Source organism: Miscanthus floridulus, chromosome 18 (genome assembly GCF_019320115.1).
Source record: "Miscanthus floridulus cultivar M001 chromosome 18, ASM1932011v1, whole genome shotgun sequence".
Classification (NCBI taxonomy): domain Eukaryota; kingdom Viridiplantae; phylum Streptophyta; class Magnoliopsida; order Poales; family Poaceae; genus Miscanthus; species Miscanthus floridulus.
The window spans coordinates 17,325,660-17,395,310 of record NC_089597.1 but is presented as its reverse complement, the minus strand read 5'-3'; the positions used below and the strand labels follow the sequence as shown (position 1 = coordinate 17,395,310).

The 69,651-nt window shown below is 43.5% G+C and overlaps 1 protein-coding gene, 1 long non-coding RNA gene and 3 pseudogenes across 4 annotated transcripts; 2 read left to right on the top strand and 3 right to left on the bottom strand.

The window, feature by feature from the left end:
• The first annotated feature begins 7,687 nt into the window (after positions 1 to 7,687).
• Positions 7,688 to 8,860, top strand: LOC136523371 (signal recognition particle subunit SRP54 2-like; annotated as a pseudogene).
• Positions 8,861 to 12,929: 4,069 nt separating this feature from the next.
• LOC136521708 (uncharacterized) lies at positions 12,930 to 15,844 on the top strand. Of its 3 annotated transcripts, XR_010775625.1 has the most exons (5): positions 12,930 to 13,307; positions 13,377 to 13,547; positions 13,715 to 13,798; positions 13,903 to 14,055; positions 14,180 to 15,844. It is a non-coding gene; the product is annotated as an uncharacterized lncRNA (long non-coding RNA). The 3 variants fall into 3 exon arrangements; XR_010775626.1 differs by having other exon boundaries at positions 13,380 to 13,547; positions 13,903 to 15,844; XR_010775624.1 differs by having other exon boundaries at positions 13,903 to 15,844.
• A 182-nt stretch (positions 15,845 to 16,026) lies between these two features.
• On the bottom strand, positions 16,027 to 37,663 carry LOC136521792 (wall-associated receptor kinase 5-like; annotated as a pseudogene).
• Positions 37,664 to 40,227: 2,564 nt separating this feature from the next.
• LOC136521630 (wall-associated receptor kinase 5-like) lies at positions 40,228 to 43,423 on the bottom strand (annotated as a pseudogene).
• Positions 43,424 to 46,531: 3,108 nt separating this feature from the next.
• Positions 46,532 to 56,048, bottom strand: LOC136521629 (wall-associated receptor kinase 5-like). The gene is made up of 4 exons (XM_066515384.1): positions 55,873 to 56,048; positions 49,212 to 50,126; positions 48,995 to 49,087; positions 46,532 to 47,845 (listed from the first exon to the last, which is right to left on the bottom strand). Exons 1-4 carry the CDS (start codon positions 55,892 to 55,894, stop codon positions 46,629 to 46,631), a joined length of 2,247 nt encoding a protein of 748 aa, XP_066371481.1. The 5' UTR covers positions 55,895 to 56,048; the 3' UTR covers positions 46,532 to 46,628.
• Between the last annotated feature and the right edge of the window lie 13,603 nt (positions 56,049 to 69,651).

Sequence of the window (69,651 nt, the reverse complement as noted above, 5' to 3'; positions counted from 1 at the left end):
CAATATAAATATGGAGTCTCTAAATGCTAGGCCCTGTGAAGCCCACACATGACGCTAAATTTACTAGTTGATACAGGACCCTAGTACAAAATGTCGACACATTGCTTATCTTCTAGATTTATCTCTCACCCATCTCGCCCCCACAATAAAATATGATAAGACACCAATGCAATCATACTAGCACTAAAACAACATATCCCATCATTCGCTCTCGCTTTCGCTCCCCACTTCGCTATTGAAACTTTAGTGACCCACTGTTCAAGACTTTGGTCGAGTTATGGCGGGGGGTTTTTCGCCAACTTTGGCGTCATCGATTATGCCTTTGTCAACATTTTGGCAAGGGTCTTCTACTTCAACATCATTGGCTACACACCTTCGTCAACACTTCAGCAAGGGGGCTTCGCCATCAGCTTCACCATAGTCAACACCACCTTCACCGTCAATTGGAGTGAGGGGGATCTCCACCTATGACATTTGTGACATCAACCACTCCTACGACGTCATCTACTTCAAGCATGCAAAAGAATTTATCACAAGCGCCAACCAAGAGGGGCTGGCGAAGAGCACATTGGACAAGCAATCCGCTCGATGATAAAAGCCTTGCCTGGCGCCTGTGAGTGAAAGCTTGAAGACATGTCGTGATCATCTACAACTACCTCGCCTACGTCGACTTCTTTGCCTACCTCGACTACATCTATGTCTTTGACGGAGGCTCAGTTATGAAAAGAAGGTATCAAGGGATCAAGGCCATATGAAGGAGCAAGCTACCAAAGACACAGTCACGAAGGTTCGAGCAAAGGTTGACACCGAAGACTAGCTAATTATAAGGTCATCCATAGAATATCTCTGTATAGATGAGAGTTGTGTGTTGGGACTGAGTTGCAATTGGGCCACAGTTAGTTGTATTCAGCTATTGGGTCTTGTACTTTTGATCAAAACTAAATAGTTAAGGGGCCACTGTTGAGAGTGAGGTATATGTTAGGGACCCCATTAGTATTTTATAGAAGGCCCAATTGCATAGCTTGGGACTTGTAAGATACTCTCTCAATTCCAAATTATAAGACGTTTTGGCTTTTCTACATATATTTCTTTTACTATGTGTCTAGACATAGTGTATATCTAAGTGCATAGCAAAAATTATGTATCTAGAAATGCCAAAACGTCTTATAATTTGAAACAGAGGGAGTAATATTTAAGGCCCATTTGTATCCCCTATAGGTTCTTTTGTAAAATACAAGCCCCACAAGAGGAAATAATGAAAACCTCCCCTCCCACCTTCCCTATAAAAGCGGGAGAGGGGGAAGGTGGAGAAGGAGTTGGCTCCCTCATTCATTTGTCCCATTATTCATGTGCTCTTACCTCTTGCCCTCTCCTCTCTTATCTCTTGCTTGGTGTTGAACACCAATAGAGATGTAAGTAGATAAACTATGGTACTTGATTCCAGAGCTGGTTAAGCATATGAGTACTGTGAATTAAAAGCAGAGTATATAGCTCTAGTACATGACAAAGCAAAGTAGGAACCTAGTATATGTGATTCCATAGCTGGCTAAGCATATGAGTACAGTGAATTAAAAGCAGAGTATATGGCTCTAGTGCATGACAAAGCAAAGCAGGAACCTAGTGCACTGAGCAGATAACCATACCCATTTTGTTATTGCAACCAGTACCATCACCAATTCACGTTTATCACCAGCAAAACTTTGCAAAAGCTAAAGTCACGCTTTCTCGAGAGCATTTGAGCATCTATGTCCTACAAGGGCAAAACTTTAAGTATTAATCTGGTGACTGTAATGAATCAACTGCCAGAATGAGAGCCATGAAAAAATTGTAAAAATATATTAACCTCAAGTTGAAATCGAGAAACATATTCCTGAAAGCTTTAGCTTTAGCCACACAAATTATCGATATTCCTTTTTATTTCTCATCAAACGAATGTCACCTTCTTCTGAAAATCCCTATTCTTAGCATGATATTAGGGAATCTCCTTGCTATTACTCAAACAAGCATGAAACGTATGCTTGCATATTCGTCCATAGGGCAAATCGGATATGTAATTATTGGAATAATTGTTGGAGACTCAAATGATGGATATGCAAGGATGAGTGAAGTTGGGAATTGGTTTTGTTTTTGCTTCCAGTAAACACCTGATTGATCTAAACAAATAAAGCATCTAAACTAGTGTAACACAATCTATCACAACTTCGTCATCTCTGGTAAGATACAAAGCCTCGGACCCAGATCAGATGCAATTGTAACTAGTACTACAACATATGCAGTCCGAGCATCTTAGCCGTTCATGGGAAAGGCAGTGGCTACGATCAGAGCCTTATCCTCCCTCCTTTTCTTTTCATGTACTGGTGCTAGCCGATGCTTTTGGAGGAAAATAGAGAAGCTTGCCGCCATTTCAGAGGGAAGCAAATAAGGTCCAAAGGGGACGAAGCCGACAACTGCCGTGCCATGGGACCTCCGGGTGCCATGGACGATGCCCAAGAATTGCTTGAGGAATGCCTGCAAGGTTTGTCCTCTGTTTGCCATTGCATGCGTTCCTCTCTTTGTGCTTACTACTATCAATATTTTGGTCTTAAAATGGCTTGCAAATTCGACACATTAAAAAGCAAAGTGGGAAATTGTCTTTTGATTATTGTAGTTCACACTGTCCATTTTTACAATGTTCTGATTGTAGTAGCTCAATAACAAAAATTTTAGAAGAAAAAGAAGAAGAAAACAGATAAGAAGCAAATTTTAATTGGTATGATGTTGTTTCTTTTTAAGTGGAAAATGGTATGATGCTGTTTCTTTTGCTGCATAAAAAATACGATTCCAAATTTTAATTGAATCTCTATATCTCTTTGTATCTCTATGTTTTTCAGAGTGCAAATGTTGTTCAAGTTATTACTGATCATTATTCCTTTGAAGCAGTAGATGGTGGGCATTTTTAGCAAAATTTCAATGTAAGTCAGGTGAAATATACCTGGTGAATCACATTGAGAAGCCGTTATTTCTAAATTATTTTTGTTTGCAAGCCATATATTGAAAGCTTTGGTATATGGAAATCAACATTGCTACTTGGGGATGCAAGATTTTGTATATGAAAATAGAACAAACAACGTTTCCAGATGTAACTGGATCTCAATTATACTCTTTTATGTTAACCATATGCTCTTTTGTGACCAAATTTACAATATCAAATAAGTATATTTTCATAATGCACTTATATGATGAAATAAATATTCAACTTTTTCACAAATTTGGTCAAATTTAGATAGTTTTACTAAAGATATAACTAGAATTGCATAATTCTGCAGATGGAGATATCACTAATTTCCCTGCATCAAAGCAAGTTATGGTATTATAGCAGTGAGCATGGTTTGTTAGGATCAGGATTCTTGGTAGAATCATTTTCCTTGACTGTATTGGACCATAGGTCAAATCATCGTATTAAGATTCTATCACATTTTATAGATATATATTGTACATAAGATTTGTAATATGCTGTGAACATTTAAGCCTAATTTTGATTTATTTAATTTGCCTTTTCTACATTTAAGTGCAATTCTTCTCGTTATTCAATGTTTCTTGTCTTGAAATAGTATTTTATATAATAGATTCATTTAACAATTAATTATTTTATAGTATCGACAGGACCGTATGGAACCTTTATACGGGATGTGGATACTATAAAATTTAGGATACATGATAAGATATTAGAGCAACTCCAAAAGACTCTCCATATCCTTCCTAATTACTAGGAATAGTGATTTTGATTAAAAAAACCCTCCAACGGCTTTCATATTTAGTTATCCAAATTTAGCCATCTTATATTTTGGATCTTTCGCTAGCCAAAGATAGAAAACGAGAATGCCTCTTTAGAGAGCACACGAGATATAGAAAAACTGTTGGAAAATCAAAAGATATAGAAAGCGACTTTTATGCAAATGACTATGTAAATGATTATTAATTTAGAGGGTGAGCTTTAGAATGACTCTCGGAGATGCTCTAAGATTCTAGAATACATACTAGGATACTTTCAACTCGATAGGATTGATGTCTTCCAATTCCTCGGAGGTAACAACTTATCCTTACCCTTCGGATCAAACTAAATAGATGGTCCATATTAGTTTTGAGGTACTGGATAAATTGCCATGAAACACTAAAGCAATTCCTGCCATAAAAGAGACACGAGAGCAATTTCAGGACTTCCTTGTGACATTCACCATCTCTAATATAACCCATGCCATTGATGACAGCTTAGTTCCAATCCATTGGAGTTTAGTGAGGTCAAACACACTATTAGGATTATGATTCCATCTTACGCAATGATTTATGTTGCTGCAGATAGTACCCCAAGCGCAGATGACAACCCAACCAACGTTGACATGACCTCAAGCACTAGCAAGCCGCCGACATCCTCCTTTGTGCCGCCCATGTCTTCAATGACAACAACATCCTTCACGGCTTTGTGAACCTCTTCATCACCACCAAATGCAGCCATCACCAACCCTTGCGATGGCACACACCAACTGTTCAACACCATGCCCCTAATGGGTCGTTCGTGCTCCGGTGTTTGAGGCCTTGTCCTCAGCACCGTCCACGAAGCCCTGAGGATACCCTCTATCTGAGCACATCGTCCTCACTAACGTTATTGCCTCTATCAAGCTTCTGCAAGTAGTTCCCACTAAGTGTCCAATGTCAGGTCATGGATGCATTATGTGCGTTCCATCACCAGTAAGGAAGTCATCCATTGTGCTATCCTACCTATTCAACATGCTCAAACCACTATTGCTTCTCTCTTCTCAAATCTGCAATCCTGGCTAAGGAGACTTCGAAGCCATATGTTGTCCTACACATCGTGGGTATAAGGCCTCCCTCGAAGGAATGTACCATGAAGTAGCTCGCGCCATTTCCTAGGATCCACGGCCATGTGAAAATCTCTCTCTTTGTTTCTCTCTCCCCCTTGTAACCCTGCTCCCTCGGTTATATAAAGGGCAACAAGGGGCCCTTCTTTTCTCTATCTTGACTCTCTCTCGATTTTTCTTAGAGTCACTCTCCCTCTCTTTCTCCACTTGTTTGTAAACCCTACTACAAACATCGAGCCCTCGTGCTTAGGAACATGATCGAACATCCCCACTGGATGTAGGGCACTTGCCTGAACCAATATAAATCTGGAGTCTCTGAGTGCTAGCGAAGCCCACACATGACGCTAAATTTACTAGTTGATACGGTACCTTGGTACGAAACGTCAACACATTGCTATCTTTTAGATTTCAATTTGTGTTGTGGTGTTGTTGTCTCCATGACTACCACCTGAATGTAGAATAGCGGTACTACTTTTGTGTGTTAGCTGTTCACTTACTTGGCCAGTGAGCATGCTCATGGTTACCGTGAGGTGTTTTCATTTGAATATGTGGAAGAAGAATTGGAAGTATTGGAAGGATCAGTTTGAGTTGCTAGAAATTTTAGTTCAACTAAACATTCCTCCATGGATGTCAGTTAAACAAGAAAGTAAGTTACAACATGATAGATCAACACTGAGAGTTGTGATGCTAAGGTTAAGCGATCTTTCGTACAAGCATTCAGTCAAGGACCAACAATTGACTTTTCTCAATTATATGGCAAAAGAAGTTGTAGATCCAATTGCAAGTGCTCAGACATCTGATCCATTCACCATTGTATCAAGCAGAGTGCCTCACCTTGTCCGATTGTTCCAACCATGGTCCCACCTCTACAACTAGAGATGACTAGTGAAAATTGAAACTGCACCCAAAGCCTTGCCCATCTTTCGGCTACTGTCAAGATGGAGAGCTAATGGTTATCCATGGAAATCAAATTGTCAAATTGAAATTGTTACTACTTGGTCAAATTAGATGGCAATGCTTCTATTACTTTCCTGTGCTAAGGTGATGAACTACTTCTAAATGACTGTAGATTTCAAGTACCTCTATGTCCACTATCGTATTAGTAATTTTTCAAGCATATTAGCTTCAAATATGGTTCATCAGAGATCGATTACAATGCAATAGTTACTTGGTGAGCACTCCAGATTTTCTTCCTGGATCATGAGATTCATTGAAGAGCTACCACTCAATTTTCAATCTCTAATCAAGCACAATGAATTTGATGTTTTTATGTAGATGAAAATCCCTTGGCCTCTAGCTACTTGGGCTTGGAGTTCAATTCTCGATTAGTTCAATTTGCATGGAGTTGCATGCTTGCCATTTCTTGATCCAATTGACTTATGGAAGCAAAGACATGTGTTACACCTCAGCTCATCTGCTTACCTTTAGTTCATTCATGTTGGAAATGATACTAGTTGCTAATGTGATATAGTTCATTGATTAGGTATTTGATAGGGACTAGAAATTCCACAGAAGAATGCAAGTGTATTCAACTGTATCTTCATGCAATGGACAGAGCAAAAGAATTACCAAGATTGAGCATCACATCTTCAGTTTCTTTGTCATGATGGAAAGTTCTTCATAGCACTAGATAGTTCTGAAGTGTCAATGCTTCGGTAAGCATTCTACTCAATTGAGTACCGCCATGTTACAAGAACTAGATCTACAAAATGGCATACACCTAATCTAATTGTACAACTAGCTTCCTCTATCGAAAAAACCCAATTGTACAAGATGGGGAAAAGGTGAAATTTGAATCTCAAGATGGAGAAATGAGACATGTTAACATCAAGTTGAAGCTACATTGTACATCAAGGATCAACAAACTATGTGGGATCAAGGTGGTCTGGTGTTCGCTGTTACTTCTACGATGACTAGGAGTCAAGCCGTTACTAGGGGGAGGATGTCATGATACTTACTCAATATATTGCAGATTGGGCAAGTGGGCTGGACTGATCCTATATCGGCCCATGATGACCTGCCATGAGAGGTGCAACATAATACAAAAACAATAGAAACAGGAGGATTGTGGAGAAACCAAACAGTGAACCGATGGCAAGCTCATGCATGAGGCGAGCATATGCTATAGGATAGATTTCTACCCTTTATCCTTCTTCCCTCTTCCTCTCATGATTAACGGAGGCAGTCATGGTGCCCGCCTCCGTAAAGGGCGATTAACGCAGACGCCCTGACGGAGGTCGACGCCCTGCCTGTCTCTAAAAATAAAAAAATGGTCGCCTGCAAAAACCGAACCAGTAGTAGTGAGAGCTTCCATATTGTGTTGTGATTTTGACTCGTGAGATCAGTTCGATTGGGGTTCGTGACACACATACACGACCATCAGAACATCATCCTAAAATCATCCACAATGAGGTCACCAGACTGGAAGGATGAGTGGTGTCATGGTGGCAGCACCCGGAAAGATAATAACACGCGGTTTGGATTTTGGAATGCGACGACTGAACTAGTTGATGACACTATGTTGTTCTTTACTTCATGGCTAATCTCTACTATAAGGGAACAATCCAAACTATTCTAGATATACCAAAAAAAATACATCCCCGCTGAGGAGCCTAGCCATTGTGCATCCAAGAAATTGTACCTAGGATTTCACCATCATTAAAATCTATGGCTTCTAATCCTTTCTCGTAGGCTTCAACTCGATCCAATGGGCGAGGATGTTTGTATCAACAGGCTTCAACGATCATCCCGCCTCCTCCCGCTCAACAGACATCCACACGCGTCCGACAAGCAGCGATCGAATCTCAGACAGCCCGTTCCCACCGAAAATCTTTACCACCTAAAAAACAAGGCAACTAATCTTATCGTCTGCGCGTTAACCCAGCCCGATCCCGCAGGCTCCCCAAACCCCGTCCAGGCTCGTGTTGTGTTGCTCCGATCCATCCATCCGAAAAAGAGCTAGCCCCTTGCCACCGGCCCGCCGCTGGTGAGGAGGACGTACGTACGTGAGGTTTGGAGGGGGTGGATCGATCGGAGAGGAGACCCATCCGTGTGACTTGACCCGCCGATCTCGATCGAGATGGCGCTGGCGCACCTGGGCTGTAGCATCGTCGCCGCGCTGGCGCGGATGGCCAAGGCGCCGGTGGTGGACGACAAGGTGCTGGCCGGCTGCCTGAACGACTTCTCGCGCGCGCTTCTGCAGGCCGACGTCCGCTTCGAGACGGTCCGGTCCGTGCAGGGCAGCATCAGGAGCGCCGTCAACCTCCAGTCCCTGGCCGCCACCGGCACCGACAGGCGCCGCGCCATCCAGCAGGCCGTCGAGGCAGAGCTGCGCAGGATGCTGGAACCGGGGCCCGGGGGCAAGCCATCCTTCGCCCCAACAAGAGGCAAGAAGCCGGCCAGCGTGGTCATGTTGGTCGGCCTGCAGGGCTCTGGCAAGACCACCACCTGCGTCAAGTACGCGGACTACCACCGCCGGATGGGGTTCAGCCCCGCGCTGGTGTGCGCCGACACGTTCCGGGGCCGGCGCCCTGTACCAGCAGAGGCAGAGCGCGGCCAAGGCCAGCATCCCTTTCTACGGATCCTACACGGAGTCGGACCCCGTGAAGGTCGCCGTCGAGGGCGTGAACAGGTTCAGGAACGACGACCAAGCCGCCGATGCTGAGGGATGCGAGTGCGACCTCGTCAACGTCGACACGAGCGGGCGCCACGGCCAGGAGGCCGCTTTCCTGGAGGAGATACGGCAGGTCGCGGAGGCCACGCGGCCGGACCTGGTGGTTCTGATCATGGACGGCAGCATCGGCCAGGCCGCGTTCGACCAGGCGCTGGAGTTCAAGCAGAGCGCCGAGGTCGGCGCCGTCATCGTCACCAAGATGGACGGCCACGCCAAGGGCGGCGGCGCGCTCAGCGCGGTCGCAGCTACGAAAAGCCCCGTCATATTCATCGGCACCGGGGAGCATGTCGCGCACAAAGTCAATGCCATCCCTCCCAACCTGTTGAAATAGTTTGGTGGTACAATTGGGCTGCACGTACACTATCATCAGACAAATGGATCATGGACGCTAGCTCAAAGTCATCATCGTAGATCGATGACCCCAATCTTCTATATCTATATCTATATACTTAAAAAATCCCTACTACTATCGTCTGCGTCGCCCCGCCCTCGTCCTATGCTGCACAAAAAAAAAATCGAAATAAAAACATATACGGCAAAAAAAAGAACACCATAAAAAAACACACCATCCCAGAAAAATCAAATACGGCAAAACAAAAAAGGTTCCCGAAAAACACTACAGCTATCGTCTGTGTCCGGCCTGCCTCCACCGTATACTGCATAAAAAAAAGAAATAAAACATATACGGCAAAAAAAAACTGTAAAAAAAACCACTATCCCCGAAATAAATCAAATACGCCAAAAAAACGTAAAACAAATACGACAAAAAAAACGTTTCCGAAAAGAAAAGAGTCTGTCTACTCAACAATTATGTGTTTTATACAGTTTTAACATTTTTTTGCACCGTAGAATTAAGATCCAACAACCTCCATCCTTCTTCTACCTCAAGACTTCTTCTACCTCCAGACAATCACAAATCACAAGATCACAGATCCATAGATCACAAGAAATAATTTTTTTTCTATGCAAGGACAAATCGGGTCCAGCCATCCCACATGCGTACGTGACGCGTCGCCACACGGTCCTCGCACCCGCGCGGCCGATGGAGCTAGGGATGAAAACGGATCGGATACGAACGGATATCACTCATATTATATTTGTTTTTATATTTCTGTTCGGATTCGGATTCGGACACGGATAGCGTTCGGATACATATACGAATACGGATTGACTCGGATACGGATACGAATAATGAGTATCGAATACGGTATGAATCGGATTCGGAGAAGGTCGGATACAAATATATATTCGGATATTGAGTAAAAGCAGCATATATATATATATATATATATATATATATATATATATATATATATATATATATATATATATCATACGTGCGCAAACCATTACACCACTCTATGAGTCCATAATCCATCTAGATTAAGCCGAAAGACTAAAGAGTAAAGCAACAAATAAGATAAAGATACAGATACATCATACATCATACATCATACAAGCACCAATCTTCGCGGCATGAGTAGAAATAGCCAAGCTCATGGCTTCATGGGTCTCATGGAGTCATGGTCATGGATTCAAGATCTACAATCCTTATATATGCCATTTTTTTCATTTGAGAAAGTTTAAATAAAATGTAGTTCAAATTTCACAAGTGTGTGACATAGTTTTAGAAAGTCTGTATGAGATTCAAGAATTTGTGACTAGTGTTTGATAAAACTTTCTCAAATGGGAAAATGAGCTATGTAACAATTGTAGATCTTGCTGAGATGATCAAACTTGGTATTCAGAGTTTTTTCATCTGAGGTCATTTAGTGTCTCATTTGAGCAAGTTTGACCAAGTCAAATTTGGTCAAATGAAAAAATAACACTTTGACTCTAGTATTATGAACTCTAAATGACTTCAAATTGAAAAGTTTTGATTACCAAGTTTGTTCAACTCATCAAGATCTACAATTCTTGTTTTGGTCAACTTTCCATTTAAGATAGTTTGGACGGTTCAAATTTGTGATTTTTAAATTTTGATGCTTACAAACTAGTTTTCGGAACCCTAGATTGTCTCAAATTGAAAAGTTTTGAATACCAAGTTTATTCAGCTCATCAAGATCTACAATCCTTATATAGGCTATTTTTTCATTTGAGAAAGTTTGAACAAAATATAGTTCAAATTTTACAAGTGTGTGACATAGTTTCAGAAAGTCTATATGAGATTCAAGAATTTGTGACTAGTGTTTGATAAAACTTTCTCAAATGGGAAAATGAGCTATGTAACAATTGTATATCTTGCTGAGACGATCAAACTTGGTATTTAGAGTTTTTTCATCTGAGGTCATTTAGTGTCTCATTTGAGCAAGTTTGACCAAGTCAAATTTGGTCAAATGAAAAAACAACACTTTGACTCTAGTATTATGAACTCTAAATGACTTCAAATTGAAAAGTTTTGAATACCAAGTTTGTTCAACTCATCAATATCTACAATTCTTGTTTTGGTCAACTTTCCATTTGAGATAGTTTGGATGGTTCAAATTTGTGATTTTTAAATTTCGACGTTTACAAACTAGTTTTCGGAACCCTAGATTGTCTCAAATTGAAAAGTTTTGAATACCAAGTTTGTTCAGCTCATCAAAATCTACAATCCTTATATAGGCTATTTTTCCATTTGAGAAAGTTTGAACAAAATGTAGTTCAAATTTCACAAGTGTGTGACATAGTTTCAGAAAGTCTATGAGATTCAAGAATTTATGACTAGTGTTTGATAAAACTTTCTCAAATGGGAAAATGAGCTATGTAAAAATTGTATATCTTGCTGAGACGATCAAACTTGGTATTCAGAGTTTTTTCATCTGAGGTCATTTAGTGTCTCATTTGAGCAAGTTTGACCAAGTTAAATTTGGTCAAATGAAAAACAACATTTTGACTCTAGTATTATGAACTCTAAATGACTTCAAATTGAAAAGTTTTGAATACCAAGTTTGTTCAACTCATCAAGATCTACAATTCTTGTTTTGGTCAACTTTCCATTTGAGATAGTTTGGACGGTTCAAATTTGTGATTTTTAAATTTCAACGTTTACAAACTAGTTTTCAGAACCCTAGATTGTCTCAAATTGAAAAGTTTTGAATACCAAGTTTGTTCATCTCATCAAGATCTACAATTCTTATATAGGCTATTTTTTCATTTGAGAAAGTTTGAACAAAATATAGTTCAAATTTCACAAGTGTGTGACATAGTTTGAGAAAGTCTATATGAGATTCAAGAATTTGTGACTAGTGTTTGATAAAACTTTCTCAAATGGGAAAAGGATCTATGTAACAATTGTAGATCTTGCTAAGATGATCAAACTTGGTATTCAGAGTTTTTTCATCTGAGGTCATTTAGTGTCTCATTTGAGCAAGTTTGACCAAGTCAAATTTGGTCAAATGAAAAAACAACACTTTGACTCTAGTATTATGAACTCTAAATGACTTTAAATTGGAAAGTTTTGAATACCAAGTTTGTTCAACTCATCAAGATCTACAATTGTTGTTTTGGTCAACTTTCCATTTGAGATAGCTTGGATGGTTCAAATTTGTGATTTTTAAATTTTGACGCCTATAAACTAGTTTTCCATTTGAGAAAGTTTGGACGGTTTAAATTTTGAAGCACTAAATGATTTCAAACGAAAAAGTTGTAAACAACAAAGTTTCATAACTTTTTGAGATCTACAATTTTTATTTTGATCATTTCTCCATCCAAGGTCGTTTGAATAATATCCGGATAATATCCGTTTTTAAATATCCGGATATATCCGATACTTAACCGGATTATCCGATATCCGCCGGATATCGATGATATTACATCCGTATTTGATATCCGCCTAAGATATCCGTTTTAGTATCCGTATCCGAAAAAAATTACGGATATCCGAGTAACTATCCAGATAAGTGTTTATATTTGTTCGGTCGAACGGACGGTCGAATAAATATCCATACCGTTTTCATCCATAGATGGAGCCCTTTCTGGCAAGTTGACGCGCGCCAACGCCACTTGATGCACCCCTGAGCTACGATGGCATGGTCTGCGCGGCAGTGCACCGATCCCATTCCCTCCCGAAGGACAGTTGAAAAGAGAGAGGGACAAAAAAAAAATTCATGTGTTTTTTTTATGCTAAAACACATGTGTGTTGTATAGCATTTCTGAAAGAAAAACATATACGGCACCTGACGTGGAGTGTGGAGTGAATCGTGGAGAAAGAGGACAAGGATGTGTGCAGAAAATAAAAAGAGAATATGGTTTCAATTGATAATAAATAAGACATGAATGGATTTGAAAATAGTTTAGGGTTTCTAATGAAAAATCGTTCATTAGCTTTTAGTTATTTTTTGAAAATGATCAATCAAATCCGTTATTATAGGTGTGAGAAAAAAATCATGATCCCCACGGGCATATATCTATTAAAAAAAATTCCCTTCTCCCCGTCGCGAGCCGCCGAGTCGCGACTCGCAACCTCTGTTCTCCCCATCGCCCTCCTCTCTCCCTTCGACATCCGCGTCACGGGTGGATCTGCGCTGCCAGACATGGCAACTGCATTGACGGCGACGCGGGTTGGGCCACGCTGCGTCGGGCGTCTCCACCACCCAAATCTGCTCGTGCTCCAGCGGGCCGGCGCGAGGAGCACGACGCGTTCGCGGCGGCAGTGGCTGCTGGGGACAAGGACGCGGGCCCCAGAGGACGGAGTCCGAGCATAGGGACGTGCTCCAGCGGAAGCGGCCACCGTACGGTGCCGAGATCGACGACCGGTCCTACTTCACCATGTTCGGCATCAGGGATGTCTCCGTGGGGTAAAAGCTCAGCCTTTTTGTTTGTTCTGAATCCAGTAGACAACCTGATACTTCGTTCTTCCATTGCAGTAGCTGCAAGACTACGATTGAGTCTAGAACCTAGAATTCAACTAGCGGTTCTTTTTCTCTGCACAGTATAAAGAGATGGGCTATGTACCTCGGGCTGAAAATGAGATTATTTCATGATACTGGGCTGGGTTGATGGTACTGAAAATGAGTTCTTCACTATCGATGATCTAGGTTTGTTCTCGATATTCTTTTTCCTGTCATTTTCACTGAAAATTTCTTTGTTTCCTGTTGAATTTTAAAACCCGCTATTCTCACTGGTGGTATTTCTAATTTACAGTCCAGAAATTCACAATAAATCGTGTCAATAAAATGGTTTTCTTTCTTTGTTTCATGTGAAGCCCGAGCAAATAGTCTTGGTATATTCACTCGACCTTGGTTCACTGCTGGAACCTGGAACCTTCTTGTGCAAGGATGATCATCAGGTAATGTAAACTGATGCCTGTATCTCTTGCTTTGGCAAGGAAAAACTCCCAAAAGATTGAACATATTTTGATCAAATAGATTATCATGTGCCTGTATTATACAGGGGTAGAGATGGTCATGGACCGCACAACCTGCTCATGGACCGCAAGATCATGGTGTTCAAGAAAATTTTGGCGTGCTATAGAGGGGTACAGATTGGGTAAACAAATTTGACATGGATTACCTTTTCCGGGAAGGCGAGCAAGTGAATTGCGTTGTAAGTATGTTTAAGACTGTCCTTTGCATTGATTGATGTATACCAAATAAGACGTGAATCTTAGTGAATTTGATTGTTCATTTTATTTTTTTTATAAATTTTATCTTGTTTTGTAATCGTCCAGATGATAGTGGGGTTCAGATGGAAGGTTCTTCGTGCTGGTACCTTCTAATCTTGTAGTAAAATGATATTATTCGTACTGTTCATCAAGAAATGTATTTACAATTCAAGATGAACATGGAGGATTTGTAGTACATTGTATTTCCTCACTCAAGTGGTTGTGCTGGGAGAAGATTGCCGGTAACAAATGCAAATGCGTTGCTGTGGTGAAAGGCCTTTTTGCTGTGCAGTTCCTTGTACATACTTGCATTCAAGCAAGGGATTAGACAAAAAAAATGTATATGCAGTTGTCACAACTTTAATAATTATCTAGCTGGTTCTTAACTAGGAACTTAGTGTTACATAGACCTAGAAACATGACATCAATTTGAGTCAAAAATATCTGCAGTAGTGGTTTTATGTCTTGTTAAATGATTATTAGTTATTGTGTGTACCATAAAAAAAGGGCAGACCTAGTGTCGGAGACTCCTACAAGAGTGCGGTCCCACATGAGTGGAGTCCGGGGAAAGGAAAAACCGAGGCAAGCCTTCCCCTACGAAATCTACGGAGAGGCTGTTTCGAATCCACGACTTGGTGACTCAGTGAGACAGCTCTCACCACTGCACCAAGCCTGCCCTTCTAAGTGATTGTGTTTACCATAACTGTATTAATTGTGACTGAAAATTCCTTCTTTTAATTGGCAAGGCCTTCTTTGACCCCAATTGTCCATGATTCAAGTGGTACTGTTGGTACTTTTGACACAGTTTATTATATTTGTAGGTATAGCCTATATTATGAGTGGATGCTCTGAGTGAAAAAAATTCTCAATTAGTTTTGGAGTCAATGAAATTGAGCTGCACAATTTGCTTGGAGAAAAAAAAAAGATAATAGAGCAATAAAAATGGAAAAGTTAGATATATAACAAGAGCTCTGGGCAAGAATAGCCTAGAGGAAACATATATATTGCATCATGTGTTGCCATCTTGGCTTGAAGTTGTAGGTGTAGCACAGTAGCTTTGAATGAGCCATATCTCTCTTTCTAACATCCATATCATTTGTTGCCATCATGGATTGATGTGCTTTTTTATCCAAAATTATGGAGTGATTTTTTTTATCTGTGCTTGTGTATGGCTGGACTATTTTTCTATTTTCTAGGGTCTGCACTAATGTATGCAGCTTTAATTCTATGTCTTTTCAGTCCAACAAGCACGGAAGTTACTAGATGAGAGAAAAAGGAAGATCAAAGTGCAAGAAGAAGATCAAGGTGCTCATGGTGGCTGTTTTGTTCCATGACTTCCTAGATATAAAACATTATTGAAAAGAACTTTATCGTTGTGCAAGCAAGACATGAGTTATGGGTTGTACTTGTACATGACAAACATCTTAGCTGTGTACATACTTAAGTGATCTAGCTTGGTTGTGAGTATTTTGTATAAAACATTGTACAAGTACAAATGTTGATCAGGTTGAGAGGAAATTGTGAGCATGGTTTAGTCAGTTTCAAATGAGCATTGACCCTGAGTGGTCGAGGTGGAACCGACTGCACGTTGTGGTTCGCCTCAGGACATGCAAAATGGAGGCTCGATGAGGTGATGACAGCTTATAGGGGTATATGGTGGTTGCCATCATTTTAATCTTTCAAGAAACTACATATCAACTTAGTCAAAAATAATTTTAGAGGTTAGTAATATATATTTCCAATTATATATGTGGTTGTGTGGTAATTAGTGGAGTTGCAGTGTAATTATTTTTAAATGAAAACATTGGAATGTAACTAGAGAGTATCGGTTTGTGGTATCTTTTGGTGGTTTTGAATTGCACCCCAAATGTTGTCGTGGCGTTAGCACGGGCACGCTACTGGTGATGATAACTACACGATGCATAAGTGGCAAAATTTGGGTCGATCAGATGATACCGTTTGGTAACTCTCTGTACGTACAATAACTATGGCCCCGTTTGCTTCGCTGAAAAAATAAGCCGAAATACTGTTCCGGCTGATTTATTGGGAGAGAAATACTGTTCCGACTGAAAAAATAAGCTGAAAAAGACGGATTATAAGAGAAGCCGGAAAAATATGTACTAGTACATGGTAACATCCAAGCTGACAACTAGCATCCCATAATATTCCTATCCAGACCCAACATTTGTGCCGTATAGGACATGCTAGGTGACAGGTCACTTACTGGATCCATGGCCAACCTCTCAATTAAACGTTGAGTCTCTTCGTGCTTCAACAATAATATCACTTTCCAGGTACTTCGTACAGCTTTTAGCTTGTCGGCCACTTGAGTCATGGAAGGCCTATCATCTCCTTTGAGACTCAAGCACATGCTAGCTAGCTCTACAACTTCTTGGAACAGTTCCTCCAATCCCACACCCATCATGCTGGTGTCTAACATACTTTCAACTTTGTTTTCCTTCATTGCTTGTATGAAAGATGTTGCGAGACTTTTTCCTTCGCCAGGGCTGTCAAAGTATATTGCTGTCTTCCTTGTAATTAGCTCCAAAAGAACAACTCCAAAGCTATACACATCACTCTTCTCTGTTAGTTTACGTTCTTGCAAGTACTCAGGATCTAGGTGACCCAGAGTTCCCTGCACCAATGTCATGAGTTGAACTGCGTCCTTGGGAAGAATCCTAGATGCCCCAAAGTCGGTCACTTTTGCCATGAAGTTTTCATCCAAGAGAATGTTCATAGACTTGACATCTCCATGTACTATGGAATGGTTGGTGAACAGGTGCAGATATTCTAAAGCTTCAGCAGATTCTTGGGCGATCCTGAGTCGGGTTTCCAATGAAAGAGGTGCATCACGGTTATCATGGACCAAGTGAAAGAGAGTGCCATTTGGGATGAATTCGTATACTAACATGGGAACTTCCACTTCTAAGCAACAACCTAGAAGCCTGACCACATTTCTATGGTTGATTTGCGAAAGTATAATGATCTCCTGCACAAATTCATCGGTCTGAGCCACATCAATGATCTTTGAGCGCTTGACAGCAACCACCCTGTTGTCCCTCAGAAAGCCCTTGTAGACAGTGCCGTGGCCCCCTGTGCCTAGCACTCTGCTCTTGTCAAAATTGTCTGTTGCTTTCTTCAGGTCTTCTACGGGGAATATCGTAACCGTATCGACTTGTTTAGAGAGGATTTGCTGGTACAATATATGACCCCCATTCTGTTTGAAGAATCTTTCCTTCTCTTTTGCCAACTTCTTTTTTTCGTAATTGGTCATCACAATCAAGGCACACACGATGATGAAGATTGAACTGAATGCCAAACCTAACAAGGGATTTCCAAAGTCAATAATTCCCTACATAAGGATCCTTGACCTGAAAATGATATTATTACCGTACCTATGATCATCTTGTAGTTCGGAATGCATTGTGCATTTTTGGGATCCTTGCTCTGAGTTCCTAATCGACACGTACAAGTGTAGTTTCCGATAGTGTTCTTGCATTTCCCGTGGCAAGGATACAGCGATGGAGAATCACATGTTAGTATAGATGTGAGTACCTTTCTGTTTAACCCGTAGATCCGTAGTTAGGCTCAACGACCTTGCGGAGCTTCACCGCAACGACAGCGTGGATGCCGATGCCGCGGTGTAGAAGACGTCCAGCGCCGGCGAGATGAAGTCCAATGACGCCGGCGATGTCCTGCAGGGGCGAGGCAGAGGCGGTGGCGGGCACATCCCGTCGCTGGTAGCACGGTCTTTAGATCGGTTTAGGGTTACTGTAGGTGGGTGTGGCGGCTCACGGCGAACCTCGTAGTCCGAGCCCTCGCCCCCACCTTCCTTTTATGTGTGCTGTGCGACAGGGGCCCACCAACCGAATTAGGGTTGGGCTCCCCCGATCAGGGAGCAGAGATAGGGCCCAATAGGCCGTTGGGCCTATTGGTGGAGATCAACTAACATTCTCCCCCTTGATCTCATTCCATCTTTCACTTTCATGTCATTTGCTTTTGTTCATTTCATTACAGATTAGCTCATAGAGCATGTCTCATCGTCATGGTCCATTGCCGATAGACTTAACAGCTACAACTCACTACTCTGTTCTGAAATAGATACTTATCTTTGGGCCTTCTTTTATCTAGGAATATTTTAGGCTTTCCCTTAAACCCAAGCTAGCTACATGTTCTCTGAACATCATGTCCTCTGAACATGTTGGGTGGTAAGCCTTTTGTAAGCGGATCCGCGAGCATCCTTTCTTTACTTATATGCTCAAGATTTATGACTTGATCCCGGACTTTATCTTTCACAACATAATACTCCATGTCAATGTGTTTGGCAGCACCACTTGACTTATGTTATGAGCATCCTGTACTGCCAGATTATAATCGCAGTATTACTTTAGTGGTCTATAGATGTCGTCAACCACCTTCAAACCGGGTATGAACTTCGTTAGTTAGTTCACCTGCCCGTTGCCTCATAGCACGCTACAAACCGTCATACATTGTGGACGATGTAGTGACAGTTTGTTTTGAGCTTTTCCATAAAATAGCTCCCCTTTGCGAGATGATAAAAAATTCACGTCTGGATATGCATTCACTCTCGCATAATCAGAATCTGAATATCCCACCATGTGGAGTGAATCAGATCTTCTAAATGTCATCATGAGGCCTTTCGTTCCTTGCAAATAACGCAAGACTTTCTTTATCAATTTCAATATTCTATTCTAGAATTATTCTGGAATCTACCAAGTAAAACCCGGTAACAAATGCAAAGTCAGGGCGCGTACATACTTGAGCATGTTGCAAGCTTCCGACAGCTGAAGCATATGGAACCACTTTCACTTTGTCGATTGAGCTCATATTGGTTCCTGGGGCATTGAAAATCCCCACATCTGTCGCCCTTGACTATAGGAGCAGGTGAGGGACTACATTTGTGCATACTGAATTTCTTTAAGATCTTTTCCATGTATACCTTTTGTGACAGTCCTTATATCCTTTTTTTATCTTGGTGAATCTCGATCCCTAGAACGAACGAGGCTTCGCCAAGATCTTTCATATCAAATTTCTTTGTCTCCAGTAGTAGACTGACATCACTACTAGCAAGTAAGATATCATCTACATACAGGACAAGGAAGATAAACTTCCCATTCTTAAACTTTACATAGACACAATTGTCCTCTACATTCTCTTTTAAAACCCAAAATTCTTTATTGACTGATCAAACTTCAAGTACCACCGTCTTGAAGCTTGCTTTAATCTATAAATGGATTTCTTTAGGCGGCATCCCATTCGTTCTTTTCCTTCCATGACAAAACCTTTCGGTTGTGCCATGTAAACATTTTCCTCCAAGTCTCCGTTGAGAAATGCCGTCTTTACATCTATCTGATGTAATTTTCAATCGTAATGTGCCACTAATGCCATTATGATTCTGAAGGAAACTTTACATGAGACTGGAGAAAATGTCTCATTGTAATCAATTCTTTCTCTTTGCATATAGCCTTTTGCCATAAGTCGCGCTTTATATTTCTCTATATTCCTTTGAGAGCCAAGTTTTGTTCTGTAGACCCATTTATAGCCTACTGTTTTGACTCCTTTAGGAATTATTTCCAAAACCCAAATTTTATTGACATTCATTGATTTCATTTCATCTTCCATGGCCTCAAGCCACTTTAATGAATGATCATTTCTCATGGCTTCTTCAAATGAGGTGGGATCATCCTCCATTTGAAATTACTTAGTGTTATACACTTTATAATCAGCAGAAATAGCTGATTTTCTAACTCTTTGAGACCTTCTAGGGGCCTCCATATCTGGCACAACTTTTGTTTGAGGCTGTTGTTGCTCCCCCTCATGTGTGGCAATAGGTTCTATAGGATCCTGAGGAACAGGTTCCTCATCGTCATTCATTGTTGCCACAGGTGGGATAACAACAGGTGCTGACACCACAGTATCTAGCACTGTCGGTGCAACTATAGCAGGTAGTGAGAAAAATGTCTCATGAATCATTGGAGTGGACGCATACACCCACTCCACTTCAAGGACAATTTCTCGAGCTACCATGCTCCCCCTCATCTTTTCATCCTCTAGGAAAACAGCGTGTCTCATTTCCATAAACTTTGTATGTCTCTCTGGATAGTGGAAAACAAAAACCTTTTGACTTTTCTGTATTGCCAATGAAATGGCACCTTACTGTTTTGGGATCTAACTTCTCAATATTTGGGTTAAATACTTTAGCCTCAGCAGGGCTCCCCCACACACACGCAAGTGGTTTAGTGAGGGTACATTTTCTGTCCACAACTCATACGGTGTTTTATACACCGATTTACTTGATACTCTTTTGAGAATATGAATGAGGTTTTTAACGCCTCCATCCACAGGCTCAACTGTAAGGTGGAGTAACTTATCATACTGCCCACCATATCCATCAGGGTACGATTGATTCTTTTAGCTACTTTATTCTGCTGAGGTTCACCCGATATAGAATACTGGGCTACTATGCTATTCTTTTAGGGTATGCCGACCGTAGTACTCCTCCACGGTCAGACCTAACTATCTTAATCTTTAATATCTTAAATTTATCCAATACATCTTTTCTTTCTTTGATTAGATAAATATAGCCATAATGGGAGTAATCATCTGTGAATGTTATAAATGAATCATTACCATCCACACTCTTTATAGGAAACTGATCACAGATGTCTGTGTGAATAATCTGTAGAATTCCTGCGCTTCATTTGTCATCTTTTCTTAATTCTTTTTACATACTTTCCTTTGTTCTAAAACTGAGAGCTCTAATGGAGGAAGAATATCATTATTAACTTGTCTTTCCATTCTTCCCCTCGAAATATGGCCTGAACGATAGTGCCATAATTTCAACAACGCATCGTGAGCTCTCTTATGCCACCATTTTCAGAGTTACACTCTATCACCAGCTGCTTTATCAGCTGAGTAGCATATGTCTTTGAAGTGTCAGTGAACTGACTCTTTATTCTATCGAGGTACTCGGTGACCGTGTCACATTCTAGGATTAAGCCCACAATTACGGGTTCAATCATGTTCTTTATCACAGCCAAACATTTCTTGTTGGCAGTGATTCACTTTCTATGCTCAAAGGCCATAGGATATCTTTTGGGATTCAAAATCCCTTTCTTTAGTTGCCCAAGTGACATTATTCTCTTTTGTCTCCCTCATCGGTGCCACAATCTCAGTGGAACACGGTGAGGTGACTGCCCAGTCCACCTTAGACAGGATGAAAACCAGATCATAACTTTTCTTAACATAAAATCAACACCATTTGCATGCCTTGATTCCAACGTTGGTCAAAATCAAAACATACAACTATTCTTATACACTAATTCTACATCACCGTTGGGCAGAAATAGAATTAATGCATAAATCATTAACTTTCACAATTGTTCTTACACACTAATTCTACATCACCGTTGACCAGAAGTAGAATTAATGCATAAATCATTAAAATTAACATCTGTTCTTATACACTAATTCTACATCACCGTTGGGCAGAAGTAGAATCAATGCATAAATCATTAAAATTACGATATTGTTATTAACAACGTTGGTCAGAAAATAATAACATCATAATCCATGACAAATCTCTTTTTCTCCAATTAAATACCACATTGGTTCAAAATAACTGGAGAATCAACAATTTCTTTAGCAGCGGAAAACTTTTATTTTTCTCCAATTAAATACCACGTTGGTACAAATTAACTGGAGAATAAACAATTTCTCTAGCTGTGGAAAAACTTCTCCTTTTCTTGAATTTTACCCACAGGTAAAATTGCTTTTTATATTTTCTTTAATCCATTAATCAATTTCCAGGAAATAAACATTTACTAGAAAAACTTTCCTTTTCTCCAGTTAAATATCACGTCTGTTCAAAATCACTGGAGAATATACCTTTTCTTTAGCAGCGGAAAAACTTTACATCAATTTCTTGAATTTTACCCACAGGATAAAATTACTTTTTTTATTTTTCTTTTGAGCCATTTTACATTTTCAATTTTCCAGAAAAAGGGAAAAAAGAAAACTGGGCTCTTGCTCTTTACTGTTTCGGCCTAAAACGGCAAGGCGGCCCACGGCCCACAGCCCACACGCCCTTCCCGCGCGCTCCCCCACGCCCAGGCCGCAACCTGGGCCTGGGCCGGGAATTCGGCCTGGGGCGCGCACCCGCCTGGGCTGAAGGCCGGCCCGGTGAATCTGCGCCGTCCGATGGAGATCGACGGCTGCGCGTCGATTTCGCGCCAACAAAACCCGCCGCGGCCAGCGCACAGCAAAACCCTAGAATCATTTCGCCGCTCTCTCCTCTCTCTTCGCTCGCCGCTCTCTCTTCTCTCTACCTCAGCGCAGTCGCAGCCACAGAGAGGACACCGAGCGGGAGTGAGCAGCGAGCCACGGCGCCGTCGCCGGCCCCCTCGCCGGCGCGCGTGCTCCCCGACGGGTGAGCACGCCACCGTCGAGCGGCCTGGCCGCGGTGCCCCCGTTTGCCGAGCCCGGCGAGCAGCAGCCCCGGTTCGGCCTTTCTTCTCCCGCGCCGGCCAAGGGCCGGTTCGGGTGGGTTTCTTCTCCCTTCCCTTTCTTATTCCCCTATTTCTTTTCGATTTGGTTCTTCTCTCATCCGAACTGATGTGGGGAATGGGGTTAGGGTTAGGGTTTCTTTTCTTTTTAGGGTTTGATTCCGATTGGGATGAGGGGGTTAGTCTTTCTGTTTTCTTTTGATTTCTTTTCCTTTTCGGAGTTCATCCGAATCTCTTCCCTTCTTCCCCTTCCTCGTTGCGAGTTAGAGTTAGGGTTCCGTTGAACCGATTCGGTTTTGATTCAAGATCTTCGAGATAGGCCCCTTCCCCACGGTCATTTCTTGGGTTAGGGTTCGGCTCGAAGTGCCGAGAGCCCTCTCTGTTCTCTGATCCGAATGGATCTTGTTTTCTTTTCTTTGTTTGACCGATTGGGGTTAGGGTTTGTGTGCCGACCCCTATTCTTTTCTCTTCTTTTGAATTTCCTTTCTTTTCTTTTATTTCTTTTCTCTTTTGGATTTAGGGTTCGGCTCTGTTCGTCTTAAGGCCGAAACCTTTCTTTTCCCCCTTCCTTTAACCTAATTAGGGTTAGGGTTAGGGAGTGTTCGGTTCTTTTCTGTTCTTGCCGTGCGCCGGTGTAGAACAGCGGTGCGGCCATCTTTCCCCCCCGTGCAGTGGCGGTGGATTTTCTTTCTTCTTTTACCCGGTTAGGGTTCGGGTTACACACTTGTAACTGGCTCTGATGCCATTGTTAGTATCGATGTGAGTACCTTTCTGTTTAACCCGTAGATCCGTAGTTAGGCTCAACGACCTTGCGGAGCTTCACCGCAACGACAGCGTGGACGCCGATGCCGCGGTGTAGAAGACGTCCAGCGCCGGCGAGATGAAGTCCAATGACGCCGGCGATGTCCTGCAGGGGCGAGGCAGAGGCGGTGGCGGGCACATCCCGTCGCTGGTAGCACGGTCTTTAGATCGGTTTAGGGTTACTGTAGGTGGGTGTGGCGGCTCACGGCGAACCTCGTAGTCCGAGCCCTCGCCCCCACCTTCCTTTTATGTGTGCTGTGCGACAGGGGCCCACCAACCGAATTAGGGTTGGGCTCCCCCGATCAGGGAGCAGAGATAGGGCCCAATAGGCCGTTGGGCCTATTGGTGGAGATCAACTAACATCACACTCATTGATGTCTGTCGTTCAAAGCAAGCAAGTGAGCGAATTTGTAAAAGGCAGTGATTTGTGGGGAGTTAGAGGTGGATGCATGGTTAGTTATACCTTGGCAGCTTCCATCCAGGTAAGGATTGCCCTCGTACCCTTGGGAGCAGTTGCAGCGGTACCCGGGACCACTGGGGGCCTCGATGCATACGCTGTTCTTGTCGACGCATGCATGTGATGATTGGTTCTTGGCTTCCGCGCATGTTACATTACCAATCGCCCAGTCTAGAACCAGTGGGACCTTGTCTCCGTAACGTTCTTGAAAATACGACGAATTTACATAGGAAGGATCGAATTTGAACCAGTCATCCTCGACGAGGAACCCATAGCTGCAGGGGCTGAAGTTCTGAACTCCAGCGTTGTTGTGTAGAAGGAATCCTAGGCTGTAGGAGGCCAGCAGGTTACCAGGGATGGAAGTTTGGCAACACCCCATACCAGTGCACTCTGTGCTTTTGTCCAATCTATGCTTGTGCTTGTGGCTGCAGAATGATTCACACTCGTTGGTGTATTCGTCCCTCTCGTCGACGTCAATGAGCGCATCAGTAGCGCAACCAATTGCCGTGAATTTGTTCTTGGCTTTGGAAACGGTAAAAGCAGGACCAACCTCATATGAGAGCCAGTATGTATCCGTGCCGTCAGTGTCCTTGATAGCGTTGGTGACCCCGGTGCCGTTGGTGTAGTTGCAGTACCATGCTGTGGGACTCCGAGAGCGAGCCTCGCCAAGGGACAGAGAGATGTCCAGTAACGGTGTCCCGGAAGAAGTGATCAATGTAGCCACATTATCTCGGCCCTCGTCACATATGACTTCGAAGTCTTCGTTCAGAAAGCATCCATGTCCTATGCCGAATGGGTAGGGGACGCTAATGCTACCACATTTATCTTGGCATCCGGGTTTTCCTAGTCTGCTGTTCCGATATCCAGTCTCATCCGTTGCAGTAAAGTGTTGCAGTATCAATATGGCTACCACAACTAGCAGAAATTTCTTCTTACCTGTGAGTAGGGAACAAGACTGTATCAATATATATATATATATATATATATATATATATATATATAGAGAGAGAGAGAGAGAGAGAGAGAGAGAACTACTACCCTGTAGATGACTACAAAATAACTTATTCTATAGCCACTTTGAGTTACGATAATTACTATGTTAAATTACGAGATTATAGTAACTCCTTACTAAATGGTTTACTATAACGCTATGGTAAATATCCCCATGTATTATAGTAACCCAACTATCGTAAATATGTATTGATATTATCGTAAATTAATATATAAAATTATCATAAATGGAGGTGGCTACATAATAACTTATTTTGTAGCTGGCTACTGAATATACTCTTCATATATATATATATATATATATATATATATATATATATATATATATATATATATATATATTGTTTCATTTATTTATATCGACGACCTCCATATAAGATATAATGGACTTAACTATGTCCCAAATCCAACTACTTTAAATTTGATCAAGTTTGCATAGTAATTAAATTATTACTATTTTGTTTCCAAAACCTTTGCCAAAAATCATATAGTTTAACTTAGTACAACTAATTCCAATATATTTAAGGAAAAAGTCTATTTTGGCCCTCCAACTATTAAAACCAAACAACTTTAGGTATTGTCTGGTACCAAACACTACTACACTAATTTTAATGGAGGCGGTCATTTTTTATTAACGAAGACGAACAACGCAACCGCCTCCGTCCAAAGGTCACCGTTAATGGTGACCTACGGAGACGGTTGTTTTGCCCGCCTCTTGATTAACGGAGGCGGGCGCCTTAAAGTGCCCACCACCATTAATCCCATTAACCGAGGCGGACGACTTAATGTGCCCGCCTCCGTCTCTACCAATGCACCGCACACTCATTCATGTTTATATATAATATATGTTATCTTTTTATATCAATATTTCGTAATCTTATATTGGATATTTTGGCTACTAAATGAACTCAAATGAAAAAACTTTTAACTGTAAAGTTTTAAATCTTATCAAGTACTACAACTTTGGTATAGAATGTATCTCCATCAGAGATAGTTTGAAAGATTCAAAAAACTGAGTCTCAAAACATTTGAAATTCAAACACATATTTGACACTCTAGATAACTTTAAATCAAAAACTTATCAATATCAAACATGTAGATCAGGTCGCCCACTAGAACTTTGGTATTAAGTATGTGAACATTTGAGATCGTTTAGGAATTCTAAATTTTAAATTTCAAAATCTATAATCTTCGAACACATATTTGGGACTCTAAACATCTTCAAATTAAAAAAAATTTCAATTACAAAGTTGTAGGTTCTATTGAGAACTATAACTTTTGTATAGACCATGTCAACATCCGAGATCGTTTGATTATTTTAAATTTCAAAATCTGTACACTTACAACAATATTTTGGGACCCTAAACAGTTTCAATTCAAAAACTTTTCAACTACAAAGTTGTAGATTTTGTCGAGAGCTACAATTTTGGTATAAAGTTTGTCTTTATCCGAGTTCATATGAAAAAAGTTATGAATTATTTTTTGTTGTATTCATTAACCGAGGCAGATATCTTAAGACGCCCGCCTCCGTAAATCGATTTATGGAGGTGGACGTTTATAATGACCGCCTCCAAAACTAATTAATTAACTGAGGTGGTTGGCTTATGGTGCCCGCCCCAGTTAATCCAGTAACTGAGGTGGTTGTTGTTCACGATCACTAACACCAATTATAAACCGTCAACATAACCTGCATTTATATTTAATTCCACCACTAAACATAGGTATAGGGGTTTAAACTAATGAATTCCACGAGCTTTGGTGATTTCATGACTGCAGGAGGATTTATCCAGAAAACAGCTCCCGAAACCACAGTCATACACTCCAAACAAGCAAACCGACATCAAGTGATTCAACCCGCGAAACCTATGAAAGACGACTCAAGACCGAGCCCAAACCTCGCCACCAGAAGGAGGAGCCCACCTGGCACCATAGTGGGCTGCCCGGCCCACCTGGCACCATAGTGGGCCCGGGCCATGGGAGTGGCCCTTCACCCCCACTGCCTTGTACTCCTTCCTACGATGTACACCATTGATTTTAAGGCGGTTTTAGGTTGATTTATCCAACGGTGGTCGGAAGAATTGATGCAGATCGATGACGTGGCGATTCCTTGCCCCTTACTCCACCTAGAGTCCTTACCCCCTACTCCACCTCGATTCCTTGGCCGCTACTCTATCTTCTCCCTCTATAAGGCGCCCCAGACCCCCTCCATGAGACACACCTCTACATACCCTACGCTTTAGAGCTTCATAATTTCATAACGTTTGTAGTAGTGTCCCTTTAGATGAATTCCATCTAGTTGTAAAATAGAAAATAGGGAGAGAGAAGAGGAAAGAGCTAAGGAGGAGACAGATCTATCGGATCTTCCTCGAATTTGTACTTCTACAGATTGGATTCATCCTTGAGTAATCTCTAGGTTCTTCAATTACTATTCCTAAGTTCTTTAATTACTTAACTCAGTATTTACTTTAAGTTATTTATTGGATTCTCGCTTGAATTAAGTGCTCTAGTCTTTGCAAAACTAGAGTAGTAATCAATAGAATAGGTGTGGTGCTTAGTCTTGTGATTGCCTGGAATTGCACCCATCCCTACGGATAGTTGTGGTAGCCCCAGGTGGTGACAGCCCTGACGGCCAACGTAGTCCACCATGTTCGGGTTGGTGTTTGCAGGACCGTAGTCTGAACTTCCTAGCCCTTTTCTCATCTCAGTCTGAGGCTAGTGTTCTGATGTCCCGAAGTAAGTAAACTTATAGTAACCTTGATTCCTAGATCAACTAGAGAAACCTTAGGAAATTCCTCTCTCCCCATAAAAACAATTATCTATCTTTATCCTTGGGCGACCTTGACCCTTGATTAGTACACTTCACGTTTCTCGTGGAAATCGATACCTTGGAATACTCCCGGGTGAAAGCTACAGCGGTATCCGTGCGCTTGCGGACTTATCTGTTTGCATTAATAAATACCAATAAGCTTTCTGGCGCTGTTGCCGGGGAATGGTAGCTATGCTAGTTTCAAACCAAGTTCGTCCGTGTATCTTTCTTTTTCTTTTACCACCATATTCATCTTACCACATGGATTCCACTCCTATTTATAAACTCTCCGCTCGAAAGGGCAAATTGTTGGAGCCTCCACCATCATCACATCCTATATTTACAGATGGCTATGAGCTTTGCCCTGCTTTCATAGCCATGGTTTGGGAGCAAACCTTCTCTGGAGAAGAAGGCCAAAATCCGTATGTCCACCTTTAGGAATTCGAGCAATTGTGTTCGTGCTTGAATATTCCAGGCATGACACATGAGACCTTAAAATGGAAATTGTTTCCATTCTCCCTTTTCGAGAGAGCGAAACAATGGTATGCTCATACCGTCAGAAGTGTAAATGGAGGTTGGGATGAACTTCAAGATAAATTTTGTCTTGCTTTCTTCCCTATTTCTAGGATTATCACTCTTTGTCTAGAAATCCTAACTTTTCAACAAAAGGAGAAGGAAACTTTAGGAGCAGCTTGGGCAAGATTTTCAAGTTTGATCGCATCTGGCCCAGATTTGTCTATGCCTGACCATGTTCTTTTACAACACTTCCATTATGGCCTTAGCAACGAAGCTGCCCTTTTTCTTTATATCTCTTCAGGAGGATCGTTCTCTCATAAAACCATTAGTGAGGGGAAAGCAATCCTTAATAAAATCCTTGAAAACACCCCTTACATTGGTGTCTATGATGAATTCTACAAAGCCCATCAGGATTTATTCTTGAAAGCCATGGGGTCTTAAGGGTTGTTCCTGTCACAATCAATAACTCTAGGATACGTTTAGATCTTCATATCTTTGACATCTCAAAGATTCCCCTCTTGATTGGTAGACCAATCATGAGACGTCTACAGGAAAAACCACTACGAGGTTATTTAGACTTCAAGGTTGGGAGTTCCACTATTACCATTCCTCTAGCTCAATCAATTAACATGATAGTGGAACCTAAACCCAAACAAGACTCCATTGAGGAAGTTTTAATGGCGTCTCTAGAAGAGATGGCTCAACCTGCCCTCGATGATGAACACTTTGTTCAAGAAGAGGAAGAGCTGGCAGAGCCCATTGAGCTCGACAAAAATGAGCAACCATTACCTCCTTCGATCGAGCTAAAACCTCTTCCTCTTGGCCTAAAATATGTCTTTCTTCACAATAATCGGGAAACCCCGGTGATCATCGGTGACAAGCTCTCCGAAGATGAAACCTAAAAGCTTGTCATCGTTCTTAAAAGACATAGATCCGCTATAGGCTACTCTCTCTAAGACCTCAAGGGCATTAGCCCCACTCTCTGTACTCATCACATCCCTATTGAGCCTGATTGCACACCTTCAAGGGAGCCACAGCGAAGACTTAACAACGCTATGCGAGAGGTTATTAAGAAAGAGGTTCTTAAACTCCTGCATGCCAGGATTATTTATCCCATGCCTCATAGTGAGTGGGTTAGTCCTATCCAAGTTGTGCCTAAGAAAGGAGGAATGATGGTTGTTAGGAATGAGAAGAATGAACTCATTCCTCAACGAACTGTCACTGGGTGGCAGATGTGTATTGACTACCGGAAGCTAAACAAGGCCACTAAGAAGGACCACTTCCCATTGCCATTCATCGACGAGATGTTAGAACATCTCGCGAATCATTCCTTCTTTTGTTTCCTTGATGGGTATTCCGGGTATCATCAAATCCCAATCCACCCAAATGACCAAAGTAAGACTACTTTCACATGTCCATATGGAACTTATGCATACCGACGAATGTCATTCGGGTTATGCAATCCTCTCGCTTCTTTCCAATGGTGCATGTCTATTTTCTCTGACATGATCGAGAAAATCATGGAGGTGTTCATGGATGACTTTACTATCTATGGCAAAACCTTCAATGATTGTTTGGAGAATTTAGATAAAGTCTTACAACGGTGTGAAGAAAAGCACTTAGTCCTGAACTGGGAGAAATGCCATTTTATGGTTTGGGAAGGAATTGTGCTAGGACATAAGGTGTCTGAGCGTGGGATAGAAGTGGATAGAGCAAAGATTGAAGTTATTGAACAACTTCCACCTCCCATGAATGTGAAAGGAATCTATAGTTTCCTAGGACATGTGGGGTTCTACAGGCGCTTTATTAAAGACTTTTCTCAAATTGCTAGACCCCTAACTAGTCTTCTTGCTAAAGATGCACCTTTCATTTTTAATGATGAGTGCCATGAAGCCTTTCTGGCCAATGATGTATGAAGATACAAGGGAGTTTGTCAGGAGATGCCACCGATGTTAAAAACAAGGGAACATCAACTCATGAGATGAGATGCCTCTCATGAACAATCTGTAAGTAGAACTCTTTGATGTGTGGGGGATTGATTTCATGGGGCCGTTCCCTAAGTTCGGGAACTGTGAGTACATTTTGGTGGCCATAGACTATGTATCCAAATGGGTAGAAGCAATACCATGTCGAACTGCCGATTCAAAACATGCCAAGAGAATGTTCCATGAAGTCATATTTCCTTGCTTTGGTACACTCCGGATGGTCATAAGCGATGGAGGATCCCATTTCATAGATAAAGTCTTCTGGAAGTACCTAGCGGAACTTAGAGTTCGTCACAACATCGCAACACCATACCATCCCCAAACTAGTGGTCAAACAAAAACATCTAATAAGCAAGTCAAGAATATTCTGCAAAAGACCATCGATGAAATGGGTAAGGGATGGAAGGACAAACTCCCTGATGCACTTTGGGCTTACCGAACTGCATACAAAACACCCATAGGCATGTCACCTTATCAACTTGTATATAGAAAAATATGCCATTTGCCTGTTGAATTGGAGTTCAAGGCTCATTGGGCAATCAAGAAATGGAACATGGATCTTCACCTAGCTAGTAAGAATCATCAAATGCAACTATTTGAGCTCGAAGAATGAAGAGAAAAAGGCTTATCACAACTCCAAGATTTACAAAGAGAGAACAAAGAGATGGCATGATAAGAGAATCAAGCACAAGGAGTTTAAGCCTGGAGATAAAGTTCTACTATTCAATTCAAGAGTAAAGCTCTTTGGACATGGTAAATTACGAAGCAAGTGGGATGGACCTTACGAGGTCGTCGACACTTCAACCCATGGAGCCATCACCATCCAAGATGATACAGGTAACACTTTTAAGGTAAATGGCCAACATTTGAAGATTTATTTTGAGCCACAAATTAACATGGTTGAGGAACTTGATGTGATTGAGTTCATAGAATTCTCACATTAAAACTCATTCAATCTTCCTCATAAAATTGGAACCTTTCTTTAGTATAAAATTTTGAGAATTTAAATTTTTTCTTCATGTGATTTTAGTTACATTTTGTAGTTGAATAAATGTTGACTCTCTGGTGTCTCTCACCAGAAGAGTCCCTTTTGTTTTCACTATTTCTGTCTATGAATAAAAGCCAGGTATAGTTTTGGAGAAGTGTGGGGGTCGTGCCAACTCCCATTAATGAACAAATGCTTTGAATCACATCATGAACCGGTGAAGGAGTCTGCACACAACTTCTAGAATTCGGTTTGATCCTTCTCCACTTGTTCACATGCTTACTCCTTGCTTGCACTTGTTTAAACATGCAAATTAAAAAGAACCAAGTTTCACACTTAAAGATAAAATTTTGAAAGTGAATATGAATATAGCTCTTTAAGATTGGCAAGCATAATGTTTATTCCTTACATATACTTAGTACTTGTGGGAAAATATCATATAGGAAAATCATATTGACTAAGTTGTTGTGGAGTGTGATATAGTTCTGGCTTAGAAATCCTACCGGTTCTAGTCAAGGTGCTTGGAGAATTTGTTTTTGATAAAAATATTATAAAACCATGGTGTCACATACTCCTCAGTGGTGATAAATTCCTACTAGAGCCATATATGTACTTGTAGGATACAAACCTTCCACATAAGTTGCTTGCTTTGTGTTGAGTTTTGTCAAGTCTTGTTGACCCTTGTTGAGAGATTTATCATGCTCCCAAGATCAAGAACACGTACACACCACATATATGTGCTGCTTCTACACTGGAAGTACGCAAAACATGCTTTTCAGCCATCTCAAAATGTTTGACTCCTACACTAGGAGTGAACACAAAAATATGCTTGATAGGTTTATCCACCAAATAAATGCTCCAAATTCTTGTGAATATCTCTCTTGAAAAATTTTGTTGCAGAAAAGAGATATGGGGCTATGCAAAAGAAAAAGTGAAAAAAGAAAGAAAAAAAGAGAAGAGTTGAAAAAAATGAACACAAAGATGTTCGGAGTATTGAAAACAATGGGTACTTAGATGTCCGCTATAAAAAAAAGACATAGCCCCTGCTCTTGCAAATATTTCAAGTTTCAACAAGAGAGATATGTTTTCAAGGAGCATAGTAGAATTAGGTTAGCCACCATATATTCCACACACATGCACATCTTGATCTAAGAGTATGACATTTCCCTCCTTGGATCCAGGATTTGACTTTACAATAAATACAAGGTAAGTATGCTATTTACTTTCCCTACCTAAAACTCTATATAAGCTTTTTAGAAGTAGGAAGGAAAAGAAGGCATTGTTGAGTTGTGCCTTGGTGAGGAATCATACATCATTGAGCGATTTGAGAGTACCATTTGAGGAGTATAAAGTGAACTATGCTTTTCTTGTGAAAACTTTAAAAAAAAACTCCAAGTTACTGAGATGAGATTTGGAAAGATGACTTTGCTTCAAGAGCTGTTCCACTTTTCAACCGCTCAAGAAGATATGTTAGCCGCTCCACATATCCTATAGGTACGAGGAATGTTTTGGAATAATCCATATGCTAGTTTCATTCTTGAATAGTTATGTTTATGTTTACTTTATTCTAACCTTTACTCAGGGACGAGCAAACAACTAGTGTGGGGGAGCTTGTTGACGGTCACTAACACCAATTATAAACCGTCAACATAACCTGCATTTATATTTAATTCCATCACCAAACATAGGTATAGGGGTTTAAACTAATGAATTCCACGAGCTTTGGTGATTTCATGACTGCAGGAGGATTTATCCAGAAAACAGCTCCCGGGACCGCTGTCATACACTTCAAACAAGCAAACCGACATAACAAGTGATTCAACCTGTGAAACCTGTGAAAGACGACTCAAGATGGAGCCGAAGCCTTGCCACTAGAAGGAGGAGCCCACCTGGCAAAATAGTGGGCCGCCCGGCCCACTAGAGAGGCCGCCTGGCCCATGGGAGTGGCCCATCACCCCCACCGCCTCGTACTCCTTTCTACGATCTACACCGTTGATTCTAAGGCAGTTTTAGGTCGGTTTATCCAACGGTGGTCGGAAGAATTGACGTGGATCGATGACATAGCGATTCCTTGGCCCTTACTCCACCTAGAGTCCTTGCCCCCTACTCCATCTCGATTCCTTGGCCGCTACTCTATCTTCTCCCTATATAAGGCGCCCTAGACCCCCTCCATGAGACACACCTCTACATACCCTATGCTTCAGAGCTTCATAATTTCATAACCTTTGTAGCAGTGTCCCTCTAGATGAATTTCATCTAGTTGTAAAATAGAAAATAGGGAGAGAGAAGAGGGGAGAGCTAAGGAGGAGCTAGATCTATTGGATCTTCCTCGAATTTGTACTTCTACAGATTGGATTCATCCTTGAGTAATCTCTAGGTTCTTCAATTACTATTCCTAAGTTCTTTAATTACTTAACTCAGTATTTACTTTAAGTTATTTATTGGATTCTCTCTTGCATCAAGTGCTTAGTCTTTGTAAAACTAGAGGAGTAATCAATAGAATAGGTGTGGTGCTTAGTCTTGCGATTACCTAGAATTGCACCCATCCCTACGGATAGTTGTGGTAGCCCCAGGTGGTGACAGCCCTGACGGCCGACGTAGTCCACCACGTTCGGGTTGGTGTTTGTAGGACCGCAGTCTGAACTTCCTAGCCCCTTTCTCATCTTAATCTGAGGCTAGTGTTCTGATGTCCCCAAGTAAGTAAACTTATAGTAACCTTGATTCCTAGATCAACTAGAGAAATCTTTGGAAATTCATCTCTTCCCATAAAAACAATTATCTATCTTTATCCTTGGGTGACCTTGACCCTTGATTAGTACACTTCACGTTCCCCGTGGAAATCGATACTTTGGAATACTCCCGGGTCAAAGCTATAACAGTATCCGTGCGCTTGCGGATTTATCTGTTTGCATTAATAAATACCAACAGTTGTCGTAAGGCAACCGCCTCGGTTCATCGTGCTGAGGCAGGAGCGTTATGGGGCCTGCCTCCGTTAATGATTAACCGAGGCGGTCGCTCAGTCGGTGGCCCTGCCATGGATTAACAGCGGCAGCCAAAAAGCTCGCCCGCCTCCATTAAGAAAAGGCAACGCCACGCAAAATCAATCATGTAGTAGCAAAAGGTGGTTTTTGAATATATATGTATTTTCTAAAAATAATAAAATAACATGTAAATCACGAAAGTTCTTAAATAATTCCTTTTAAATTAGAAAGATATGAAATTGGTACAAATTTTTTTCTACAAATATAATCTATATCATCAAGATCTACATCTTTCGTCTATATCATTTCTCCATCTGAGTTCGTTGAGCGGGCCGAGTGGCGGGCTAACGATGGGGAGGCATGGTTGAGCGGTGGGGACGTTGAGGCCGAGGGGTGTCCATGTGAAGAAAAGAGAGATAGTTAAAGGGAGAATGACAACTGCGTGCATGGATGCCAGGGATCCCACCGTTGTGCATCTCTGTATAAGACCCCAACCAAACAAAACATTGAGATGTGCCTATTCCTTCAAACAAAACAGAAGTGAGATGATCCGTCTTAAAAAAACCAAGGATTGGTTTATCCTATCCCATCTCATCCTCTCAAAGAAACACAAGATAAGAGTATCATGGGGCACCAAAAAAGGCTCAATATGGATAATATAAGTGTTCTCTCTCGCTAGTCAGAGTGGTGTAAGGGTGAGCTAAGATAGAAAATGGGCATATTTGGTAAGCTTGTTAATGACCACTAAGATGGTGTCAAAGGTTTTGTATTTTGGCAAACCCTTGATGAAGTCTAAGCTAATGGTATTCCAAAGCTGGGACAGGAAGGGGCTGCAGTAAGCCTGGTAATGTACTGTGTTCAGGTTTAGCTTGAGCACATACCTCACAAGCAGCAACATACTCCTTGATGTAATTCTTCATATTTGAGATTTAGCCTTGTGGTAGGTGTTTCTTTAAAAAAAACCTTTTGGTAGGTGGCAGTGATACCACTTGGACCCCCACCACTAGAATGTAGTCCAATAAGACATCATGGTGAGCTTCAGAGATTGATTACCCTACCAGATGCAGCCTTTGTATTTGATGACGCCATCAATTAAGGAGAAGCCCTTGTCATTAGAACCAGTAAGACTTAGCTTAGCAGGAGTTGTTTGCTGTGGTTTTCTTGAGTATAACCCTCCAACACAATTTCCAGCAATTTAGGTGCGCTAGTTTAAACAACTAACGAAAGGGATTTTGTTTGGCGCGATAATGCATCAACAGCTCTTTATGCTACAGAGATGACTTTCATTTGGTCATTGCCAAAATCACTACCATGCATTCATTTTCTTATAAGTGGATAATGCTTGTTCTTTTGGTCACAAGGCTTTGCTAATGTATGCCATAGGATGGTTGTTCTCAGACAAGACTGCACCAATACCAGTTGAGGAGGCATCAGTTTCAGCATTGAAGCTCTTAGTGAATTCAGGCAGGACCAGGATAGGAGTAGGACAAAAAAATGATTCCATAGTTTTGATGAATTTTCTGTAATATCCCGAGAGACCTAGAAAGCCCCTTAACTGCTTGGCATCCTTAGGAGTTGGCCAATCAACTACAGCTTGAATCTTTTGGGGGTTAGTAGCCATGACATGGGCACTGATGATATGACCAAAATACTCCAATGTTTGTCGAGGAAACAAAACTTTAGATTGCTTGAGAAATCAGTTGTGTTGATTCAGAATGGCGAACACTTGTTGAAGGTTGTCTAAATGGTCTTCCAAGGTGGAGCTATAAATGAGGATGTCATCAAGAAAGATCAATACACACTTGTGAAGCAATGGCTAAAAGATAGTGTTCATCAAGGATTGAAAGGTTGTAGGGGCATTAGTAAGCCCAAAAGGCATGACTTTGAATTCTCAATGACCTTGGGCAAAAGCAGCTGTGGCTTTTGGGTCCTTTGGTTGGATTTTGGCTTTTGCAAAAGCAAAAGCAGGTTCGAAAGTCCAACCAAATAGGGCCTAAATGTAGGCTTGGCTTCATCTTCGGGCACACTACTACAGACCTCAATGGAGAACGGACACCATCGCTTGAATGTCTCCATTAGCTTCAGCTTTGAATTCATCTGTGTCGCCAATCCGTCAAGCTTTTCTTTGGCGGTAGCCATGCGGGTAGTGAGGGTGGGTCCTTGTGCTAGCGGGGTGGGCGGTGGATGGGGTGGTGGAGCTAGAACCTATCACAATCGCACGCCTCATCGGATCCAACCTCAGTGGAATAACCGGAATCGATAGGAATCAAGCGGAGTGCTTTGATCTTCGGTGATTCCCCAGCCCTAGGGGATTTTACGGATCCAAACTCCGCGATTCGATTGACCTAGCTCTTGATACCATCTATCACAATAATGGAAGAGGTCGAGGGTTGTGCCAAACATGCACGCGTGGTTGAAGAGCACATCGGCGTCGTCGTAAGCGAAAGGAGGATGAAGGAGCAGGAAATTTAGGTTTTTGTTCTTAGTTGATGTCCACCCAACCACTACACAGCGAATAACATAGAGAGAAAAAACTTAATGGGCCAGGTCTAATACAACTCCGCGACACAAAGGACGACTTACAGACCCAACCAACGTAACTAGTGTAGTCCAATATCTATGCCCAGCTGTAGCATATATATACCTGACCGTGATAGCACCCATGTGATGATGTGACAGCTTGTGGTTTGGACATGAGCACGAGTGTGTCTTTTTATTAACTTAATGTATACCTAGACTTACGTTGTGGCATGTGTTTAAACTAAAACATGAAAACTCGTGTGGTGTAAAAGTGTATTAAGTTTCATTTGGAGAGGCTGAAGTGAACTATGTACACTTGTATATGTATAAGATCATGTGTATTCCTGCGGGTTGTGGATAACAGGAACGATGATGCGACTCTAAAGATGGTCAGGTTAACAATTCTAAATTGAGTGTGGTTAATGGACGAAGGTTTGATTTAGCGTAGTTAATTGGAGGGGTCCTTAACACGAATCCTAAATCATATTCCTTTAATTTTAAGTAAACAAGCAGAACTGCAATTTATATATATTGAATTGAATAAATAAAAAGGGGAGGCAGGGGGCTCAGAGCTCAAAGTCAACAAACAACACAATAAAACTTGAGGGTTAAGGCTACACGTACGTGGCACACTATTGCCGCTCCCACGGTACCAAGATTACGATCGAGCGTATGGCTTTTATTTGAGGGGCAGATCGAAACTAAACCATATTTGTTCTTCACTAGCAGATGGAGGGATCGGAGCAGCTAGAAAACTTACCTCCACATAACGGTGACGCCATGGATGGATCCCGTTGTATGCACGAACGTTGCCTTAATTTGCTGTTGCTGTACCTTCGTCTTTCTTTTTGATGACACGGTATCCGCTTGTGTTTGAGAAGCCAGAGGCCCAGAGCTAGCTCAGATCAGCTTCTAGCAGCTGGGTACTTGAGTCCAGCTGTGGTTTGTTTACTTGTAGGCTAGTCGATTGGTCTCTTCTACCATCGCAGAGCCGCAGCTAGTACTATATATCGTGCTCTGGAGGGGGACAGGGACACTGATGACTTTAAATTCGAGGCATCGTTTTATTATATTGGCTACACGACTGGTATGTGAGAAATGAAAAACACCGGATCGTTTTCAACGGATAGTCATGGACGAGCTGCTACTCGTACGTCGAGATGGATGCTGACATGAACGTACCTGCTGAATGAAGCATCGCTCGATGGAATTCTACTCTTGACTATATCGTGCTTGCATCCATTGCATGTTCCACAGCAAATGAAATCTTTTTCCAGCCAAAATCCTCCAGCACATCGCCGTATGTCGCGGGGCGAGGCGAGGACTGACGACTGAGGTTGCGTGCCTGCCAGACATACAGGAATCTGGCTTGACCGTGACCCTCCGGCAAGTCTCGGTCTCTTGGACGTATACGGGGTGTCTAAATCGAGTTTGATAGTGTCGGTGTTATTTTAGGTGTCATATCGAGTGTTTAGATAGTAATAATAAAATAAATTACAGAAGTTCTAAGAAATCCGCGAGATGAATTTATTAAACATAATTAATTCGCGACATGTTTACTATAGCATCACGTTGTCAAATCATGGACTAATTAGGCTTAAAAAATCGTCTCACAAATTGGTCGCAATCTGTACAATTAATTATTTTTAGTCTATATTTAATACTCCATGTATGCGCGGCAATCTCGTGCTGTGATTGAAGCTTTTTTTTGCGAAGGATGGAAGTTTGTTTTTTTTTAACTTGGATGGAAGCTTTTACTATTGTCCACAAAAGATTGCTAATAGTTATAAATCCAGGCTTCTCTTACCAAAAACTAGTCCATGAACCCTATGTACTGAGATAACAACTAACTTTAGATAATGGAACGAAAGTTCTAGACTGGATGATACACAGCTAATAGTAGTCACATAAAAACACCAACGACATAAGGCCTAGACGACCAAGGAAAAAAAAAGAAAAGTTTAGCCCAACTAATGGGTGCAACGAACAAAGCAAAAACATTAGGCTTCGATATGATTCATGAAGCTCCAGCCAACCTTCAGGAAGACGACCATGATCAACGTCTCCCATCTTCTGCATCCCGGGATAGCAACTTAAGAGCATCTCCAAGAGTGAAAAAATAGAGTCCAAAAGTCAGGGTTTTATGTAGATGACCTGATTATGGCAGTGCCGCTGGAGACAAGATCTTTACCCGACTAATCTAGTGCCCGGACGTCCGGCGCACCACGCGCGTCCGGACGCCCGCTCAAGTGCTCAACCCCCCGCATCCACTTTCGCCTTTGCCCCCGCCCCATGCGTACGCCCCCAGCACGGCCCTGGCCTAGTCCGCTAGCCCTTCGACGAGCCGCGCGCCCCCAGCTCGTCCCGCAGCCCACCGCGTCCGCCTTCGCACCGCCCCACGCGCGCGATGAGTACGCCCCAGCGCCCCCCTAACCCTAGCACCCTTGTCCGCCGGCCCCTGCGCCTCCATCCCGCTAGGCCCCCGACGAGCCACGCGCCCCCGTCTTCCGACTCACTCCCCCCAGCCGAACAACATAAAACGCTCGAATAAAACACTTGCAACAACATAGAACAACTGCTACAACATAAGACTAAAGTAGATAAAACATTAGGAACATATTATTGCAACATTTGTCTGAAGCATATGAAAAACAACGCTCGAATGAAACACTTGAAACATGGAACAACTGCTGCAACATAAGACTGAAGCAACTGAAACACTTAGAACATATTACTGCAACATTTGTGCGAAGTATATGAAACATCCAGATCAGAATGATTGCAACATACGTCTAGAAACAGGTTAAACATTTTGAACAAATGCTTGCAACAAGGCTTTGAAGCACTTGCAACATAAGCAACATCTCCCTGATCTACTTTTGCAACATCCATATGATTCAACTGCAACATACCTCTGAAACGTCTGAAACAATTGAAAACACAGGGGGGAGAGAGAGCCTGGCGCAGGGAGCGCCATGGCCGCCGGATCTGAGGGCATTGGGAGCTCCTTGTGGGGGAGGATGCCGGTGTTGAGGGAGGGGTGCCACCTGGGTGGGGGAGGAGGACGCCAGGGCAGGGGAAGGAGCCGTCGGGGTGGGGGAGGAGGATGTCGGGGTGCGTGAACGAGCCACTGGTGTGGGAGAAGGCACCGCCGGGGTGGGGGAGGAGGATGCCGCGGTGGGGGAGGTCGCCGCCGCCAGCCAGGGAGGGAGCCGGCGGCGCACACGATGTAGATGAGAGGGCCGCTGCCGGTCATGGAGGTAGCGAGCGACGCACGCAATGGAGAGGAGCGGTGTCGGCTAGGAAGAAAAGAAATGCGTCCATTCTCAATGATGGAGAGTAGTTTTTGATGGGTCATGAGAGGGAGCGGGCCACGCAGCTCCGCGAGCCCACGGGTGGCGTGTCCGGACGGGACGGTCACCCGTATGCAACATCTATCGCAAAGTAGTAGTACTTAAAGGAAAAAAATGCCAACATCGATACAGAAGGAAAGTATCTTCAAACAGCAACTCTAAGTTGTATGTGGTACATGGTTGCGTCTATATATGAAAATTCTCATGCCGTGCAGGTACTACTACTACTTGCATGGTATGCATTTGCTATTTCTATGTCCATCGATGATGTTTGCGATGTTGAGTACATACATGGGGACACGTCGGAAGTCACGCTTGACCTCTCAATTACATCAGATTTATAACGCTTCAATAGCAATAGCTCCCTCCAACTAGTGCGAACAGCTTTCAGCTTGTCGGCTACTTGGGCCATGGAAGGCCTATCCTCCCCCTTGACGCTCAAGCACTGTCTCCCTAGCTCAGCAACTTCTTGTAGAAGTTCCACCATTTCCTCACCCATTATGCGTGTGTCCAAGATGCCTTCAACTCTGTTATGTTTCATTGCATGTAGGAAGGATGATGCTAGGCTTTCTCCTTCCTCAGGGCCTTCAGAGTATATTGCCTTTTTCCTAGTAATTAGCTCAAGAAGCACAACCCCAAAGCTGTAAACATCACTCTTCTCTGTAAGTTTTCGCTCTTGCAGGTACTCTGGATCTAGGTAACCCCAGGTTCCTTGTACCATCGTCATTAACTGAATCGCATCCTTGGGAAGCATCCTTGACGCCCCAAAGTCAGCTACTTTTGCCATATCGTTTTCATCTAGGAGAATATTAAGAGACTTGACAAGTTGACATCGCCGTGGACTATGGGATGGTTGATAGAGAGATGCATATATGCCAGTGCTTCAGCAGACTCTTGGGCAATCCTGAGACGAACTTCAAGCGAAATGGGTGGTCTATTATCGTGGTTGCCATGAATATAATGAAACAGAGTGCCATTTGGGATGAATTCATACACCAATATGGGTACTTCCACTTCTAAGCAGCAGCCTAGAAGCCTGACCACATTCTTGTGGTTGATTTGTGAAAGTATAATAATCTCCTGCACAAATTCTTCCTTTTGGGACATGTTGATAACCTTGGAGCGCTTCACAGCTACTACCTTTTTGTCACTCAGAATGCCCTTATAGACAGTGCCTTGGCCCCCTTTACCCAGTTCCCTGCTCTTGTCAAAATTGTTTGTTGCCTTCTTGAGAACTTCTAAGGTGAATGTTGTTACTGTTTCAACCTGTCTAGAGAGAATTTGTTGATATAGTATCATTCCACCATTTTCAACGAAGAACCTCTCCTTGTCTTTTGCCAGCTTCCTTTTCTGACACACGTTTAGTAGAATGAAGATACAAACAACGATGAGGATCAAGCATAATGAAATTCCTGAAAATGGATGCATGGCTATATATCGTCAATTCAACTGGTGGAGTGAACTTTTTGCATGCCCATATATCTATTGAAATAAGGAAGAAGTGTTGATATTAAATTGTATCAGAATTGACACACTAAGATCAAATCACAGAGTTTCATCTCCTTTTGGTGGGTTATTACCTATGACCATCTTGCTGCTGCCCCTGCTCCCAGTGCATGGTATGTTCTTCGGATCGTCACTATGAGTTCCTGGTTTGCATGAACAGGTGTAGTTTCCATCGGTGTTATGACATTTAGTACCTTTACAAGGATAAATGGATGGATTATCACTTTCATTGATGTCTGCACACACATTAACCGAGAGAGGGGAATCAATATTAGCATAAAAAAGGTAATTAAGCCACACCAGAATATATGCACACATCAGTGCATGTATGATGCATCGGTACGATCGAAGAGGAAAAAATTAGAAAGTTGTACGTGCATTAATTCTGACCTTGACACCCTTGTGGTATGTAAGGATTGCCCTCGTAACCTGGACACCAGTTGCATCGATACCCCAGGCCATTGGGCGTGTCGACGCATATGCTCTTCTCGGCGAGGCATGCATATGTCGACGGCTGCTTTGTCATGGCTTCCACACAATTCTCATTTCCGAGGACCCAGTCGAGCACCATAGGAACCCCACTGAACTGAGTTCAATACAGTTGTCCGAATTCTTTGGAATTAGCATAGGAGGTACTGAAATTGAACCAGTTCTGCTCAGCAACAAAGGCGTAACTGCATGGGCTGAAATTTTTGGCAGCCGGAGAAGAACCATTGCCCATTGGTGGTAAGGAGTTTGTGAAAGACCTAAGGTTACATGGGATGGAAGTCTGGCAACAGCCCATGCTAGTGCACTCCGTGGCACTGTCGTCGATGCTATCCTCTTGAAGCTGGGGCTCTGCACATCCGTATCATTGATGCACCACATGGTTATGCGCTTCTGGACGAGGGCCTCGCCTTGGCTGAGATTGATCCCCGAAACCTTTAGGCTCCTGATGGCAAACCCCCCGAGGTATGCAGCTTGATTATTGTTGTCGCATGTGACGTTAAAGCCTTCCCGGAAGCACCCGTGCTTGGTGCCAAACGGGTAGGGGATGACGGTGTCGCCGCAGTTGTCTGGGCAACCTGGCAAAGCCATGCTTCTGGTTCTGGTGGCTGCTGTAGTCCCATCAGCTGCAGCAGTAGTATGCTCCAGGAACAGGGTCGCGGCCACAATAACAACTGCTAGTAATAACTTCGTATTACCTGCACATCGTGAAACGATTGATTGAGCAAATAAATAATATATATTTGTTTGGAATGGAAGAATTTCACAGAAATCATGTATGAATTTCAGAGGAATTATGTATAATTTCACATCAATCAGTTCAATTTCAAGAAAAAAAAGTACAGGATGAATAGGAAATTTTTCTACGTTCGGCTGCTTGTAAAAGCAGCAGCAGCTGGCTATTAGCACAGTGCTTCTCTGAGAGGCAGCTGCTGAAGCAGCAACATCAATGGCTGTAAAAAACAGTCGCCAAACAAGCCAGAAGCACTGTGCTGAAGCAGCAACATCAGTGTTAGTGCAGATTGCTGTAGTAGTTTTTTAAGCGTAGTCGTTTCAATTGTGTGTGGTGAGTATACAAAGAATTCTTTTATTACATCTCTAGCTGCCTATAGTTGATTAGCTAGTTGCACGCAGACAGAACCGTGCAATTGTATTAGTACGCTCTAGTCCTAAACATTCAGTTATTGTCACGATCGAGGGGTAACATGAAATCTTACCCGTAAGTGATGACCAAGCCATGCGTCGTGTCTGCAATCTGTTGGTGCTCTGCATAGGCATCGGGCGCCGCCGGCCGGCGAAGAGGGAGGTCCAGCAGGTACTTGCTAGCTAGCTACGTGCGACGCTCAAGCTCCTGTTTGTCCTTGGGCCAGAGACATGGTTTGTTTCCACGGAATTCATCACAGCAACACCATGGATGCCGCTCTATATTGGCCCTCGTCCATTCTCAGCAGAGGCATCGCGTCTCGGAGTCTACGGCACGTGCTTCCTCATGCTGCCAAGACTGTTTCTGTCGTCATGCTAATTAAACGCCATTATATTATTCTCGGGACCAACTTGTCTCTAATAAAACCACTCTACCTCGGAACACGGCTGCTTGGAAACCGATTGATGGAGCAAAAATGCTTAGTTCCAGACTATAGCTGGCGTGGCGACTGGATAATTGGGACTGAGGAGTTGTCTCCGTTAGATACATGCATGGGATTAGATTTGGCATATATGATTCTAGTGGCAAGCTGTCATCCTCGTAAGGGCCGGGTGGCAGCTATAATGCCACCGATTTTTGGAAGCAGAGTTCCACGGGGGTCAGAGTCTTTGTCTTTTGGACGTACGCCTTCTGTGGACGAGCCTCTGTCAGCTTCAGAGCATTGAACAAAAATCAGACTAGAATCGCTCGAACTGCTTCAGCAGTATTTTTTATGAAACGAATGATGTTTTTGTCTCACAACAAATCAACATAAGTCAAATTTCAGCGAAACGAATAGAGCCATATCTCTGTTGTTCTGGTTCAAAAGAAATATCAGCTGCGCTAAAAATCGGATCAAACAACAGGCAAACATCAGCATGGGCAAGAGCCAAGGTTTTAAATCTCCGGCTAAGCCTCTTAGCTATAGCCGGAGATAGCTGCAGCTAATCCATTTAGCTCTTTTTTCGGGAGAGCCGTGCCGCACCGCGCGCCGTCTCCGGTTCGCCGCTGCCTCGGGGATCTGTGTTCTGGGGACTGGACACAGCTGTCGCTTTCTGTGGAGAACTGGGAGAGACGAGCGTGAGAGACCAGAGCAGGCCTCATTCCCTATTTGGGCTGACCGTTTTTTTGGCCCATCTACGGTTTAGCTGCAGCTTAAAAAAAAATGAAGCGCATTTTAGCGGCTATCTCCGGCTAAACAGCTATTAGCGGCTGTGATCTCTTAGCGCGAAAAATTACTTCTCCTAGCAGCTACCAATGGTAAGCTCTACGCCCAGCGACACTGGCGTTCTGGCGATTACGTCGGTGGAATCAAGCGATTGGCGGGTGCTTAGACATTTACAAGCTCGAAGCAGGCTGGCACAACAAGAAAACGAGGAAGGGAGAGGTAGAGTGGTGCTGCCCACGTTGGGATGCCCAGCGGTGAAGGGCTACTGCTGCTTTGCTTTAGTGCTGTGCGCAGGGCTCAACTTAACCAGCCAACAATACGTGTTCCTTGATCCTTTTCTTTGATTTCATATGTGAACAATTCAACCAGCCTTAATCAAAGTCGTTGTTCCTGATACGTAGTTCTATGATTGTGGTTTAGGTACTCGAGCGAATAGGTGATTGGATTACAAGAAACCTGGCCTGGTTAAGGATAAGAAACCTGACCCCTGAGCGCTCCCCAACGGGTGACTCGGGGGGTCCCTTGCCGGCGCTACCAGACCCCGCCCCTTCCTCTCCTCCGGCCGCCGCTGCCGCCTCTCTCCGGCAAGCGGCGGCCAGCGGCGGTGCTAAAAAACGGGCCTCCCACCGCAGACTCACGCCCCCTCCCCTTTCCACCCCCACCACACCTCCTCTTCTCTAGTAACTCCGACAGTTGGCGTCGTCGTTAGGTCGGATCCAAGCCCTCCATGGCCAGATCTCGCGAGCTCTGCTCCAGATCCGGTGGATGTCGCGGTGCCAGTGGACCTGCCCAGGGCGGATGCGACGGCGGCCCCCTTCTTTCTCCGACGAGTCGGGTCGCCGATGGGGTGGATCCTGGACCTCAGGGTCCGGATCTCACGCCGGGACTGCCGGTTCCGGCGTCCTTGTCCGCCACCGCTCCTCTTGGCTGTGGCCCGGGCGCCGCGCCTATGGCCGATGCGGCGTCGGCGTCGGCGGTCGTGGTAGCGGGCGTCCTGCTCCGCGGCGGGTGGCGGCGTGGCGCACCACTGGTCCGGCTCCGTCTCCCTTCTAGTCCGGTGTTCTGTGAATGTCGTGGACAAGCCTCCATCGTGTGCATCTGGGGGCCGGGCTGGCTGGTTCTGCACAACCCGTGGAGCTCCATGGCGAACGGGGCCGGGGCGCCCGTGGCGCCCCATGGCGGCCAGGCCGTGGCCGGCTTCTCCCTCGGCGTGGTGGAGCCCTTGCTTCATCCCTGACCCACAGTGTCGACTACTGTGCTTGGGTGTCTACCCTACCCGGCTTCTTGCTCTAGGCTGTCGGCGATGGCGCAGTCTACGTCATTTCCCTTCCTGAAGGCGTCGTCGAAGCCTTCACCGTTCGGGTCGCCGAGGCAGATTCTGGGATGAAAATCCCCGTGTGCTTCTGTCAACGATGATGGCGTCTGCGGATGTCAGTTCCCTTCTTGAAGGCGTCGTTGGAGCGCTATCATGTCCCCTGCTATGCTTCTGCTCCTTCCGCTTCCCTGCCTGGAGTTGCTTCTCGCTGTGCTATGCCTGATTGTGCTTCATGCTACTCCTCGCTTTGGTTTGTCCAGTAGTTGGTTGGTGTTGCCGCAGTCGATTGCTTCGTCGTCTCTGCGGTTTCACTCACTACACTACTGGCTGCCGAGGTTGAAGCTCATTTGTGCCTGTGGGGTCGCGTTGGTAATCCAAAGATTACTTGCGAGTCTGTTGTATCGTCCTTGTAACATTTGGTTACCTTTCCTCTTAATGAAAAACGGGCTGAACACCCGATCGAGAAAAAGATTACAAGATTGAAGTTCCTGGACTGTGATAAAACTCTTTCATCCAGTACTATAGTTTCAGAGTTCATATTCAGAATCAGAGGCATACGTGTTATTTTACACTCATGACAGAGAATCTATGGGAAATAATCAGGATTGCCAAACAACTAGAATCAGAGTTCGCAGCTTATTGGAAAAGCCTATTAAAATCGATTCTCAGACAAGCGTATCCAAACAGGGCCTTAGACCAAAAACTCTCTCAACTCTATTCATCAAGTGATCAGTGCACAATAGCAACTCGGAGCCATATATAAGTATTATATAAATATCTTCTGGAAGAGCCCTAAAGTAATGCATCATATTCATTGGAATCGAAGTAAACTAAACTCATTGATATTAGTTCCAATTTTGTTTAGACAAGTGCACACTCATTACAAATATCACAACATGGGCATGCCAAGAAATTGTCTACCGAGAATGCACAGCCATCAATGATTCTTGTTCCAAACTGTACCATCTAGTAGATTCCCCCATGCTTTGCCCCTCATCAGGCGATGGATAACCTATCATCATCTGACCATTCTCATCAAATTCCTCTGCCAACATATTATTAGCCCCTGCATGATTCTCAGGTGAGAGAAGGCCTTCTAGTGCACGGCTCACTTGTCTCATGGTTGGTCGTTCTTCACTCCTTAACCTTATACATGATGATGCAAGTGCGGCCACTGCTTGGACTTCTTGGCCTCCCTCGTCAATAACTTGAGGATCTAGTATTTCGATCAGATTGCCTTCACCATGTAATTTGGAAAAATGTGCAACAAGGCCCTCGCCGTTAGATGAAAAATATGAAAATGGTTTCTTCCTTGTCAGCAATTCCACAACAATAACACCAAAGCTGTAGACATCACTTTTGTCAGTGAGGCGGCCTTCATAAAAGTACACAGGGTCCAAGTATCCTATAGTCCCTTGGACAACTGTGGTTATTCCTGTTCTATCCAATGGAATGTACCTTGATGCTCCAAAGTCTGACACCTTTGATGTTAGGGTATCATCAAGAAGTATGTTACTAGATTTGATATCTCTATGGATGATTGGGATTGAAAGTGATGAGTGGAGATAGGCAATGGCACTTGCAATTTCAGATGCGACCCTTAACCTGTTTCTCCATGATAGTGATCTTGGACTCCCAACATGAAGATGGTGACAAAGGGTTCCGTTGGAAATAAACTCATAAACCAACAATGGGACCTCCGTTTCTAGGCAACATCCCAAAATTTTTACTACATTCCTGTGGTTGATCTGCGAGAGAATGGCAACCTCGTTTATGAACTCATCTATTTCTCTTTGGACTGTTATCTTTGACTTCTTGATAGCCACAACATGTAGATCCGACAAAATACCTTTGTAAACAGTACCATGCCCTCCACCACCTAGCTCACGAGCTGGGTCAAAGTTGTTCGTTGCCTTTGCAAGCTCATCCACAGTTATGATCATTCTTTCCGCAATGTCAGTCCTTTGGGATACCAACTGTTGTAATAATTGTCCACGATTCTGCTCAAAATACTTTTGTTTTAACTTCATTGCCCTCCTGTGCTTAAACCTTTGAGTAATAAAGAATGCAATGACAACCAAAATCATAAAGCCTGCCGCGCTACCAACTCCTATACCAATGATTACACCTGAAACTGTGTAGATGTGTTTATGATTACCTTCTGAGTTAAACGAAATTTAAGAAATATCAATAAAAATAATTAGCTAGATATCGGTCTCATTCTTCCTCAAAGTTGGTAGGGACACCCTGATTTCTCATGCAGAAGCCACCTATATAGTGATTTGTAAGTATTCTTTTTTTACTAAATCCTATATCATTATGAGAATTGAGAAATGTGTAAATAGGTATATAAAGCAATAACATCTTGGTAAGATATGTGGCTGTTCACAGTTTTCCGTAATTTATGGTCCATATGTGGGTACTAAGTTCACACAATACCGTTACTTTTATTTTTTAAAGCCATTTTTTTTGGCATTTTTAGGTGATGTTTGCATATCCATAAATACCAAGATCTGTGACATCTGTCCCCATTTTCTAAAAGAAAAATATAAAGAAGTGATAAACAATTTGAAGTATGAGTTCACTCATGCTCATATGATCTGTTTGGAGATGAGATACGATCATTCGTTTTATGGATCGACATGGTCGTTGCATATTCCCTCCGATACAAGTTAGGTATATTTTGCGGCTGTCTGAAGTTAACAATTTTAACCTATGACGACTACAAATTCTCTTTGTTTACATGTTGGGGTTTAAATGCTTGGAAGTACGATACTAGTAGGCTAAAAAACAATAGTTGACTTTAGACAACCTTAAAATATCACCTATTTTCTAGGGTGTCTCATTAGAGCAAGTATAATAACATGCTGTAAGCTGGTTAAATGCTGAGGTGGAGGAGAGAGGAGATGAGAGAGAGGAGAAGTGGGCTGTAAGCTTATAGCCGGCTTATACACAAGAACCGAGAAACTTTACGAGAGAGATAAGTGGGCTATGTATTAATAGTGAAAAGCTAACTTACTATACGGGTAGGCTGAGAGAAGACTACAAAGAAACCTTACAGCCAGCAGTCGGTTGTATTATTAGCCTTACTCTTAGGATTAAGATGAAGGCTCTATTGAGAACCTACAAGTAATATTTATGAGAATTCCTAGCATTAATCTTTGTCTAGCACACCTCCTGAGACGTTAATAATGTGGTTTCTTTGAGGACGTTCAGTTAGTAACAGTAAGGCGGTTGTTGCAAATTCAACGAGAAAAGGAAATCTCGTCTTGCTAAAATGTACCTATGCCTTGACGCGCAGTGCATATGTAGCTTCCGATGGCGTTAACGCAGGTACCACGACTGCACACGTTTGGGAAAGCACACTCATCGATATCTGTGGGATGAACATAGTAGTAGATATTTTGGTGAGCAATAGTCGACAGCAAAGTACAATTGACAAAGTGAATCATTACAGTTTAAGATAAAAGTAGTGATTATGGAGATGGATGCATGCTGACCTTTACAGCCTCCGTCTACGTAGGGATTGCCCTCAAAACCTACAAGGCACTCGCAGCGATACCCTAGACCAATGGATGGATACAAGCAAGCGCTGTTGTCGGAGAGGCATGCATATGAAGATGCATTCTTCACGGCTTCCTCGCAAGTTCCGTTACCAACAACCCAATCGAGCACCAAAGGAACTCCACGGTCGCTTCCTGATCCATACATTTCTCCAAATTTTGTCGAGGTGACATACAAAGGATCAAATTTGAACCAATTTGCGTCGGCGACGAAAGCGTAGCTGCACGGGCTGCTAAACTTCTGGGGCGCAGAGATGTGCATACTGTCTGCTGTTACAATAAACGAGGCATTCAAGGTCCTCAGATTACCTGGAGAGGGGATGGAAGTCTGGCAGCAACCTATGCCAGCACACTCTGTAATATTGCCCATGCTATCTTGGTTGCAGAATGATCCGCATGCGCTGGTGTACCCATCCTGGCTCTGGCTACCGATTCCTGCGACGATAGCACACCCGATTGCTGTGAGTTTGTTCTTGTTGGATACTGTGAAAGGGTGGACTGGTACGAAGAGGGGCTCCAACTTGGGGTCATTGCGGCAGCTACTGGATATGGGACTTTCCACGCGAACTTCGCCTTGGGACACATCGATTCCAAACTTTCCAAACAGTTTAAAAAGGGAGCCCCGCCTGACCCGGAGATATGCCGCTTCTTGCCCTTGTCCATCGACGAGGCATGAAACGTTAAAAGAGGGCTCCCGGGAGCAGGCGGCCCCGATGCCGAAAGGGTAGGGGATGGTGATGTTGCCGCAACTCCTTTGGCAGTCGGAGCTGGTGGCCAAAAATCCATGAACTGGTACACCATGCTCCAAGGACAGGGTGGCCGCAACAACTAGCAGTAATAGTAACGTCTTACCTGCAGTAAAGAATTTTTTTTTACGATAAAAGAAGAATTATATTATATGATAGCCTTTGTTAGAAATCGTATAGTTTAACATAGTACAACTAATTCTAATATATTTAAGGAAAAAGTCTATTTTAGCCATCCAACTATTAAAACCAAACAACTTTAGGTATTGCTAGGTTCCAAACACTACTACACTAATTTTAATGGAGGCGGTCATTTTTTATTAACGAAGACGGACAACGCAACAGCCTCCGTCCAAAGGTCACCGTTAATGGTGACCTACGGAGACGGTTGTTTTGCCCGCCTCGGTTAATTGATTAACGGAGGCGGGCGCCTTAAAGTGCCCACCACCATTAATCCCATTAATCGAGGCGGGCGACTTAATGTGCTCGCCTCCGTCTCTACCAATGCACCGCACATTCATTCATGTTTATATATAATATATGTTATCTTTTTATATCAATATTACGTAATCTTATATTGGATATTTTGGCTACTAAATGAACTCAAATGAAAAACTTTTAACTGTAAAGTTTTAAATCTTGTCAAGTACTATAACTTTGGTATAGGATGTATCTCCATCAGAGATAGTTTGAAAGATTCAAAAAACTGAGTCTCAAAACATTTGAAATTCAAACACATATTTGACACTCTAGATAACTTTAAATAAAAAACTTGTCAATAACAAACATGTAGATCAGGTCGGCCACTAGAACTTTGGTATTAAGTATGTGAACATTTGAGATCGTTTATGAATTCTAAATTTTAAATTTCAAAATCTATAATCTTCGAACACATATTTGGGACTCTAAACATCTTCAAATTAAAAACTTTTCAATTACAAAGTTGTAGATTCTATTGAGAACTATAACTTTTGTATAGACCATGTCAACATCCGAGATCGTTTGATAATTTTAAATTTCAAAATCTATACACTTACAACAATATTTTGGGACCCTAAACAGTTTCAATTCAAACACTTTTCAACTACAAAGTTTTAGATCTTGTTGAAAGCTACAATTTTGGTATAATATTTGTCTTTATCCGAGTTCATATGAAAAAAAGTTATGAATTATTTTTTGTTGTAATCATTAACCGAGGCGGACATCTTAAGACGCCCGTCCCCGTAAATCGATTTATGGAGGTGGACGTTTATAATGACCGCCTCCGAAAATAATCGATTAACTGAGGTGGTTGGCTTATGGTGCCCGCCCCGGTTAATCCAGTAACTGAGGTGGTTGTTGTTGACGGTCACTAACACCAATTATAAACCGTCAACATAACCTGCATTTATATTTAATTTCACCACCAAACATAGGTATAGGGGTTTAAACTAATAAATTTCACATGCTTTGGTGATTTCATGCCTGTAGGAGGATTTATCCATAAAACAGCTTCTGGGACCACTGGCATACACTCCAAACAAGCAAACCGACATTAACAAGTGATTCAACCCGCGAAACCTGTGAAAGACGACTCAAGACGGAGCTCAAGCCTCGCCACCAGAAGGAGGAGCCTACTTGGCACCATAGTGGGCTGCCCGACCCACTAGGGAGGCTGCCCGGCCCATGGGAGTGGCCCATACTCCCCACCGCCTCGTACTCCTTCCTACGATCTACACCGTTGATTCTAAGGCAGTTTTAGGTCGGTTTATCCAACGGGGGTTGGAAGAATTGACGCGGATCGATGACATGGCGATTCCTTGCCCCTTACTCCACCTAGAGTCCTTGCCCCCTACTCCATCTCCATTCCATGGCCGCTACTCTATCTTCTCCCTATATAAGGCGCCCCAGACCCCCTCCATGAGACACACCTCTACATACCCTACGCTTCAGAGCTTCATAATTTCATAACCTTTGTAGTAGTGTCCCTCTAGATGAATTCCATCTAGTTGTAAAATAAAAAAATAAGGAGAGAGAAGAGGAGAGAGCTAAGGAGGAGCCGGATCTGTCGGATCTTCCTCGAATTTGTACTTCTACAGATTGGATTCGTCCTTGAGTAATCTCTAGGTTCTTCAATTACTATTCCTAAGTTCTTTAATTACTTAACTCAGTATTTACTTTAAGTTATTTATTGGATTCTCGCTTGCATCAAGTGCTCTAGTCTTTGCAAAACTAGAGTAGTAATCAATGGAATAGGCATGGTGCTTAGTCTTGCGATTACCTGGAATTGCACCCATCCCTACGGATAGTTGTGGTAGCTCCAGGTGATGATAGCCCTGACGGCCGACGTAGTCCACCACGTTCGGGTTGGTGTTTGCAGGACCGTAGTCTGAACTTCCTAGCCCCTTTCTCATCTCAGTCTGAGGCTAGTGTTCTGATGTCCCGAAGTAAGTAAACTTATAGTAACCTTGATTCCTAGATCAACTAGAGAAACCTTAGGAAATTCCTCTCTCCCCATAAAAACAATTATCTATCTTTATCCTTGGGCGACCTTGACCCTTGATTAGTCCACTCCTATTTATAAACTCTCCGCTCCAAAGGGCGAATTGTTGGAGCCTCCACCATCATCACATCCTATATTTACAGATGGCTATGAGCTTCGCCCTGTTTTCATAGCCATGGTTCGGGTGCAAACCTTCTCTGGAGAAGAAGGCGAAAATCAGTATGTCCACCTTCAGGAATTTGAGCAATTGTGTTCATGCTTGAATATTCCAGGCATGACACATGAGACCTTAAAATGGAAATTGTTTCCACTCTCCCTTTCTGAGAGAACGAAACAATGGTATGCTCATACCGTCAGAAGTGTAAATGGAGGTTGGGATGAACTTTCGTCTATGTCGTTTCTCCATCCAAGTTCGTTGAGCGGGCCGAGTGGCGGGCTAACAATGGGGAGGCATGGTTGAGCGGTGGGGACGTTGTGGCCGAGGGGTGTCCATGTGAAGAAAAGAGAGATAGTTAAAGGGAGAATGACAACTGCATGCATGGATGCCAGGGATCCCACCGTTGTGCATCTCTGTAAGACCCCAACCAAACAAAACATTGAGATGGGCCTATTCCTTCAAACAAAATAGAAGTGAGATGACCCCATCTTAAAAAAACCAAGGACAGGTTTATCCTATCCCATCTCATCCTCTCAAAGAAACACAAGATAAGAGTATCATGGGGCACCAAAAAAGGCTCAATACAGATAATATAAGTGTTCTCTCTCGCTAGTCAGAGCGGTGTAAGGGTGAGCTAAGATAGAAAATGGGCATATTTGGTAAGCTTGTTAATGACCACTAATATGGTGTCAAAGGTTTTGTATTTTGGCAAACCCTTGATGAAGTCTAAGCTAATGGTATTCCAAAGCTGGGACGGGAAGGGGCTGCAGTAAGCCTGGTAATCTACTGTGTTCAGGTTTAGCTTGAGCACATACCTCACAAGTAGCAACATACTCCTTGATGTAATTCTTCATATTTGAGATTTAGCCTTGTGGTAGGTGTTTCTTTCAAAAAAAACCTTGTGGTAGGTGGCAGTGATACCACTTGGACCCCCACCACTGGAATGTAGTCCAATAAGACATCATGGTGAGCTTCAGAGATTGATTACCCTGCCAGATGCGGCCTTTGTATTTGATGACGCCATCAATTAAGGAGAAGCCCTTGTCATTAGAACCAGTAAGACTTAGCTCAGCAGGAGTTGTTTGCTGTGGTTTTCTTGAGTATAACCCTCCAACACAATTTCCAGCAATTTAGGTGCGCTAGTTTAAACAACTAACGAAAGGGATTTTGTTTGGCGCGATAATGCATCAACAGCTCTTTATGCTGCAGAGATGACTTTCATTTGGTCATTGCTAAAATCACTACCATGCATTCATTTTCTTATAAGTGGATAATGCTTGTTCTTTTGGTCACAAGGCTTTGCTAATGTATGCCATAGGATGGTTGTTCTCAGACAAGACCGCACCAATACCAGTTGAGGAGGCATCAGTTTCAGCATTGAAGCTCTTAGTGAATTCAGGCAGGACCAGGATATGAGTAGGACAAAAAATTGATTCCGTAGTTTTGATGAATTTTCTGTAATATCCCGAGAGTCCTAGAAAGCCCCTTAACTGCTTGGCATCCTTAGGAGTTGGCCAATCAACTACAGCTTGAATCTTTTGGGGGTTAGTAGCCATGCCATGGGCACTGATGATATGACCAAAATACTCCAAGGTTTGTCGAGGAAACAAAAATTTATATTGCTTGAGAAATAAGTTGTGTTGATTCAGAATGGGGAACACTTGTTGAAGGTTGTCTAAATGGTCTTCCAAGGTGGAGCTATAAATGAGGATGTCATCAAGAAAGATCAATACACACTTGTGAAGCAATGGCTAAAAGATAGTGTTCATCAAGGATTGAAAGGTTGTAGGGGCATTAGTAAGCCCAAAAGGCATGACTTTGAATTCTCAATGACCTTGGGCAAAAGCAGCTGTGGCCTTTGGGTCCTTTGGTTGGATTTTGGCTTTTTCAAAAGCAAAAGCAGGTTCGAAAGTCCAACCAAACAGGGCCTAAATGCAGGCTTGGCTTCATCTTCGGGCACACTACTACAGACCTCAGTGGAGAACGGACACCATCGCTTGAATGTCTCCATTAGCTTCAACTTTGAATTCATCTGCGCCACCAATCCGTCAAGCTTTTCTTTGGCCGTAGCCATGCGGGTAGTGAGGGTGGGTCCTTGTGCCAGCGGGGTGGGCGGTGGATGGGGTGGTAGAGCTAGAACCAATCACAATCGCACGCCTCATCGGATCCAACCTCAGTGGAATAACCGGAATCGATAGGAATCAAGCGGAGTGCTTTGATCTTCGGCGATTCCCCAGCCCCAGGGGATTTTACGAATCCAGACTCCGCGATTCGATTGACCTAGCTCTTGATACCTTCTATCACAATAATGGAAGAGGTCGAGGGTTGTGCCAAGCATGCACGCGCGGTTGGAGAGCATATCGGCGTCGTCTCAAGCGAAAGGAGGACGAAGGAGCAGGAAATTTAGGTTTTAGTTCTTAGTTGATGTCCACCCAACCACTACACAGCGAGTAACATAGAGAGAAAAAACTTAATGGGCTAGGTCCAATACAACTCCGCGACACAAAGGACGACTTACAGGCCCAACCAACGTAACTAGTGTAGTCCAATATCTATGCCCAGCTGTAGCATATACCTGACCGTGATAGCACCCATGTGATGATGTGACAGCTTGTGGTTTGGACATGAGCACGAGTGTGTCTTTTAATTAACTTAATGTATACCTAGACTTATGTTGTGGCATGTGTTTAAACTAAAACATGAAAACTCGTGTGGTGTAAAAGTGTATTAAGTTTCATTTGGAGAGGCTGAAGTGAACTATGTACACTTGTATATGTATAAGATCATGTGTATTCCTACGGGTTGTGGATAACAGGAACGATGATGCGACTCTAAGGACGGCCAGGTTAACAATACTAAATTGAGTGTGGTTAATGGACGAAGGTTTGATTTAGCGTAGTTAATTGGAGGGGTCCTTAACACGAATCCTAAATCATATTCCTTTTAAGTAAACGAGCAGAACTGTAATTTATATATATTGAGTTGAATAAATAAAAAGGGGAGGCAGGGGGCTCAGAGCTCAAAGTCAACAAACAACACAATAAAACTTGAGGGTTAAGGCTACACGTACGTGGCACACTATTGCCGCTCCCACGGTACCAAGATTACGATCGAGCGTATGGCTTTTATTTGAGGGGCAGATCGAAACTAAACCATCTTTATTTGTTCTTCACTAGCTAGCAGATGGAGGGATCGGAGCAGCTAGAAACTTACCTCCACATAACGGTGACGCCATGGATGGATCCCGTTGTATGCACGAACGTTGCCTTAATTTGCTGTTGCTGTACCTTCGTCTTTCTTTTTGATGACACGGTATCCGCTTGTGTTTGAGAAGAAAGAGGCCCAGAGCTAGCTCAGATCAGCGTCTAGCAGCTGGGTACTTGAGTCCAGCTGTGGTTTGTTTACTTGTAGGCTAGTCGATTGGTCTCTTCTACCATCGCAGAGCCGCAGCTAGTACTATATATCGTGCTCTGGAGGGGGACAGGAAACTGATGACTTTAAAATCGAGGCATCGTTTTATTACAGAAAGAATTATGTGTTTGGCATCCAAACAAATCAGTCTTCTGTATTTGGAACTAAAAAATTAAACTTTCTTATTTGTCACTAAATTAAAATTTTCTTTCCTAGATAGCACTGCCGTCCATTTAGCCTAGTAACAGCGTTAAGTGGCTGATAAAATAATATGAATATCCTTCCTGGTAGCAGAAATACATGATGCCAAATAAAAATAATAAACGGACGGTCATCGGAGAAATTGCCCAGGCATTGCCTGCGAGACCCGGTACGGTCATCGGAGAAATTGCCCAGGCACTGCCTGCGAGACCCGGTGGCCCTCCGGTCAAAGACCATGTGTCTCCCTGTGACTCTATCAAACCACAGTTTTGTGATTGTGACGACGACAAAGCTGAAAGCTGCTGCTCTCCTACTCACAGTGCAGCAACGTATCATTCACACGTACGCCTACAGGCTACAGCCACTAAAGGCAGTTTGGCCACCAACTTTCACCACTTGAAACGGGCCGGTCCGCTCGGCTGCTGGATTTCCGTTCCCCCAAAACCGTGGCTGCAATGCAAGCTCTCTGATCGCTAATGCTGTGCCGTCGATGCCTGCCTGGACCTGGCTCAACAACTGCAGATCGACGGGCATGCATGCTAAGAGAAAGTAATTGTGTTTGCGGTTGCTCCAAATAATTAATAAGCATATATAATGAAGTACTGCATTTTGTGTTTCTGAACCCTACCATGAACTCGGTATATCATTTTTTTCATAGTTTGGTGCTTTTAAACGGTTACGATCAAAGCTAGCTCAATAGGTGGACTAGTTTACACTTTAGAAGAAAGAGGCGGTCCTAAAACCATGAATAAACACCTAGTGTTCACTCACGGTCCATGATGACTTGGGAGATAATGCGTGCTTTGTTTTGTCCTCGTTTATTTTTTTTTATCTTGCCTCTGCATTTTTGAAATAAACTCAAGAGTTTATCTTTGTTTCATTTGAAGGAATTAACGGTGTCAATTTAAATAAAAAATATTAGTTTTGCCGTGTGAATTTACGCATATGTTTTCGACTCTTAGGTTTTTACGCAAGAGAGAGAATGCAGTGCTAATATAGGTATTTTGGTATTTTCTTTTTGATCTTGGTAGCCGTGTCGAGTCCTAAGGCCAGTCTCAATGGGGATTTCATAGAGTTTTATGGGCATTAAATATGCTGACATGGTATTCTCTTGATGAAGAGAGAGAAGATAAAAGTTTCATGGGAGTAGAGAGAGTTTCATGGGGATGAAACTCTTCTGCACTGTTTCCAAAATATGGGTGTGTTGGAAACTGGGAGATGAAACCTCCACTGGGACTGGCCTAAAACGACTCTTAGTTTGGGACGGAGACAATATGTGATTACGTGATTTTAACCTCTATTTTTTAAAATCGCATATTTGGACAACATTCTGGAAGAATTTTTACTGCAAAATAATTTGTAAATACATATTATTTATTTTGACCTGTAGAGACATAGATGCTCATAAATACGAGTACGCACTCATCGCTATGAAGGTATGTATGCACATTCTACTGCATGTGTACCTCTGAAAAACTGAATTGTATCGATAATTTTAAAACGAAACAAAACTTAATAACAAGTTGCACATGCTTAATCAAGCATCAGCCTATCTGAAAATCACAGGAGACAGCAGAGGATAAGCTATCCGTTCCGTACTACTCGAGTGTGGGCGCGCAAAAGCACGCAACGCAAGCAACAGGCATCAGCACACAGACCGAGACGCCACGCTGCCCCTGCCTGCCTCCGCCCAGCCGAAAACTGGGAGCGGCCAGCCGGCCACCCATTTCCAACCAAGCAAAACTGCCATCTTTTACGTAAAGTACTGCATCTGCATGCATGCCCTCTCTGTCTCTGCACGAGTTTTACGGTTTCACAGCCTAGTTACGGGTAGTAGTTATTACTACAGTCTTTTTTTTTTTTTTGCGATCTGTTATTACTACAGTCATGCACTCATGCCTAGCTTGGTTGGCCTGCGGTAGTGAAACAGTGCTAAATGCTCTGCCGACAGGCCGTTGGTGAGACTCTTCTGGCCCTTCACACCACGTCCACATCAGTGGGCACTAGCTAGCACACCGCGCGCACACGGATGCCCGAACCTAGAGCATGGTTTTCTTTCTTTTTCTGGGTTTGAGCACTGCGCACATGATTTTGATTAGGATTAGGCATGGGGGAGTTGGGTATCTAAAAGGCACGGTAATCCAGTTTGGTGACATCTCAGATTAAATTAGTGGCATTGTTTCTTGCACGCATTTCTTTTCAGTTTCTTTGTACTCTGGACGGTGACGAGTACTCGTACTGGAAGCAGTAAAGTACATGGAATCCCAAGATACATGCATGCACCACCATCCAGATAATTAAGGGCCTGGGCTGAGCGGCACAACACGACACATGGGTTTCGCCCAAAACCAAAACCAGGTTCTTGCACTACGGGAAACGGTGAGAATGCCGAGTGCTTTCTGTTTGCCGAGTGCATTATATCGGGTACTCGGCAAACATAACATTTGTCGAGTGTGTACTCTAAGACACTCGGCATACTATTACACTCGGCATATCTACTATTTACCGAGTGTCAACACTCGGCCTCTAGGGGACACTCGGTAATAACCACCACGTGACCCGCCCGTGCGCCGTTCTACCGGCGGCGTGCCGGCCGTTAGTACTTGCCGAGTGTCCGTTAGAGACACTCGGCGAAGTATTGATTTGCCGAGTGTTTTATTCCGGCACTCGGCGAAGTATTGATTTGCCGAGTGTTTTATTCTGGCACTCGGCGAAGTGTATGGGTTTGCCGAGTGTTTATGGAGACACTCGGCGAATGAAAAATAATTTTTCCCTCCTCGGCCCTCCACAATTTTTCTACTCCCCACATACGACATTTTGTACTGCATGTTAAAAGTTGGTCTATTTCTTGGTCTGTTTGCTATATTTAGTGAATTAATTTCATTTTGAGTAATTTATTGATTTAAACGAAATTTGAACTGCAAGTGATTGAAATAATAGAATAAAATGAGTGGAAAAATCATATTCATGTCATTGAATCCGGATTGATGTCTCATACAGGAAATGAAAAGAAATTTCGAACATTTTGTTCAGGAAACACGACCACGAACGTGTGTTCGAATGATTTTAAAATTCTACCAAAACCAAACGAAGTCTGAAAATCACGAGATTTGTCAAGATGTCATGATATCATATGTGGAGGCTGTGGTAAAAAATTGAGAATGTTTCGCATAATTTGTGACGTATGATGCTTACAAACGGAAGCATCTTCGGAGAAAATTCGTAGAACTTAGAAGGATCCGATAAGATTTAGAGTCCAAGTGACATGTTAATTGGGTTTGAGTTCAAATTTTTTTGTATAGGCAATACACAACATAGATTAGTTCATGTCAAATTTTGACAAATTTTCGGATCCGTTTGATATTTTTTATTTATTAATTGCAATTATAGAATTTTAGTTGATATAAATTAATTTTGAGCTATAACTGCATGAAATAATGAAATAATATTAGTAGAAAAAACAAATATGCATTTTGAGTGAATTTGACAAGTTTTTTTTTTCAAAATATATAGGGAAAAAGTTACTAAAAGAAGCTATTAAAGGTATACATAAAATATTAGCGTAGTTTGCCGAGTGTTTCTATATAACACTCGGTAAAGTATCTCTTTGCCGAGTGTCTTATAGAAAACACTCGGCAAAGTCTTGGTGCAGGCCCACTGCCGCGCGAGTAGACCCTTTGAAAAAATAAAAAAAAATAAAAAAGGAGCTATGCCGAGTGCCAGATCGCGGGCACTCGGCATACCCCCTAACAGTTAACCCGGCGCGACCCCGCACGCCACACACACGCACACAACGCACACACGCCGCGACCACACGACCCCGTCCCGCCGGCGTGCCCGCCGCCTCCCCCCGCCGGCGTCCCCGCCCCCGCTCCATCCCCCGGCGGCGCCCTCCCGGTCCTCGGGGTCGCCCTCCCGGCCCCGGCGCGCCACGCCCGCGGCGGCTCCACCCGGCGGCGCCACCGCCCCCCCCCCCCCCACACACACCGGCGGCGTGGCCGCGCCCCTCGGCGTCGCCCTCCGGGCCCCGGCGCGCCACGCCCGCGGCGGCTCCACCCGGCGGCGCCACCCCCCCCCCCCCACACCGACGGCGCCCGCGGCGGCGAGGCCACCGAGCGGAGCGGGAATCGGAACGGAATCGAGTCGAATTCGTCCTCACCTTCTCGTCGTTGCTGGTAAGGAAGCCCTAACGTTGCTTGCTCGGATTGAAATTATATTCCCTGTTCTACTAAGGCTTCTGCGGTTCCGCCCTTGAACTTAGCTCTGTACATGTGTGCTACTGGTATACACCGGATGCCCTTCTATTTCTATGAAATTTTCTTGAGCAACGAAATAATAGTACTCCTACTAGTGCTGTTCCAAGTAGCATGGTCTGCGGTTGCTCGTATCTAAAGCAGCTTGTAGCTGGCAGAATGGCCGTGACATGCCGTCTCTGTGCCGTAAATACCGCCGAGCAATGACGTGACCAACTCAGCAGCACAAATCATTGGCTGACCGATTGTAGAGCTGTCTGTGCTTGTTGTACTCCATACACCTGTACTAATAACTGTATGGGATCTAAAATGAGAAGCATTACTTGCTTTCGCAACCAAAGAGCGATATTAGCAAGTGATCGCACATGCCAGCCGCTAGAGACACTAGGAAGCTGGGCTCTGCAGCTAGTTAGATCCCATCACTTGCAACCATGAGTGTCGCCAAAGGTACCGACGAACCACTTCGCCTGTGTTTCGATGGAAGCCGATCACAAGCCATGTCTGGCCAGTGGCCATATCAACCATGAAAGGTTATGCTGCACCCAGAAACTGAACTAGAATAACATCTTGTGATGTAGCCAACTTAAAAAACCGTGACCAAACAGCAAAGAGTAAATCTTACTCAATCCTTTCTCCAGCAGATACATACCAGAAACAACAAGAGAACTTGCTATCTTGCAACACCAGTTAAGCTTAAAGTTGCCACATTCATTTGGTTCTGCGGACTCATTTGGAAGTCAAAGGTCCAAGCCACTAACCACTAGATGCAGCATGTGACTTCTACAAGGACCTGACCACCCAAGGTTCAGAACCAAATATCAATCAAAATGGCTGGGAAAATACTTCATGTTAATATCTCCAGAAAAATAACATGTCACCCAGACTAAGCAGCAAAGCAGATAAGATAATAACTGATCAAACAGAAAGCAGGCAAGAACATAAAACTTATGGAGTGCTTGCATTGGTTTCATCCAAACAGAGTTTTAGGCCTTCAAGACCAAGCTCACTCATAAGATTACCAGAAACATCCATAAAAAGAAGAGAACATCCCATCATCTAGCAAAAAGAAAGCTTGAATGCCGAACTTGGAGCAACTCAGCAGTAGAACATAACGTCCTTCACGTTGTCCTTGATCTTCGGAAGTTGACGCACCTCCACAGGCCCCTCCCGGGCTACTGTCTGCCCGCTGCTGCCAGGGGTTGACCCACCATCTGAGCTTTCACCTTCCACATAGTAGCGTGCACGGAATGCGGCAAGGTGGGCGTAGTAGGCTAGCGGGACTGGAAAGCAAAGAACACCCCATTAGTGATGACTGGTAGTAGGATGTCTATAGAGGTGATATGACTTTTTTTTAGAAATTAGAAAAGGATAAACCATGAATTATTTGCTTTCTTGTGAGCTATATGTGGTTGTCGGCCATCGTGCCGTTCTGTTGGTGTGGATGTGGTTGTCGGCCATCGTGCCGTTATATTTGATGCAGGTTTTGGAAACCTCCCCGTGCAGGGGAGGTGCTGCCAAAATTTTGACTTGACACTACTATATGTTCATTTTGTTGCAGGAGAGACTCACAAGGACCGTCCTTGACTCGTCACTTTGCCGGATAGCAAGGTGAGGCATCATACACCTCTTTTCATTTGATGTTCATATATCACGTAACCTAGTTAGGCGTCTCCCGTTCGAAAGAGATACGGTTGGAAATATACAAATTTTTGCATATATATAACCGTATCTGTTTCGAATTGTCCACGTTTTTTGGACAGCCCGAGGATGTGTAGCGGGTTTAGTTTCCATGGTCTACTCCGATCCGAGATAGAGTTTCGGCAGCACCTCCCTGTTGTTCTCCGAATACACAATCTCCCTTCTGGGACGTGTATTTGGAGAACAGCGGGGAGGTGATGCCGAAATTCTATCTTAGATCGGAGTAGAGCATGGAAACTAAACCCACTACATATCCTCGGGTGGGATTAGGACCTATCTTTACCTAATAGACATTATAGGAACGTGTAGATGCAACGTGATTTTATATATTACTCGCTGATATGCTAGAGGATGGATGACCGTGAGTGGATGTACACGGGCCGCTCTAGTCAGAATTCGTTGACCAATGAATGGATCGACAAGACGGATGCTTTCTTGGAACGGGCGTTTGCAATTGTCAAAGGAGCTAGATCGACTTGGTGTCCATGTAGCAAATGTGGAAACATGCGTCGGCAAACCAAGCTAGACATGGGCAAACATCTTGTGAAGAATGGATTTACGTCAGACTACACCAGGTGGACCTACCATGGTGAAGCCGATCGTGGGAGAGACGAGGTCTTGAGACAACGCATCGAGGAATATGATGATGATGCCGGAGTGGGAGACATGTTAAATGACTACCATGAAGCACACTTCGATGAAGCAAGTAGGGAGGAGGAGCCAGAGGCTACCGCAAAGGCGTATTATGACATGTTGTCTGCGGCACAGCAACCCCTTCACGGGCATACCAAGGTTTCTCAACTGGATGCCATTGCACGTCTAATGGCTGTGAAGTCTCAGTTTACCTTGAGTCGAGACGCCTTTGATATTATGCTGGCAGTTTTTGGTAGCCTGCTCCCGGATGGTCACATCTTGCCAAAGAGCATGTATGAGGCACAGAAACTCCTTCGTGCACTTAAGATGCCATACGAGTAGATACATGCTTGTCCGAAGGGATGCATCTTATTTAGGAAAGAGTATGCGGAAGAAAAGTACTGTGTGAAGTGCGAATCGTCTAGGTTCCTAGAGGTAGACTCTGGTGATGGTCAGAAGAGGCAGCTCGCAATCCCCGTGAAGATCCTACGGTACCTTCCTTTCATACCGAGGATCCAACGGCTTTACATGACTGTGGAATTTGCGAAACAGATGACATGGCACAAAAACGGACGTCGATACAATCCTGAGAAGATGGTACACCCATCCGATGGTGAAGCCTGGACAAGGTTTGATGAGATTTATCCTGAGAAAGCTTTAGAGGCTCGTAATGTACGTGTTGCGCTGGCAACAGATGGGTTTAATCCTTACGGAATGGCGGCTGCCCCGTACACCTGTTGGCCCATGTTCGTTATCCCCCTCAATCTCCCCCCTGGCGTCATCTTTCAACGACAGAACATATTCTTATCGTTGATAATTCCAGAACACCCGGGGAATAATATGAGTGTGTACATGGAGCCTCTGATTGATGATTTGATCCGTGCTTGGGAGGAAGGGGTATGGACATACGACCGAGCTACAAAGACAAACTTCAAAATGCATGTTTGGTACCAGTACTCCCTGCATGACTTGCCGGCATATGGGATTTTCTGCTGCTGGTGTGTTCACGGGAGGTTCCCATGCCCAGTATGCAAGGCTTCTCTGATGTTCATTTGGTTGACGAAGGGTGGAAAGTATTCTTCGTTCGACAAACATCGACAATTCCTCCCTCCTGACCATCCATTCAGACTAGACATCAAGAACTTTACGAAAGATGTCGTAGTTACAGACCCTGCACCGCAGATGATGATAGGAGCCGTGGTTCGTGCTCAGTTAGATGCTCTCGAGGTCAATAAACAAGAAGGTGGTTTTGTGGGATATGGTGAGCAACATGCTTGGACTCGGAAGTCGTGCTTGTGGAACCTCCCCTATTTTGATGATCTTCTTCTTCCACATAATATTGATGTAATGCACACTGAAAAGAATATCGCTGAGGCAATTTTTGGTACAATCATGGACATTCCTGATAAGACAAAGGATAACGTTAAGGCTAGAATGGATCAAGCGAGGTTATGCGACAGACCAAAGTTGGACATGGCGCCTCCTAGAGCCGGCAAGTCGTGGAGAAAGCCTAAGGCCGATTTCGTCCTGACGAGGGCCCAAAGGAGGGAGGTACTAGAATGGTTCCAAACGTTAATGTTCCCTGATGGGTATGCAGCGAATCTGAAGAGGGGAGTGAACTTAGCTACTATGCGAGTCAACGGGCTCAAGAGTCATGATTACCACATATGGCTTGAGCGTCTACTTCCGGTGATGGTTCGAGGCTATGTCCCTGATCATGTCTGGCAGGTGCTAGCGGAGTTGAGCAATTTCTTTCGCCAGCTTTGTGCCAAGGAGTTATCTCGTACCGTGGTTGCAGAAATGGAAAAAATGGCGCCTGTGTTGCTCTGTAAGTTGGAGAAGATCTTTCCACCCGGCTTCTTCAATCCGATGCAGCATATGATTCTACACCTCCCGTATGAAGCAAGAATGGGGGGGCCTGTGCAGGGCCGTTGGTGCTATTCGATTGAGAGATGTCAAAAGGTTCTTCGAACTAAATGTAAAAATAAATGCAAAATTGAAGCATCCATTGCAGAGGCATACATTCTGGAGGAGGTGTCAAACTTCACAACAAAATACTATGCCGACAACCTTCCTAGTGTGCATAATCCACCATCTCGTTACAATGCCGACGGAGATGAATCGAGTCTTAGCATTTTTCGAGGGCAACTCGGAAGTGCAAGTGGTGCGACCCATAAGACCTTGAAACATGAAGAATGGCGCATTATCATGCTGTATGTGTTGACCAACCTATCCGAGGTGGAGCCATACATGATGTATGTTCTCAACAAACTTGTTCTCAAGTAGTCGCTTTTCTATGTCCAACTCTCATGTTTCTTATTGGTACAGGGAATTTCATCGTCAATTCTGGCGTAAATCAAGGAAACCTACCCCGCACGAAAGTGATACCCTTCTCAAAGAGGGTGCGGGAAATGGAAAACCCGATTTCATTTCTTGGTTCAAGCAGAAGGTACAGTCCAATTTAGCTCGTACTTAGTTTGATATTACAAGTTGCTTGTACATGCAAATAATAAAATGCACCACCCTGCTTGAACTTGTAGGGCCAAACCGAAGCGTCTATGAATGTCGAGTTGAGACAGGTTGCCAATGGTTGTTCCTATAAGGTCAAGTCGTTTACCGGTTATGACGTCAATGGATATCGCTTTCACACAACAAGGCACGAGCAGAGTCGGCCCAATCGAAGAACCACAAATACCGGAGTTTTTACGCTAGGCTTTGATGGGGTCGAGTACTACGGAATAATTGAAGAAATATACGAACTAACTTTTCATGGTTGCAAACCTCTTAATCCAGTCATATTCAAATGTCATTGGTTTGATCCAGATGTCGTGAGACGCACCCCTAATCTTGGGCTAGTTGAAATTCGACAATCATCCGTCTTACCAGGAGACGACGTCTATATTGTGGCTCAACAGGCCACACAAGTTTATTATTTGTCATACCCGTGCCAAACCGACAACCGTCTTAAGGGTTGGGATGTTGTGTACAAGGTATCGCCACACGGTAAACTACCTGTACCAAACAATGAAGATTACAATATAGACCCCAACACATATGACGGAGAGTTCTTCCAAGAAGATGGGCTCGAAGGGAGTTTTGTGATAGATTTAACCGAAGCGATCGGAATGGAAGTAGACAATGAAGGGGTTGTTGATGAGGACGCTGGAGACGAGGTTCAGAATGAGAAGGACTTAGAACTACTTCAGCGATTACAATTAGGCAATGACAGTGATCACGACATTCCTCCTTCGGAGCACGGGCATGATTATATCGACATGCGTGATAGTGATGATGAGACTTATGATCCAGCTAATCCCGATCATGACGATTATTTCTAATACATGTATGAGTCATACTAATTTATTTATTATTTATCATATCTTTCTAAGTATGTTTTGTTTATCTGTGCTGATTGGTTTACTCTTTTTATTTGCAGGTAATTGAGCAATGGTGGGCGCTACGAGGAAGCTCGCGGCGATTTGCGAGAGAATCGCCGCTGTAGGGAGGGGTTCAGGTTCAGGTTCTGGGTTAGGGTCAGGTTCTGGGAGGCGTCGAGGTAGGCCTCGAGGCAGGGGTGAGGAGGAGGAGGAGCAGGACCAGGAGCAGGAGCAGAGACAGAGGCAGAGGCAGAGGGGTTGACGGAAGGGTAGGGCGAGGACCCCGTCGCCTGAACCTAACCCCCCGACGTCTGAGGAGGAGGAGGTACCTTCCGCACACGCCTCTGGTGAGGAGGAGGAGGAGGAGGAGCAGGAGCAGGAGCAGGAGCATGAGCAGGAGGGGGAGAGAGAGGGGGAGGAGGCAGGGGATGCCCAGTCCAAGATCTGGTTGCGAGGTCCCTCGTCCCTCCCGAGGCGTCCGATACCTGAGCATAAACGCCCGCTGATTAAACCGACAGGGACCAGGTAAGTAACTTTAAATATTCGCAATAATTTTGATATGTTGAAAATTATAAAAGAAACTAATAATTTATATTAATCACTTGTGCAGGAGTTGGATTAAGCTCAGTGGGGGTGATCACAACCGCAAGGTCAACGGCATCCTTGGCCTTTTGTGCAGGGAACACTTCCCTGGCTTGGTGGTGTACGCCGGACAGCGGGAGCCGGCCTACACGTGGGACCACTACGTCGCCGCCCCCGACGTCTCTGATCGTGATCGCAGGAGATTCACCAACATAGCGGAGCGGGTGAAGGGCGAGCTATGGGTAAGTATTCTTCATACTACATTGCTCAATACATCACCTTCACTGGACATTCTTGAAATAATAACTTTATACATCGCCTCTATATGCAGGACTTCTACAGATGCCAGGAGGGATTCGAGGCCAAGGCGAAGTCCGTCTCTGAACAAGCCGCCAAGAAGCTCGTGAAGGACATGCACTACGAGGCGCGCGTCCAGGCCATCATCGAGTTCTACGCTCAATACAGAACCATGAAGGTTAAAAAAGAAGAGGCAAGGACAATGAACCTGACCAAGGACCAATTCATGAGTGTAAGCAAAGAACGTTGATACTTACTTTATTTGAGATTAATTACGCTTAATTTATTTTTTCATAAGTCACATGCTTGATGATGTAGGTGCCTCCGTGGTGGTGCCGAGCGCATATCCGGTGCTGGGAAAAGATGGTGGATGAGTGGTTGCAGCCCGGGTGGTTGGAGCACCACCTTGCTTGCCGGGAGCGGCGTTTGCAGATGCCAGGTACATCACACCATCAAGGCAGCCTGAGCCTTGATGAATATAGGGAAAAATGGGTATGCAGCTCCATTTCTGTATTCTAACGCTCAATTCTGCATAATTTCTAATCATTTTGCATTTTTGCCGTAGTCGTCGTCACATGATGGCCAGTCTTGCTCCCAGCTCAAGGCATGGGTTTTGTCCAAAAAGGGCAAGGCGACGGCCGACATCGACTTCAACCCGGAGGACCCGCCTGAGGCGTACAGCCATCCAAGCATCCACAGCCGCGTCACCCAGTATACAACGATGGCAAGGGAGGTTCACGGGCCACAGTTCGATCCGAGCTCCCAGGATATTGATGGAGAAATCATGATGAGGGTGGGAGGAGGCAAGAAGCATGGTCGGTATTGGATTGGCGACAGCGTAATTGACACGGCCTCTACTCCCACTCTCTCCCAGATCAGAGCAAGGAGCACGGACTCGAGCCCAGCGATACGCCCACGGCCGACCACTGCACAGTTCCAGATAGAGGCTCTCCAGGTTCTTTCTCTTCCATTCATCATTCGTTGGTTCTTACGTACTTTAGCTTTGCATTGCTTTGCATTGTAACATTGCGATGAAATATTTTAGGCCCAGGTGGAAGCAGAAAAGAAGCAACGGGAGGAGATGGAGGCGAGGGTGGAGCAGTTAGAGGCCGAGCGGCAGAGGATGGACGAAGAAAGTCTTGAGGATGGACCAAATGTTCCAATACATGCAGAATTTTGCATCGAGTATGGGTCAACCTTTGCCACCGCCACCGATGCTATTCCCTTCACCTCAGCCACCCACAACTACTCCTGTGAGTCACTTGACACCTTGATATCTCCCATAAAATATTTGACATACTTTTAGGAATGTGTTAAATAAGCTGTCCAAAGTGTCAGCAAGCTCCTTTACTGCTTTCAATGAAAAAAGTACTCAGGGATACATCGGTCTTGTTATGACCGCATTCTGGCTATCTGTCTTCTTTCCAAGATCTAATGGAGACCACACATTTGTTTATAGTCAATGAAAAAGGCCTAGGTTCCGGAGGTTTGTGTTGATTGGTACTTTCAGTTGCGTGTAAGAGGCTCATTAACCACCTGACGACATATGCTTCCCAGTTTAATTCTTTGCATCATCCACGACCACTACTACACATAATAAGATTCAGTCATCACACAAGCAAGATAGAGCCAGTCAGCGTGCATGTTACTACAACTAGGAGATTATAAAACGGCCAATCATGTCACTATATTTTAACCTCCACGGTGCCTAGCTCCAAGTGTCAAACCCACCGTATATAGCTGAATACAGCAACACGTACCTAAGGAAGGTCGGTACTGAATCCATAATGCAGTTAAAATATGTTGGAATCATTGCCAGCAGTTTAATACTGTTCCCTATGAATGACGCGTGTCTGTATATGCATTCATGCACGCTTCTAAATATTATTCAGAGAGGCAGGCCGTGTAGCTCTGCAGCAACGAACCTGCAGAATTGGTTAAAGAAATCTTTGTAGCAGGATAAGGTAACGTGCCTCATTGACTGGATGCATGCACTTTTCATCCCTTCAACTCTTGACACGGTTTAAAGAAAAGAGAAACCTCCTCTACGGGAAACAGTGACAATGCCGAGTGCTTTAGATGCACACATTTCGATACTGAAATTCACTTTGCAATATGAAGTCTAACACTGTTAAAAAGGAAGCTAACACTGTTTCGAATACTTCTCTTTTGTGCAGAATCAATCGGCGGCATCAAATAATCAGTTTCAAGACCCGGATTTGTCGCAGAGGTTCCAAGGGCCTACGCAGTGATTGCATTTGTATTGTGTCTTAGTTGTGACTTGTGATGATGGTTTATTGTAAATTGAGATGATGGTTTATTGTGACATGTGATGATGGTTTATTGTGAATTATGATGATGGTTTATTGTGAATTATGATACCTGTGACAAATAATTATGCCTGTCATGATGTTTTATTGTGAATTGTCATGGTTTTTTTTGTGGATTGACAGATATGTGACATTATTAAAAAAGAGACCATTTTCCATTCTGGTAACCTTCTTTGCCGAGTGTATTCCAGTGGACACTCGGCAAAGTGA

Bases quoted from the DNA above. Each gene is read 5' to 3' on its own strand.
- LOC136521629 (XM_066515384.1), bottom strand. From the start codon at position 55,894: ATGGCGTCACCGTTATGTGGAG. The intron at 50,127-55,872 runs GTAAGTTTCTAG...TCTTTACTGCAG, and splicing joins GGCGTCACCGTTATGTGGAG to GTAAGACGTTACTATTACTG. The intron at 49,088-49,211 runs GTCAGCATGCAT...TTCATCCCACAG, and splicing joins CGTAGACGGAGGCTGTAAAG to ATATCGATGAGTGTGCTTTC.